At 38.5% G+C, this 72,089-nt stretch overlaps 2 protein-coding genes and 1 pseudogene across 2 annotated transcripts; all 3 read right to left on the reverse strand.

The window, feature by feature from the left end:
• Window positions 1-24,319: 24,319 nt before the first annotated feature.
• LOC121025554 (60S ribosomal protein L13-like) lies at window positions 24,320-25,125 on the reverse strand. The gene is given in 2 exon segments (XM_040468092.1): window positions 24,320-24,932; window positions 24,934-25,125. Coding segments are annotated over 2 exon segments (669 nt in total). The 5' UTR covers window positions 24,990-25,125.
• A 5,177-nt stretch (window positions 25,126-30,302) lies between these two features.
• Window positions 30,303-31,579, reverse strand: LOC121025539 (BCL2/adenovirus E1B 19 kDa protein-interacting protein 3-like; annotated as a pseudogene).
• Window positions 31,580-32,691: 1,112 nt separating this feature from the next.
• LOC121025555 (olfactory receptor 13H1-like) lies at window positions 32,692-40,156 on the reverse strand. Its single transcript, XM_040468093.1, has 3 exons — window positions 40,041-40,156; window positions 39,769-39,949; window positions 32,692-33,378 (listed from the first exon to the last, which is right to left on the reverse strand). Exons 1-3 carry the CDS (start codon window positions 40,154-40,156, stop codon window positions 32,692-32,694), a joined length of 984 nt encoding a protein of 327 aa, XP_040324027.1.
• Between the last annotated feature and the right edge of the window lie 31,933 nt (window positions 40,157-72,089).

Here is a 72,089-nt window from a genome sequence, read left to right on the forward strand (position 1 = left end):
CCATGTAGTTGCAAATGGCAAGATTTCATTCTTTTTGATTGCCGAGTAATACTCCATCATATATATATATACCACATCTTCTTTATCCATTCATCCATCGATGGACATTTGGGCTCTTTCCATATTTTGGATATTATTGATAGTGCTGCTATAAACATGGGGGTGCATGTGTCCTTTTGAAATAGCACACCTGTATCCCATGGATAAATGCCTAGTAGTGCAATTGCTGGGTCATAGGGTAGTTCTATTTTTAGTTTTTTGAGGACCCTCCATACTGTTTTCCAGAATGGCTGCACCAGCTTGCATTCCCACCAACAACGCAAAAGAGATCCTCTTTCTCTGCATCCTCGCCAACATCTGTTGTTGCCTGAGTTGTTAATGTTAGCCATTCTGACAGGTGTCAGGAGGTATCTCACTGTGGTTTTGATTTGTGTTTCCCTGATGATGAGTGATGTTGAGCATTTTTTCATGTGTCGGTTGGCCATCTGGATGTCTTCTTTGGAGAAGTGTCTATTCATGTCTTTTGCCCATTTCTTCGCTGGATTATTTGTTTTTTGGGTGTTGAGTTTGGTAAGTTCTTTATAGATTTTGGATACTAACCCTTTATCTGATATGTCGTTTGCAAATATCTTCTCCCATTCTGTTGGTTGCCTTTTAGTTTTGCTGATTGTTTCCTTCACTGTGCAGAAGCTTTTTATTTCGATGAGGTCCCAGTAGTTCATTTTGCTTTTGTTTCCCTTGCCTCCGGAGGCGTGTTGAGTAAGAAGTTGCTGTGGCCAAGATCAAAGAGGTTTTTGCCTGCTTTCTCCTGGAGGATTTTGATGGCTTCCTGTCTTACATTGAGGTCTTTCATCCATTTTGAATTTATTTTTGTGTCTGGTGTAAGAAAGTGGTCCAGGTTCATTCTTCTTCATGTCGTTGTCCAGTTTTCCCAGCACCACTTGCTGAAGAGACTGTCCTTATTCCATTGGCTATTCTTTCCTGCTTTGTCAAAGATTAGTTGCCATACGTTTGTGGGTCCATTTCTGGGTTCTCTATTCTGTTCCATTGATCTGAGTGTCTGTTCTTGTGCCAGTACCATACTGTCTTGATGATTACAGCTTTGTGGTATAGCTTGAAGTCTGGGATTGTGAGGCCTCCAGCTTTGGTTTTCTTTTTCAAGATTGCTTTGGCTCTTTGGGGTCTTTTTGGTTCCATACAAATTTTAGGATTGTTTGTTCTAGCTCTGTGAAGCATGCTGGTGTTATTTTGATAGGGATTGCATTGAATATGTAGATTGCTTTGGGTAGTATTGACATTTTAACAATATTTGTTCTTCCTGTCCAGGAGCATGGAATCTTTTTCCATTTTTTTTGTGTCTTCTTCAATTTCTTTCATAAGCTTTCTATAGTTTTCAGTGTATAGATTTTTCACCTCTTTGGTTAGATTTATTCCTAGGTATTTTATGTTTTTTTGTGCAACTGTAAATCAATTCATTGATTTTTCTGTGGCTTCATTGTTGGTGTATAGGAATGCAACCAATTTCTGTGCATTGATTTTATATTCTGCAACTTTGCTGAATTCATGAATCAATTCTAGCAGTTTTTTGGTGGAATCTTTTGGATTTTCTGTATAGAGTATCATGTCATCTGCGAAGAGTGAACGTTTGACCTCCTCCTGGCCGATTTGGATGCCTTTTATTTCTTTGTGTTGTCTGATTGCAGAGGCTAAGACTTTCAATGCTATGTTGAATAACAGTGGCAAGAGTGGATATCCCTGTCTTGTTCCTGACCTTAGGGGGAAAGCTCTCAGTTTTTCCCCATTGAGGATGATATTAGCATTGGGTCATTCATATACGGGTTTTATGATCTCGAGGTATGCTCCATGTATCCCTACTTTCTTGAGGGCTTTTATCAAGAAAGGATGTTGTATTTTGTCAAATGCTTTCTCTTCATCTATTGAGAGGATCATATGGTTCTTGTCCTTTCTTTTATTGATGTGATGAATCACATCAATTGTTAATTGTTTTGTGTATATTGAACCAGCCCTGCATCCCAGGTATAAATCCTGCTTGGTCGTGGTGAATAATTTTTTTTAATGTATTGTTGGATCCAGTTGGCTAATACTGTGTTGAGGATTTTTGCATTGATGTTCACCAGGGAAATTGGTCTATAGTTCCCCTTTTTCATGAGGCCTCTGTCTGGTTTTGGAATCAAGGTAATGCTGGCTTCATAGAAAGAGTTTGGAAGTTTTCCTTCCATTTCTATTTTTTGGAACAGTTTCAAGAGAATACGAGTTAACTCTTCCTTAAATGTTTGGAGGAATTCGCCTGGAAAGCCATCTGGCCCTGGACTCTTGTTTTTTGGCACATTTTTTTAATTACTAATTCGATTTTCTTACTGGTTATGGGTTTGTTTAAATTTTCTATTTCTTCCTGTTTCAGTTTTGGTAGTATATATGTTTCTCGGAATTCGTCCATTTCTTCCAGATTACCCATTTTATGGGCATATAGTTGCTCATAATATTCTCATTATTGTTTTTATTTCTGCTTGTTTTTATTTCTGCTTGTTTTTATTTCTGCTCAGCAGATTAGAGACAAAAGGGGAAAGCAAAAAAGGAAATAATTTGAAAAAATGAATACAGTGAATTAGAATTAAATGAAATGATGGAAGTAAAATAGAATTTGAAAATATGTACATGAACGTAAAAAATATAGTAGAAAAAAATTAAAGAAAAAAATTTTAAATTGTTTAACATTTATTCATTTTGGAGAGACAGAGACAGATCATGAATGGGGAGGGGCAAACAGGAAGACACAGAATGTGAAGCTGGTTCCAGGCTCTGAACTGTCAGCATAGAGCTGGACGCGGGGCTCGAGCTCACAAACCGAACTGTGAGATCATGACCTGAGCCGAAGTTGGATGCCAATCGCTGAGCCACCCAGATGCCCCAAGAAAAATATTTTTAATAAAAAGTGAAAATAAAAATATATTTTTTCTCTTTCTGTATTCAAGAAAAAGAGAAAAAAAAGAAAAAAAGAAAACTGAATAGATGGATCAGCAAACAGACTGAAATATGATTGAAATTACTTCGTTTAACCCTAGAAGTCAAACTATGAAGTGCTTTACAGTCCATAAAGTAAGCAGGCAGAAAGACTTGTGTTCCTGAAGAGCGAGGTTGGCCCAGTTGGGCGGGGCTTAGTGTATCAGCTCCTTTCTCCACTAGATGGCGCTGAATAGCTTACTGGGGTTGTTGCTGTGGTGCTTGTAGGTGTGTATGCACATGCGCGGGAGTGGTGAAAATGGCATCACCCAGCTACCCAGGCTTTAGTATCGGAACTCTGTTTTCTCCAATCAGCAATTGCACACCTATCCTTTGTCTTCCACTTCCGTCCACTTCCCGCTTTTACACTGTCCGTGACCAAGCTGTCAGATTGCCAGGCGGCACCTCTCTCCTGAGTTTTATCTCAGATGTGGCTGTGTTTCCCAAGGGACTGCGGCTTTGACCCGCTCCACCCCTCTGTGAATGGTCTCACTGAGCAGTGGCCGGGTGTTGGCCGCAACCAGGAATGTTGGAGAGACCGTGCTGCTGCCGAGGCCCAGAGACTGTGGCTGAGTGCCAGCCCCCCCCCAGAAAAAGTTCACGCGATCGTTTAGCAGCAGCGTTTCAAGGATTATGGAAAATCACAACACATACCTGGTGCCAGGCTTCACCCCCAACAACCTTGTTCCAGCACCAGCAAATGTGGTTGTTCTCCCAGGTCCACTGAGGCCTTTGCCTGTGGGGGGGGGGGCGTACAACCTCTACCAGATGTCCTCCCAGTAGGGGAACTGCTTCTTCCCATGTGGCCTGAAGACCCCCAGATTCCACTCTGCTCCTGGGGATTCACCCTTCCCACCAGAGCACTGACAGGTATCGAGCTGTGGAGCCTCAGACTCTGCGCTCCCCCTGTTTGTAAAGTTTTTCTTAATGGAATTTAAACCCTCCCCTTTCTCCTTTCTCCCTTTTTCAGTCCCTGCGGCTGTTTCCACTTTTCCACATTCTCTCCAGCTGGTTTTGGGGGGGTGCTTTTCCTGTATTCCCCCTGCCTCTCCCCCATCTCTGTCCTCTCTCCACACACTAAAACAGCTCCCTGCCTTCTGCAGCTTCTCTCTTCCCCAGTTCCCCTCTCCACGCCATGTACCTGCTGAGTTTTGTGGCTCATGTTGTACAGATTGTTGTGTTAATCCTCAAATCAGTTTTCTAGGTGTGCAGGATGGTTTAGTGTTGATCTGGCTGCATTTCATAGATGCGAGACACAAAAAAAGACTTCCATGCTGTTCTGCCATCTTGGCCTCTCCACAAATTAACCGTTTTAAAGTGTACAATTCAGTGTATTTAGTATATTCACAATGTTGTCCAACCATTACAACTAATACCTAAACATTTTATCAGCCCCAAAGAAATTCTATACCCACTAGTAGTCACTCTTCATTACCCCCATCTCCTACTCTCTGGAAACCACTAATTTAACTTTTGTCTCTGGATTTGCTTATTCAGAACATATTATATAAAAGGAATCAGAAAATATGTAGTCTTTAAAATTTTTTATTTCTTTTTCTAATTTTTGTTTTTTTAAAAATGAAATTTATTGTCAAATTGGTTTCCATACAACACCCAGTGCTCCTCCCAACAGGTGCCCTCCTCAATGCCCATTACCCCCTCCCCTCCTTTCTGCCCCCCATCAACCCTCAGTTTATTCTCAGTTTTTAAGAGTCTCTTATGGTTTGGCTCTCTCCCTCTCTAACTTTTCTTTTTCTAATTTTTGATTTCAATTTATGTTTTAAATTATTTTTGACATAAAAAAGATGCACATAATATATACAATTTCATGAGTTTAGAGGTAAGTATACTGTGAAACAATCACAAGAATCTGTCCAGCTCATCCTTATATATTTATCTGTTGATGGGCACTCATGTTGTTTCCATGTCTTGGCTGTCATGAACAATGCTGCAATGAACATTGGAGTGCAGCTGTCTTTGAGATACAGCTTTAATTTCCTTTGTGTATATACTAAGAAGTGGGACTGCAAGATAATATGGTAATTTTATTTTTAATTTTTTGAGGGACTTCTATAATGTCTTTGATAATGGCTGCACCAATTTACATTCCTGCCAACAGTGTGCAGGGTTACCTTTTTTCACATCCTATCCAACACTTGTTATCTTTTGACTTTTGGGTAATAGCCACCCTACTATGTGTGAAGTGACATCTCATTATGGTTTTGATTTACATTTCCCTGATTATGAGTGATGTTGAGAGTCTTTTCATAAAGCTGTTGGCCATTCGTATGTCATCTTTGGAAAAAAAATGTCCATTCAGGTCTTTTCCCCATTTTAAGGGGGGGGGGGAAGATTATCCTTTTGACTTTTTTTTTTTAAATTTTTTTTTAACGTTTTTTATTTATTTTTGGGACAGAGAGAGACAGAGCATGAACGGGGGAGGGGCAGAGAGAGAGGGAGACACAGAATCGGAAACAGGCTCCAGGCTCTGAGCCATCAGCCCAGAGCCCGATGCGGGGCTCGAACTCACGGACCGCGAGATCGTGACCTGGCTGAAGTCGGACACTTAACCGACTGTGCCACCCAGGCGCCCCTCCTTTGACATATTTTTATGTAAATCATTGATTAACCATTACAGCCATTATATTAGTATTTAATAACCAATGTATTCTGGTTACAAATGTGGAAAAATATAAGCAAAACAATCTGCTAGGCAGCCAGCTCAGTATATCCTTGTACTATAGATTTCAATATGGATTATCTTGAATGAAAATGGATACTTCAGAAATTCTCAGTTAACTTTGGCTTTCTTACTGGAGTAAAATTGACCTTATTTTCCCCCAGCTTTATTGAGATATAAGTGACATATAACATTGTGTATGTTTAGGGTATACAGTGTGATGATTTGGTATGTGTATGTCTTACCAAATTGTTACCACAGTAAGATTAGTTAACACATCCTTTATCTCCTATGGTTACCTTTTCCTGTGTGTGGTAAAAATATTTACTCTCTTAGCAACTTTCAAGTGTACAATACAGTATTGTTAACTATAGTCACTATGCTATATATTATATCCCCAGAACTTACTCATGTTATAACTGGAAGTTTGTACCTTTGACCAGATCACCCATTTTCTCCACCCCCTTGCCCCAGCAATCCCCAATCTATTCTCTGATTCTATGAGTTTGACTTTTTAGATTATATAAATAAGATCATACCTTATTTGTCTTTCTATGTCTGACTTACTTCACTTAGGATAATTACCTCAAGGTCCATCCATGTTGCCACAAATGTCAGAATTTACACACACACACACACACACACACACACACACGTGTATAATCACATTTTCTTTATTCATCTGTCAGTGGACATCTAGGTTGTTTCCATGTCTTGGATTTGTAAATAATGCTGCAATGAACATGGAGGTACAGATACCTCCTTGAGATAGTGATTTCATTTCCTTTGGATATATATACAGTAAAAACCTTGGTTTGTGAGCATAATTTGTTCCAGAAACATGCTTGTAATCCAAAGCACTTGTATATCAAAGTGAATTTCCCCCATAAGAAATCATGGAAACTCAGATGATTCATTCCACAGCCCAAAAATATTCATGTAAAAATGATTACAATACAAAATAATAAAACACAAAATATAAAGAAAAATAAACAAATTAACTTGCACTTACCTTTGAAAACCTTCGTGGCTGGTGCGAGGGAAACGAGAGAGGAGGGTTATTGTGTAGGATGACTTTACTATCACTAATGGATGTCGACTACAGTACAGTATTAATAAACTCTTGTCATATACTGTATTTAGTGTAACTGGCAATAAGGCAGCAGAGGAAAGGTTCTATATCTGCAGGCAGCCTAACCTAGAATCAAGCAAAGCATTCCTAAGCTTATTCTTCTAAGGAAAAGCAAAGGACTGTCCATAAGCACTCTGAAGTGACAAAAAATACACTAGTATGAGTTGTGGGCACCTTCCAACGTTCTGAAAAATCACTGATTTGTGTGAAAAACCAGAGCCTGAGACCGAGCACCCGAGCATGGGAGATGATCACCCACAGTCCCGCAGAGAGAGAGGGAGAGAGAAGACCCATCGGCTCAGCTGTGATCATGTGACATTTGAAGTCACATACTACTGGTATTGCAAGACATTGCTCAATTGTCAAGTTAAAATTTATTAGAAATATTTGCTCATCTTGCAGAACACTCAAAGAACAAGTTACTCACAATCCAAGGCTTTACTGTATTCAGAAGTGGAATTGTTGGATTAGATGGTAATTCTATTGTTAATTTCTTAAAGGACTTCCATGTTTTCCATAGTAACTATACCAGTTTACATTCCACCAACAGTGTACAAGGGTTCCATGCCCATTTTTGAATTGGGTTACTTGTGGGTTTTTTGTTATTGACTTGTAAGAGTTAATTCTATATTCTGGGGTTAACCACCAATCAAATATATGGTTTGCAAATATTTTTTCCCATTCCGTAGGCTGCCTTTTCATTTTGTTGATTGTTTTCTTTGCTATGCAGAAACTTTAAGTTGGCACAGTCTAATTTTATTTATTTTTGCTCTTGTTGTCCGTGCTGTTGGTTTCAGATAGAAAATTGAGTAAATTTTTTTAGAGTGATAACAAGCATTTATTAGCTCAAAAGAATGAGTTAACTTTTGTATAAAGTGTGAATGTTTGAGGTTCACTTTTTTCCCTTTGGATTTCCAATTGTTCCAATACTATTTACTTTTGAAAATGCTATCTTTCCTCTAGTGAATTGCTTTTGCACCTTGCCAAAATCAGTTGGGTATATTTGTATATATCTATTTCTGGGTTTTCTATTTTGCTTCATCAATCTATGTGTCTATCATTCCGCCAATACCATACAGTCATTATTACTGTATTTGTATAATAAATCTTGAAATTGGATAGATTGATTCCTCCCACTTTGTACTTTTTCAAAACTGTTTATAAGCTATTCTAGTTCCTTTGACTTTTCATATAAATTTTACAATAGTTCCTAACAAAACCTAGGCAAGGTATTTTTGTAGGTATATTGTTTATATACCTATGTGTAATAGATATATATGGGCTACAATAGATCTTGCTTGGGTTTTGGTAAGAATTATATTACATACATACATTAATTTGGGGAGGATTGACACCTTTATTCTTTTGAGCCTTTCAATTCATAAGCATGCTGTATCTCTCCATGTATTTAGATTTTTAAAATTTCCTTTCTTGTATAGTTTTCAGCATACAATTTCTTTGCATGTTGTTAGGTTTACAGCTAAGTCTTTCACTTTTTTTTAGCAATCAGAAATGATGCTATATTTTTAAATTAAAATTTTGATATATACTTCTTCACTAGCTATTTGATGCCAAGTTGATCATGAGAGGGTCAGTGTTTTGTCCTTACTGGAATAGACGCTCTGGATAGGGTTTGCCTTCTCTAGGCCATGCTTCTGCCAAAACTACCATTCATGGACTTACAGAATTACTTATGTGCCATAATGGTACTCCACACATCATTGCTTCTGATCCAGGAACTCACTTCGCAGCAAAAGAAATGTGGTAATGGCCCTGCTCATGGATTTCACTAGCCTCATTATGTTCTTCATCATCATGAAGCAGCTGGCCCAATAGAATGGTCAAACTGCCCTTTGATTATGTTGCTGACTAGTGGCAATACCTTGCAGGACGGGGGCAAGGTTCTACAGGAGACTATGCTCTGAATCAATGTCCTATATGTATGTATGGTGCTATTTCACTGATAGTCATGATTCATGGGTCCAAGAATCAAGAGATGGAAATAGGAGTTGCACCACTCATTATTACCCCTAGTAACCCACTAGTAAAATGTTTGCTTCCTATTCCTGTGTGCTGAGCCAGAAGGGAAAGATAGGGCACTAACCAACCTAAGCTGATGCCTTTGTTCTCCCCTAGCCTACTAGACTGTGATGGACACATTCAAGCTCCAAGACTATTAGGGCGGAAGTCAATCCTCTGGGGAGGCCCCTCAGGTAAGTTGTGGTGCTGGATGTGCAAACCATCTCTTTCCTTTCCCCTAGAAAAGCCAGGAGTCTGAGGATTTCTTTTTGATCATATGGCATTGCACTGGGGGCAAGGACTTGGGCAAGATGTCTCAAATCATCCGACTAGCTTCGATGAGTCTGGTTTCACAGTCACTCAAAGTACAGGAACCTTTCACTTCATTTCTGTATTTCTCACTAATAAAATTTCTCCATGAGTTGTTGCTAAATGGGTATATTTGTCAGGGGAAGGATGGTCCTGAGCTTCCTACTCTGCCATCTTGCAGGTGTTACTCTCAAGGCTTTTTTCAAGCTTTGTTAGGATGAATCAAATATGAGTCTTGTTTTAGGTTTATTGTAGCCTTACTGCTAAGGTGTTATAGGGTGAAAAATGCTCCCTCCTTAAAAGATATAGTCACTTCTAAATCTCCAGAATCCATCAATATTACCTTTTATTGTAGAAGAGTGAATATTACTGTAAATGTAAATACGTGATTAAGTTTGGATCTTGAAAAGACGAACTTATTTTGACTTATCTGGGTAGATTCTACATGCAATCACATGTATCCTTATAAGAGTGAGGCAGAGGGAGTTGACACACACACACACGCACACACACACACACACACACACACACACATAAATACAGGAGAAGGTGATGTGAAGATGCAGGCAGAGATTGGAGTGATGCAGCCACAAGTTAAGGAATGCTAAGTCATCCATTAGTCACCAGAAGCTAGAAAAGGCAAGGAAAGTATTCTATAGAACCTCTGGGGGGAGTGCAGCCCTGTTGGCACATTGATTTTGTGCTACTGGCCTCCAGAACTGCTAAAGAATAGTTTTCTAATGTTTTAAGCCATCAAGTTTGTGATAATTTGTTACAGCAGCCACAGGAAACTAATTCCTCTGAAATCTAGTGAGTGCTTCAGGTTTCAGTAACATTTATCTGCTTTAGCTGGATGGAAGTCAAGTGTGTCCTATCCCTGCATGTGAGTGCTAGAAATTATTCAACTGACATCTTTCTATTAACTGTTATTTGCCTAGCCTTTTGGCATTTTACCTGATGCATGCACATCTTAGTATTCAACAGAATAGTCACAGGGAACCCTTAGCAGATTCCTGGTGTGATTTTTCTGCATAGTTTCCTCTCTCATACTCTGCTTTAAAAATTCTAGCTGCCTCAGCTTCTGTAAAATACAGTCTCTGTCTTCACAACCTTACTGGTAGTGTTTCACTCTACTTGGTTTCCCTCTACATGTGCCACACTTCAGAAAGTGCCTGTAGACAAAAAAAAAAAAAAAAGAAAAAAAAGGTGTGATTGTAGGGCTCCTTGTAGCATCAGTTGGGAAACTGACCTTGATATTATAGCTTGAAAATCAGCACATAATGGAATTATAGCAGAGATATGCAGAGTCATCTTAAAGAGCAAATAAAGGCAGAAAACTTACTTATGACATTAATAAGGAAAAAAATGTGTCAACCTAGAGTTGGGTTGATCCTGTTGAAAGCACCCCAAAGAAGATGAATTAAAAAGGAAAGTGTTGGCAGGGACATTCTAAACTTGTTCAGGAAAAAATGTATCCTAGAGTTCTATATCTTAACTTTTGGTAGTTGTAACCAAAATGAAGAACCAAGAGCCTCAGGGACCAAAGATAGCTAATGCAAGAGGAGGAGGTTATTTAAACTAGAATTTGGATGTTTGCTGTGTCTTTTTTTTTTTTTTTTTTTTGCAAAGCGCTTTGTTGCAGTCAGAGACATGGTGGGTAGGTAGCAGTCAAATATTTTGACATTACCATGCTACTTCACTACCTTTTTCTTTGGGAAAGGCAAGTCAGAAATTTGACCTATGGAAAACAGTGCCTTCTGGAAGATTTTCGGAAAGTATGATTCTGTGGCTGCTTTTGTGGACGATAGTTTTCTCAATTGGTTTGGTAGTTTTCCTGCCAAAAAGTCTATCCCTTCCCCTGTGATGTGCTCTGGTTCTCCTCGCTAGTTTGTTGGGTCTGCTTGGGAGTGGGCAGTGAGCCTAGGTTCCCAGTGAACAGACATTCTAGAGAATGGTGGAAAGTAAAATGTATGCAAATGAAGAGGTCAGTTGGCATCAAAAGAACAAGATAGTTGACTTTCTATCACCTCAAAAAAGTCCCAACTGATCATCCTTCAGTGTGGGTGGTAGGTATTTGCCTGTAAGCAGTTACATAGAATTTTTCATATGAATATCCTCCCTCAGTGTATACCAGCCTTGGCTTCAAGCCCTTGTGAAGATCTTGTAGTTCTCATAGTATTGACTAGTTAGCAGGTATTAGCTATCCTGGGGGCAGAAAACATGGTTGCTTTGTAAGAGGTATTTTATATAAAAGGATGTTTTATGTTGCAGTCCAATTCTTCTGAGTAGGTGGAAGTATTGAGTTATCCATAGATAGAACATCAGAAGTATTCCTTAAAAATTGGTTGTGCTCCATTTAGGCATTAATAATGGATACCATGATGAAGGGCTTTCAATGGTACTCTTCAAACTTGATCTTAGAAGCTTCAAAGATCCTGGAAACTACATAGATGAATAATTTAAATGATTATGGATGCGAAAGGATTAAGAACCAGAATAAGGATAAAGTGTGAGGAATTTTTAGTGAGGAATTCCATAATCACCAGATTGAAGATATGGCAGTGGCAGGGATGCAAGTTAATGATAAATTCTCATGTTGTGGAATCTTAGAGACACATATAGGGGCTATGAGCAGTATATTATATTCTTGACTTCCCAAAGGTATTTCTTGTTTTGGCCACAGGTCTCCCAGATGCTACTATATTGGAGGATGTATAGATATGGATGCCCCAAAAGCCTACGTGAACTTTAGTCAACATCTTGAAAGATCACTGGACATAGACATGGTATTTGAGGTCAGACTTTCTAAATTAGGGGGAAACCTATTAGTCTGTTCTTTTCATTTTTGTTTTGGGGTATACCCTACTTTTAGTCCAGCACCAGCATGGACTTCTGCTGCGAGATCATTTTTTTAAGTTTACTTATTTATTTGAGAGAGAGAGAGAGAGAGAGGAAGAGAGAGAAAGTGAGTGAGCAGGAGAGGGATAGAGAGAGAGGGAAAGAATCCCAAGCAGTCCCTGTACTGTTAGCATAGAGCCTGATGCAGGGCTCAAACTCACAAACCATGAGATCACGACCTGAGCCAAAATCAGGAGTCAGATGCTTAACTGACTGAGGCATCCAGGAACCCTGATCGTTTTTTAAAATTATGGCTGGATACGGATGCCCTTAAAGGTATCAGTTTGCATGATGTGCCAGGACATGCTTGTTAGGGCAGATGATCTGGCCTCAAAACCTGGTGATTTGGGGTGTCCGGTAAAATCAAAGGATTATAGAAATGTGATATACCTAGCATTGTACCATTCCCCTGATAAATAGTAAGCACTCTGGTGTTGGAAGGACTTGGCCTCAGGCTTAGGGAAACAATTCAAGTGCTTGATGTGACCATGGGCCTTGGATCCCAGATTAATCATATTCCCATGCAGTTTTGCCTTCAATTCTGAAAATGCTTTCTGGTAAGTGGTGTATTTGTCTCAAATCCCAGGTAAGGAAGAGACAGATGGTGTAGGGCCATAGTGGGCATAGCTGTTACTTAAGGCAGGAGTGCAGTGTAAGATAAAGAGCATAGATTTCCTTAGGATATAGTGAGGTACTTGGATCTTACTCTGTAAAGGCAATAGACTAGGAAGTCTATATGAGCAGTAACACACTGATCATACTATTTTTTCCATGTTTTCTTATGAGCACGTCAATATAATTATCTCTATTCCTCCCAACTAAGAGAGTTCCACTTAAACTAGGATGACATTGGTATGCGGTTACCAGTGTAAAGGCCGCAGCATACCACCCAGAATTCTGTTATAAAATGCCCTCCTCGCTGCCTTTTGTAGGTAAGGGTAAAAGGTGAATCTTCTGCTCTCACTCTGGGACCCTGGTTAGTATAGCAACGAGTTTCCAGTGGTGGCATTGGAATTGGTGAACAAAGTGATTAGCCTTGTTTTGGTACATTTTCAGAGGCTAGCATGTCCACGAGGCCTGTGGCATGGCTTCCTTTCTTTCTTTACTTTTGCAGACATATCTGTATTCATGCTCTGAGGCTTGTTATTTCTGAAAAAAATAATAGGACTCTGACCAATCCATCTTGTTTCCCCCTGTAACTTGCTGAGAATCCAGAATGCAGGGCTTATTCTTTCCACTCAACAAATGGCATTACAGGTTATCTCCTAACTGGTGGGACTACTGAAGAAATATGTTGCAACCTCAACTCTCCTCATATCCTGCCAGAATCTGAAGTACGTCGATTCCTTCCTAATCTGGTGTTCCATGTTGTTAGTGAATTTCCCCAAAAGCAAGAGGGACAGGGCAGCGGTGCTGGTTGAAGGCAAAGGTTCCTAATTCTGTTCTCTTTGCCCCTGAATGCATCGTGCTGAACACTGGAGGGCACCCTTGTGCCATTAGAGGTTCAAAGCTCTGGGTATCAGTAGAACCTGCAAACAACTGTGTGGGATGCAGAGAATTTTGCTCAGTCTCCTGAGGGATATATCAGATGGTGCCACTGAGGCCTGGGCTGGGTAAGAAGACATGAGGAAGAAGATTAAATAATTCTTAGTAATTCAGGAATTGGTGGGATTACGTTTTAGGCAGAGCTCTTTGGGCCATGGGCATGAGAGGAGAAATTAAAGGGGCCAATTAAAAGGGACATATGCTTTCAACCACCATCTGCATGCAGATTTCAGAATATATATTCCCAGATTTTTCTTCTGAGCTCCACGTCTATATGCAACCAGCTCTTCTATATATAGCCACCTGAATATCCATCAGACATCTTAAACTCAAAGTTTTCAAAGAAGCCAGTATTTTCCTTACTCTCCTTGCCACCCACTATCCTCAGTACTTATACCCCATGCCAAAACCTTACCTACCATACCCCTTCTTTGCCTCACAGACTTGCTCATTTTCCAGTATTTCCCATCTTAGTAAATAGTACCACCTTGTTCAAGTCATCAAACTGGTGGTACCATCTGGGACACATTATTCTTTCCATCTTCTTTCTCATCCAGTTACCTCACTCATTTCATTCTGTTTTCTAAATATCTCTTGAATTCACGCAATTTTCCAAATTACTCATTACTGGCCACCATCTTCTCTCACTTGGATTACTGCAATGGCCTTATAGACATTCTCCCCACATGCAATGTTGACTCCTCCCATTTATTCTCCACCCAGCAACCAGAGCCTATTTCAAATGTAAATCTAACCATGTTACTTCTCTGCTTGAAATCATTTAGTGGACATTCTTAGCCTTCAAGATAATGTTTACATGCCTTAGCATGAAATTCATTCATGTTTCTTTGGGAGCATCTATCCCTTTTTCCAGTGTCTGTCATTTTATTTCCCCCAGCACTATTCTTTAGAAATGCAAGGGGTAGACCAATAAAATGCTGTGGAAGAGATTCATCTGTCTGCTTTTCAATATTCCAGGCCAGGGACACTTTGTCCAACAACTAGACATTGAACAATGATGATGTAGGACTGAAAATGGTACTTCGTCGTCTCTAATTTTTGAACAAGCTCTGGGACACCCAGTTATTCCTCAATTTGGACTTTTAGGTAGACATACAGTGACTTCCTGTACTCAAAAGACTAAAGATGAAATCAGACTTTTCCATTTCAATTACAGTGTCATACCCTTTGGCTTATGCAGGGCTTCAGTCATATTTTAGTATTTCTTGAATCATAATCTGTATCACCTCCTAGAATTGGGACAACAGTTATGTTTGGATGACATACTCATTCACACTCCCAATTTATAGCCTCACACCACCTTCTACTCCAGTTGGTTCCATCTAGTTCACCATTAGAGTAACCAATTTTGTGTCTGCCATCAGAAATAAATCTTTCAGTGTCTCATTAGTGAATTTCTGGGGCCTAGCTACTGAAGCCAATGTATTCAGAAAATTCTGCCAAGTGTTTGATGACTCTAGAGTGGAAGTGCTATGTAATTTCATAGATATTAGTGGTTATTTAACTTTGGTGCACAGGAGGGGCACATGATTCAGCCTCGAGTGAGGATAGAGAGTCACACTCAGCAGAAACTCACTGCTGTACTTCTTATAGGACACTGCCTTGTTTTCACCTGTTGGCTACTGTGTACACACACGCATGTATATATACACATATACAAACACCCATGCAGACACAAGAAAAACCTGAAGGGCCCATTTTATAGTGAGACTCAAGCACAAGGTTGTGCCAGAATTGTTGACTAGTGTGTATAAATGCTTAAAACTCATTATTATGCCCAGGTGCTTTGCACTGTACACTAGCAGGAGACAAAATGAAATGACCTGGGAAATTTTTAGGCGGTGACAGACTAGGCCTGATGTGCCTCAAGGGCAAGGAAAACACTGGGGGTTGAAGAAAAGCAACACAAACCTTCTTAGGACTAGAGTGGAGACCTTCCATGCCGTAGCTTACATGTCTTTGCCCCTGAGAGTAGCCTTGGGGATTGTTTTTTGATTGTTGTTTACAGAAGTGTGTTAAAATTAATAAAAGAGTTTATTTGAATCTTCTATTCCATAAACATTTAGTCAGCCTCTCTTCAAATAGTAAGATGACTGGGTATGGCTGTCATAAATGTCCTTGAAATCTCTAGGCTCACAGAAAGTCTATTTGTTTTTACCTGAGCGTGTATTCCTAATTTGTTGCTTAAAAATTCCTTGCTTCTCCTATCATAGCCAATCAAACTCTTCAGATTTTTTAAAGGTCTCCATCTTATGGACTTTTTTCTCTATGAGAGTGGCCTTGTGAATATTTGAGGGTGAGATGAGGGTAGGACCAATAGTTGATAGATCACTTTTCTTTTTGGATAGACCTCTATTATCCCCTCTTCCCACATCCCCATTTGGCTCCAATTTGGGGAAATTGCAAGTGGTTACACAGTACAGTAAAGAAAATGTGAGCATGGAGAATGCCATTAAGCTCATTTCTAGCTTGGGCAAAGGAATATTCTAGAATATCTGCCTGATTGAAGCCATTGGCAAGAGCACCTAATAAGGTCTTTTCAGAAGTCTTCTTAATTGAAGGCCTTAGGGGTAATGCTGAAGGAAATTTCTGGAAAATCCCTAACATTTTAATTTCCGGTCATGCACAAACTATTTTGTACCTCTAACTCAGGTTATCACTTAAAGTTCTGGAAAAATAATCCTTTAGAGCAACATCCCAGTAACTTCCTGAGGACAGAACCCCAAACATGCTACTTCTGTTAAAGGAACCATAGTGGATTTTAGAAGAATATAGTAAACTATTTTGGTCATGTCTGTACATGTATAATCTGAGGAGAGCCACTATATGGCAAGATTTCTGTATTCACAGGGTGTAATTAGAGGCACAACTACATACCAAAGGTTATGTGAAGGGCAGTCTCTGTGGGCAGCCACTCATTTGGCAGATGTTATTTCAGTGACACCTGCCCATGATGCAGTTAGAGGGGTCTTGGCTGCTAAGATTTTGCTTTTGGAGGAGCCACGTATTTGATAGGACTTGAGAGCCTTCTTCCATTTGGTACTTTTTCAGGCAATTGTAGGTGAGGCATATCTAGGAAAATATCGATATAACATATAGAATGGCATGAGGTTTATTGTACAAACAGTGTGGCAACCATTAAACACGTGATTTGAGAAGGTATCTATGTGTGGTATGGTTTTATTTGCCAGGAAAATGCAGTCTGATTTGAGGGACAGCCTCTGCCATTGGTGTAAATCTAGTGCCAGTGGACTCAGTGGGGGGAGAAGAGGCAGGGAAGGTCCTCTACACCATGTGACCTAAAGCACACAGGGTACTTAAAGCACAGTGGCTTATTTAGCAATAATTGAGGAGCCATCGGTCTACAGTGTGGCTTAGTATGACTTCAGTGCAAAGCCAGGAATGGGCTGTGACACTATAAAACTGGCCCTGGACAGGGCAGCAGAACCTGGCAAAAGCACTACATGAACACTGAGGTAATAGCAAAGATACTATTAGTAAGAAAACAATGGAAACAGAACTAACTACCATTTGTTGAGCATTTACTATATACCAGGAATTGTTCAAACCACCTACTTCCTACACGTGTATTCAGTATTTCATTTAAACCCAACAATAGCTCTGGACAATATATATGATCCTCTTTTTACACGGGAAGAAATTAAAGCGCAGTGAAGTTAATAATGCTAAGCCGTGCAGATATTAAGTGGTGGTGCATGGGTTTAGAACCCAGGTCAGTCTTACTCCAAAGCCCATGGTCTTTCCATTAGACTGCTCAAATTTCAAGAATACTCTATGAGTTTTCTTTATTCTTCTTTTTTAAGAAATTTACTTATTTAAATTCAAGTTAGTTAACATATAGTCTTGGTTTCAGTAGAAACCAGTGATTCATTACCTACATATAACACCCAGTGCTCATCCCAACAAGTGCTCTCCTTGATGCCTATTACCCATTTAGCCCATCCCCCCCACCACCTCCCTTCCAGCAACCCTCGGTTTGTTCTTTATAGTCTCTTATAGTTTGCCGCTCTCTCTATTTTTATCTTATTCTTACCTCCCTTCCCCTGTGTTCATCTGTTGAGTTTCTCAAATTCCACATATGAATGAAATCGTATGATATTTGTCGTTCTCTGACTGACTTATTTCACTTAGCATAATACCCTCCAGTTCCATCCATGTATGTTGCAAATAGCAAGATTTCATTCTTTTTTGATCAGCACATAGTATTCCATTTTGTATATATACCACATCTTTATCCATTCATAGTCAATGGACAGTTTGGCTCTTTCCACAATTTGGCTATTGTTGACAGCATTGCTGTACACATTGGGATGCACGTGCTCTTTGAATCTGCATTTTTGTATCTTTTGGATAAATACCTAGTAGTGCACTTGCTAGGTCGTATGGTAATTCTATTTTTAATTTTTTGAGGAACCTCCATACTGTTTTCCAGAGTAGCACCAGTTTGCATTCCCACAAACAGTACACGAATGTTCCCCTTTCTCCACATCCTCACCAACATCTGTTGTTTCCTGAGTTGTTCATTTTAGTCATTCTGACAGGTGGGAGGTGGTATCTCATTGTGGTTTTGATTTGTATTTCTCTGATGATGAGTGATGTCGAGCAGCTTTTCATGTGTCCATCAGCTATCTGGATGTCTTTGGAAAAGTGTCTGTTCATGTCTTCCGCCCATTTATTCACCGGGTTATTTGTTTTTTGGGTGTTGAGTTTGGTAAGTTCTTTATAGATTTTGGATATTAAACCTTTATCCAATATGTCATTTGCAAATATCTTCTCCCCTTATGTTGGTTGCCTTTTAGTTTTGTTGATTGTTTCCTTCACTGTGCAGAAGATTTTTATCTTGGTGAGGTCCCAATAGTTCATATATGTTTTTATTTCCCTTGCCTCCAGAGACATGTCTAGTAAGAAGCTGCTGTGGCCGAGGTCAAAGGTTTTTGCCTGCTCTCCCCTCTAGGATTTTGATGTTTTCCTGCCTCACATTTAGGTCTTATGTCCATTTTGAGTTTATTTTTGTGTATGGTGTAAGAAAGTGGTCCAGATTCATTCTTCTGCATGTCGCTGTCCAGTTTTCCCAGCACCATTTGCTGAAGAGACTGTCTTTTTTCCATTTGATACCCTTTCCTGCTTTGTCGAAGATTAGTTGGCCATACATTTGTGGGTCCATTTCTGGATTCAAGAGTTAAAAGATCTGTAAGTTGAAAACTATAAAAACCTTATGAAAGAAATTAAAGAAGACACAAAGAAATGGAAAAACATTCCATGCTCATGGACTGGAAGAAAAAATATTGTTAAAATGTCTATACTACCCAAAGCAATCTACATATTCAACCCAATCCCTATCAAAATAACACCAGCATTCTTCACAGAGCTAGAATAAGCAATTCTAAAATTTGTATGCAACCAGAAAAAACCCCAAATAGCCAATGTAATGTTGAAAATGAAAACCAAAGCTGGAGGCCTCACAATTCCAGACTTCAGACTGCATTACAAAATGTAATCATCTATGACTTGTAGTTACATTTAGTTCTAAGCTTTTTTCTCTTGCCTTTTACCAGAAGAAGGATCACTTATGCTGCAGAGTAGAGTAATAGGGAACTGTAGGAAGAAATACAGTAATTGAAATAAATTAAAATCTCATTTAGTCCCCAAGGTTTCTCCAAGTTATTCTCAAACAAATGTCTCTGTACATCTCTCTAATCCATTTCCTCTTCTCCATGCCCACTTCTGTGTAGGTCTTCTCATCTATACTGTTGAAATGACTTCTTAAATAGCCTCTGTGCCTCCAATATCTCTTCCAAGTCTACCCTCCACACATATTCCCTAGTGATATTTTCAAAATACAGGGCTGATCAAGTCATTCTCATGCTGAAAACACTTCAATAAATCCCCATTGCCAAAGGAATTGAGAACACCAATAATTAGGTTCCTGATGAAAATTTTCCAGCTTCATATACTATGCTTTCAGCCATAACAAACCCCTGTCGTTTTTCAAGCACAGCATACTCTCTTGGGACATTGGAATCCATCTCTATCTTAGTTTCACCTGAATTAATTCAACTCTTTTTCTACACTTAGGCCTTATTCAGGCCATGTTTTCCTACATGTAGGCTGCTAAGTATTGCTAAGATGAGATATCACAACTATGTGGATTTGTGCTTCTTAATATTTATGGATCTCAAGCTGTCTTTGACCCTCCATGCTGTATGATAATCTGATGTTTTCCTAGTGTAGTCTCTCCTCCATTTCCCACAATAGCTTGTTGGAACCTCTATGAGCCTCCTCCCATCTTTTACTTTATCACTTCTACCTTCATTTTTAGTACTTGGCGTCCCTACTATTCCAGAGAATAGAGGTCTTTTCCTTCCTCCTACAAACACATATGCATGTGACCCATCACTGACTCTTTACCTCCTGCTTCAGTGGAAAAGTATCCTCATTTTTTAATGAAAAGTCCTTCTATCTGTGCTCTGGATTTCATTTCCTTCCACTTGCTCTAGAATCAATTTCTTTGTTTTGTTTTGTTTTTAGTACCTCACTTCCTTTTCTGTTGACTCTTATCCTACAAATATGTTCCAGTTTTTTCCCCACTATCCTATCCCTTCTCTGGATATCACTTTCTATCACAGTTCAACCTTTTTAAAAACATAGCAATCACTAGTCATAATCTTCACTACTCAGGAAAAGTCTATGAAAAGGAGAGATTCAGGAACGAATATATGCGGATCATGCGTTTATGTTGAGGTAAAGAATAAAAATGGACATCAGGTAGGGATAGAGAAAGGAGTAAAGGAAAATAATAAAACAGAAGGACAGCAAAAAACAGGTGGGGTAAACTAGTGTTTGCTGAAAGAAAAAGACAATGTTGGTTTGCTACGTAAAACATCTGCAGTGCACGAAAGTAAATACTACAGGTTCCCTGAAGATGGAGTCCAAGACTTGGAAGTAGTGGGAATAGAGAAATGGGTAATAGAAATTCAAATTGGTCAGAGAGGAATGTCTATTTGTTTCTTTTTCTCCCTTAACTTTAACTCTTTTCTGTATTGGAACCTATCCTTTTTTTCTACCTCTGAGGAAGAAGCTCCCACCTGCCTTCTTGTCAGAGCTAATTACTGCATGTACATGGTTAACTGATTCCACCTCTTCTTGATTTTTCTGGATCTTGCTTCAGTAGTTATCCTCACTTTCCATGCTGTCATTTTTACCCTATATTTTTATTCCCCTCCCTGCTTCCTTTACTTCTTTCCTTCCCTTCCCCTTTCTCCCTCCCACTCTCCTTGCCTTTCTCTCCCTCTAAATACACACATATGTCCATATATGTACACACATGTGTGTGCATGTGTATATCCTACTTTGTACCAAACTCCTTTCCTTATGCCTAAAATCATACAGTGGATTCTCCAGTTCTAAGAACTTTCATCCTTTCATCCTGATAAATTCATGAGCTGTCTCATTTCTTACCTTTCTTTTATTACCAGCCTTCCCTAAAGAGTAGCCTACAATTGCTGCTTCTACATTTTCACACCTACCATCTAGCTCCTGCACCTTCCAGTCTATTGAAATATCTTATTTAAAGATTTATGATGACTTCCTAATTGTCATACTTAATGCTTCTTAGAACTCATCCTCCTCTGAGGGCACCTGTTGGGATGAGCACTGGGTGTTGTATGGAAACCAATTTGACAACAAATTTCATATTAAGAAAAAAAAAACTCATCCTCCTCTGTATCTTGGAAACATTCAGCATTGGTAAACACCTCCTTCCTTTAAATTCCTTATCTCTTTGGCTTCAATAATATTTCGGCCTCTGGATTCTTTTTCTTACTCTCATACAATGCTTTTTCTCCTTAACTTGCTTCTTTCTCTCCCTACTCCATAAGTGTGGGTATTCTCCATGAATACTCCTTCTGATCTTTCCTCTGACTTAGTGTTTGGTGATTTCACTCACCTCTACAGTTTTAACTCTCATTTCTGTGTGGTGGACTTCCAATTTTTATCTGTGTGTTTAGCCTGTCAACCCTGCATATCCATATATTTGATGAACAGCTCGATTGAATGGCTCTCAAGCAACGTACATTCAGTTATATCCAATTATGTTTGGTTTTGACCAAAGCCAGCAGGTACCCTTCTTTCTTTCCCTTGTTAAGACTTTTGCTCTCTTCCTAGTAACCCAAATAAAACATTTGGATTTATCTTTGATTCACTCATTCACTCTTTCAGTAAAGATTTGAGAGTCTATTATGTTACCACCATTTAAAAAACTTCCAATGGTTTATTCTTTACTATAGGATAAAACTGAACTTCTAAGGCTAACAGTATGCTCTAGAATGTGCCCCACTTTATCTTTCTTTTTTTCCTACTATTTTATTTATTTATTTATTTATTTAGTTATTTATTTATTTATAATATAATTTATTGTCAAATTGGCTTACATACAATACCCAGTGCTCATCCCAACAAATGCCTTCCTCAATGCCCATCACCCATTTTCCCCTCTCCCCCACCCCCTATCAACCCTCAGTTTGTTCTCTGTATTTAAGAGTCTCTTATGGTTTGCCTCCCTCCCTCTCTGTCTGTAACTATTTTTTTCCCCTTCCCTTCCCCCACTGGTCTTCTGTTAAGTTTCTCAAGATCCACATATGAGTGAAAACATATGATATCTGTCCTTAATTTATAACACTAGCAAACTATCTTTCAGCCAATGGGAACAGCCATTCTGAAATACACCCTATGACAAGCATTTACACTTTGGTGCAGTTTTTCTTGCCATTTGGAATGAATATGACATGATTGTTTCCCATACCACACTTTGCTTATTAAAATTTTAGTTATGCTTCCAAACCTACCTCAAATTCATCTGTCATAGAAATAATCCATATTTTTCTTACCCACAAATAATTTATCCAATTACTCTATCTCCGCAACATGCTGTTGCTTGCTTATAGTACTAGTCCATTATTCATATGACATGGTTTGTTGGAGTTTTTCTGTTATTGAAAAGGAGAAAGATACTACAACAGAGGATTTTTGGTAAAATATCATCATGTAAATGTCTCAAAGATAGGAGATCTGAATTGGAAGGCATGATGGAGGATGTCAGACAGAAGAACAGCTTGGATTTGTAAATTAAGGATTTGGTGCCCTTTCTTCATTCTTCATAAAGTAGAGTGGTTTTGGAGAAGAGGAACATTTCAGTTACATCTCAGAAAAGGGAATAGGGCTAGAGATAATTGGAAATTGACCAGTGGAGCTGAATACTTAGAAAATTGTGTGTAAAAACGTAGACTTGAAAGATAATTTGGAAGCGTATGCTAACACTTTGCAGAATGCTCACATAAAAGGGAAGTGATCCAGTAGGGTTGACAGGATTTATATGCAAGAGAGAGTAGAGGTCCGATGTATAAAATGAAAGATAGCACTTTTTCTGATCATGCAATGGTAATAGCTGAAATTAATTTCTTAAAAGCTTGGAAATTTGGCAGAGGTAAATGGGAGATGAGCAAATTCATATAAGTAAAGAAAAGGCATTGAAAATGATGAGGAATGGTCAAGGGGAGAGAAGCCCAGCTTTCATTTCAAGCTGTCAGAGAGGATTGGTACAGATGAAAAAATAATTTGAAGAAAGCTCTCAAGGAAAGAAATGAAGCCAAATGCTTTGAAGAGAAAAATATATTTTCAATTTTAGAACAAACTAATGGAGAGCACAGAAAATGAATAAAGAAATTAGAACAGAAATAGAGAAAATCAAAGAGCAAATGACAAACGTCTGCAATAGACTGAGAGAGTCTGGGTAATATAGGGAAGAAACAAAATCAAGCAAGGCTACTGACATTTTCTCAGGTGCAAGAAGGGAAGATAGTTGTCATGTGTTTGAGAGATTATAGACAGATAAGCTAAGGTGACTTGAAGTCAGTTTATGAGGGTCATTTGTGGAGCTGTAATGCAGGAATGGGCTAACACAGGGGCACACAAAAGCGAGCAGAAAAGGAAAGAATGACTCAGCCACAGACTTCACAGCTCAAGTGTGAGTGAGCATCATGAAAAAGATGTTGAGAAAATCTGTATCTGCTTCTGTTATGGATGTGGCGCAGTGCAAAATCTACACGCTTTGGGGTCAGAGATGGGTGTTAGTCCCACTTCTACCACTTACCAGCTGTGCAACCTTGGGAGAATCTTTGAGCTTCCAGATCCTTGACTTTCTCATCTGTAAAGTGACTTCACATTATTGTGAAGATCAAATGAGATGATATTTGTGAAAATATCTTGAACAAAATTTAGATATTATTATTCTAGGACTTTTTTGCATGAGCTGAGCAAACACTTATTTTTAGGTTTCTCCCCCCTGCCTCTGTATTGAGATATAATTGAAATATAGCCTTGTGTATGTTGAAGGTTTACAACATACTGATTTTATATACTGATATATGACAGAATGATTATATCTGTGGGTTTCTATAGTATATAGAATAAGGAAATCACCAATATGATGAAACAAAGAGAGTGAATGATATTTGAGCAAAGAAAAACTTATAAACTGGAAGTCACTGACATTTTATATATATATATATATATATATACACACACACACACACACACATATATATGACTTTACATATACATATGACATTATATATACATATGACATTATATATCACATATACATATAACATTACATATTAACCATACATATACATGTACATAATCACAAGTTGCCAGTGATACTTTATTTTTTTCTTCTCAACATCCTGTTCTGCAGCTTCCTTGGCTCTTTTTGCCCAGATGCCAAAGAGCCAGGCATGGGCATGGACCACGTGAAGACCAGCGAATGCCTTGAAGTTCTCCTCTCTAATGACTCTGGCTTTCTCCTTCTTACAGACATTCCACATGGGCATGACTGGTCCTGTCAACTGGGTAGCCAATTTGAGTTCTTCAGCAGAGCCATCTCCCTCCTTAGGGGCTGATGGCTTCCTGGGGAAGAGGATGAGCTTGGAGCCATACTCCTTCAGCCACTTCACATTGGCCTGCAGGGACTCTGTGGACATGTTCCACCTTCTTGGACTCACTGAGATTCCAATGGTCCATGCCACCTTCTTGTGTAGGCCAGCCACCCATAGCCCTTCCATGCTGAAGCCCCTGCCAACTTGCACTTGGGTGTGATACCTCACTGTGGGGGCACCATGGGATGGGCTGGATGGGTCTGGACATGGAAGCTCTGGGCCTTGCTTTGGCTTCCCGACCTTGAGTCTGCAGATCTTCCCCGCTGGCTGGTTGAACCATGAGGCCATGCCACTGCCAGTCCTTATGGAAGTGGGGCTTCAACATCATGCCATTCGGGCTGGGTGCCATGGCTGCTGCCTACAGGCCTCCTCCGAGGGAAAAAGGCCTGCAGGAAAATAACTATATATATTCTTAAAGTTTTAATTTTAATCACCCAGTACTCATCAGGACAAGTGTATTCCTTAATCCCCATCACCTATTTCACTCATCCCCTCCTATCTCCCCTCTGGTAACCATCAGTTTGTTTTCTATAGTTAAGTGTGTTTCTTGGTTTCTTTATCTCTCTTTTATTTTTCCTTTGCTCATTTGCTTGGTTTCTTAAATTCCACATATGAGTGAAATCGTATGGTATTTGTCTTTCTCTGACTGACTTATGTCACTTAGCATTATACTTTCTAGCTCTGTCCATGTCCTTGCAAATGGCAAGATTTCACTCTTTTTATGACTAAATAATTTTCCATTGTATATATACACCACATCTTCTTTATCCATTCATCTATCAATGGACACTTGGGCTGATTATATATCTTTGCTATTGTAAATAATGCTGCTATAAACATATGGGTGCATGTATTCCTCTGAATTAATATTTATATGTTCTTTGGGTAAATACCTAATAGTTAAATTGCTGAATCATGGGGTAGTTCTATTTTTAACTTTTTGAGGAACATCCATGCTATTTTCCGCAGTGGCTGCATCAGTTTGCATTCCCACCAGCAGTGCAAGAGGGTTCCTTTTTCTCCACATCCTCACCAACACCTGTTGTTTCCTGTGTTGTTGATTTTAGCCATTCTGACAGTTGTGAGGTACTATCTCATTGTAGTTTTTTTTCCCAGCTTTTTTTTAACATTTATTTATTATTGAGAGACAGAGAGACAGAGTGTGAGCAGGGGAGAGGCAGAGAGAGAGAGAGGGAGAGAGACAGACAGACAGACAGAATCCGAAGCAGGCTCCAGGCTCCAGGCTCCAAGCTGTCAGCACAGAGCCTGACATGGTGCTCGAACTCACAAACCGCGAGATCATGACCTGAGCTGAAGTCGGACGCTTAACCGACTGAGCCAGCTAGGCGCCCCAATCTCATTGTAGTTTTAATTTGCATTTCTCTGATGATTAGTGATGGGCCACATGTATGTCTTCTTTGGAACAATGTCTGTTTGTGTCTTCTGCCCATTTTTAATTGGCTTACTTGCTTTTTGGATGTTGAGTTTTTTAAGTTCTTCATATATTTTGGATACTAACCCTTATCAGATATGTCATTTGCAAATATCTTCTCCCATTCCATAGGTTGCCTTTTAGTTTTGTTGATTGTTTCCCTTGCTGTGCAAAAACTTTTTATTTTGTCCCAATAGTTTACTTTTGTTTTTGTTTCCCTTGCCCTAGTGGACCTATCTAGAAAAAAGGTGCCACGGCCAATGTCAGAGAAATTACTGCCTATGCTCGCTTCTAGGAGTTTTATGATTTCAGGTCTCATATTTGGGTCTTTAATCCATTTTGAATTTATTTTTGTGTATGGTGTAACAAAGTGATCCAGTTTCATTCTTTTGCATGTTGCTGTCAAGTTTTCCTAGCACCAGTTGTTGAACAGACTTTTTCCTATTGTATATTCTTTACTGCTTTGTCAAAGGTTAATTGACCATAAATTGTGGGTTTATTTCTGAATTTTCTATTCTGTTCTGTTGACCTATGTGTCTGTTTTTGTGCCAGTACCATACTATCTTGATCATTAAAGCTTTGTAATATAACCTGAATTTCCAAATTGTGATGCCTCCAGCTTTGCTTTTCTTTTTCAAGATTGCTTTGGCTATTTGGGGTCTTTTGTAGCTCCATATGTTCTAGTTCTGTGAAAGATGTTGTTGGTATTTGGATAAGGATTACATTAAATGTGTAGATTGCTTTGGGTAGTACAGACATTTTAACAATATTTGTTCTTCCAATCCATGTCTTTCCATTTCTTTGTGTCATCTTCACTTTCTTACATCAGTGTTTGATAGTTCTCAGAGTATAGATCTTTCACCTCTTTGGTTAGGTTTATTCCTAGGTGTCTTATTATTTTTGTTACAGTTATAAATGGGATTGTTTTCATAATTTGTCTTTCTGCTACTTCATTATTGATGTATAGAAATACAACAGATTTCTGTAGATTGATTTTGTATCCTGTGACTTTGCTGAATTTATTAGTTCTAGCAGTTTTTTGGTGGAATCTTTTGGGTTTTCTATATAGAGTATCACGTCGTCTGCAAATAGTGAAAGTTTTATTTCTTCTTTACTGATTTCGATGCCTTTTATTTCTTTTTGATGTATGATTGCTGTGGGTAGGACTTCCAGTACTATGTTGAATAACAATATTTCATAGAAAAAAATTTGAGGCTCATAGTAGTACTATTCATGATTCATGAAATGCAACAGTATGTCTAAAGGAGTAACAGGTGAGGAGTGAACTTTAGAAATCATGCAAGGAGCCAGAGGACATTTATTATATTTAAATAAACATGTTTTATTTGAACAAAATGCAATTTTATATGCCATACAAAGTTATTCTGGATCAGAGAAGGGGGTTGTCATATATGAATAAAACACAACTATGTGACTTTGGACCCTACCCTCTCCATATCTCTATGTGTTCTTTGAATGTTAGAAAAGAAGTGAATGACGTTCATGATGAGATCACCCAACACCTGAAACCCTTTATTATATCTGTGCTAAAGACCCTGCTTCTGAGAAAATGCATACTGAATGTAAATGAAATTGCATGTAAAAATGAAAAAGGAAGGGGTACTCCAATGACCTAAGTTTCTTCCAAATCTTTTTTGCTACATTCTTAGTTCATTTCTGCATCAAGTCGCAGATTATTAACAGCCTCCTAGTTGACTCTATGTCCAATCTTATACCTCTTCAATCAATTTTATACATTTTTTTGTAAAAGTGAGCTTTTAAAAACACAATTCTGAACATGTTACTGATCTGCTTAAAAATCTTTGATGGTTTCTCACCACCTATAACAGGGCTTAGCAAACTTTTTTCTGTAAAGGGACAGAGAGTAAATATTTTAGACTTTGCAGGCTGCCCACAGTCTTTGTTGAATAGGCTTCTTAGCTGTTGTTGTTGTTTTTCTTATATCACGTAACAATTTAAAAACCAATCTTAGCTCATGGGCTATGCAAACCGAGAGCTGGATTTGGCCATTTGGGCCATAATTTGTTGACCTGTAGAGTAAATAAAGTGCTAGCTCCTTAATATAGCATAGCAGTCTCTCCATAATCTGGCCTACTGCTTTCTTCGCGGGTTTTATATATTGCCAAAACACTTCCCACACCTTCTGCTGTGGGAATTAAATTGTTGGCAGTATCTGGAAGTACACCAAGCTGGGTTTTGTACCTCAGTACTTGTTCATGTTGCGTCCATAATTGTCCTCCCTTATCCAACTGGCAAGCTACATCTCTCTCAAGACTCTACTAAAGGTGTCATCTCCTCTATTAAATATTTCCTGATTGTCTATTTAGAACTCGACTTTGTAACCTGTACAAATATGGATCACAGTATCGACAGCACTTCACTGTGCTTATTTACTCCCCAACTCCATTATGAATCTCTCAAAGGCAGCAAATAACTTACCTGGATTTGTAGCCCTAACATACAGTAGCCATTTAGTAAATGTTTGTAAAATGAATAGCCCCAGGCATTGTGTTAGCAAGCCATCCAATACCAGTGATAACATAAAGAGAAATGAAGGGAGGACTAGTAGCCCTCTGAATTGTGCATGACCCATACATAGAAGAAAGTTATTACTTTTGTAGTCTCTAGAGAAGCTCCCTCAGCCCCACTCTTACATCTTGTAGATATTTCCCCATACACTCATCAGGGCATGAGGGTGGTTGCACTAATCCTCATGGAAGACTTTTTTTTTTTTTTTGAAGTAGTAATACCATCTAACAGTGCCTGTGTTTTTAGAATCCAAATGTGGACTCAAAACCTATCTTCCAATAAACACACTTTAAAAATGTTCCCAGGGCTTTTAGTATTATTAGTGATAGAATGGTGACCTAAATAGGTGTTGGTGAGCTGCCTTTGGAATGTAGCTACTCTGTCTCTGTGGGGAAAACGTGCTCTGAGTTCCAAGCGGATGACTTATGAGTTAACTTTTGAACATAACTCATTCCTAAGTTTGGGGCTGTCTCTACTTAAAATATATCAAGCATAGGTCAGAGGAACTGGAATAGGAGTTAAACAGATTAAAAGTAAAGCCATAAAAGCAAGAGCCAAAGAGAAATATGATATAACTGTGTTTCTAAAACTAGCAAATGGGGTTCTGAGGCTTCTCGTCATACACTGTGGAGTGGAGAATGTATAAAGGAGATTGACTTGGGAAAATAAACAGTAGGAGTGTTTGGAAACTTTCAGAAAATCACAATAATATCTTAGCAACCTATAAAAAATTTGCTATTCAAAAAATAGCAACTTATGGGGCGCCTGGGTGGCGCAGTCGGTTAAGCGTCCGACTTCAACCAGGTCACGATCTCACGGTCCGTGAGTTCGAGCCCCGCGTCGGGCTCTGGGCTGATGGCTCAGAGCCTGGAGCCTGTTTGCGATTCTGTGTCTCCCTCTCTCTCTGCCCCTCGCCCGTTCATGCTCTGTCTCTCTCTGTCCCAAAAATAAATAAATGTTGAAAAAAAAATTCAAAAAATAGCAACTTATTGAATGCTTACTATATGCCAGGAACCATTCTAAAATTTTTGTATAGGTTATCAATTATACACACACACACACACACACACACACACACACACACACACACCCCACAATGATCAACCTTCAGAAAGTAAAGAGAAAGGCTAAGGGTAGAAGATAATGTGACCAGATAACCATCTACCTAAGAAAAGAGTGTGGGAAGAACGTAAATTTTAGCAACAAGACATAACCACCTCCTCAATGTGCTATGACAGAAAAATTCCAGAGTCAAAGTTAAGATGAGAAAAAGAATCAACAAATTACCATAATACAAAGTGAACAATACATGTTAATTGCCAATAATAGAAAGTGCATATGGCATCTTATTAAATGGGGAAGAAAGAAAAATAATCACAATCTTGGACTTGAAGATGCTTGGGTAGAACAGAAATGCTAAAGGTCATGAATGTGTATGAGAAGTGGGAGTAGAAATGACCAGAGGGTCGCTAAGGCACATCATGGAAGAGAAGGCAGAGAAATAGGAGAAGGCAAAAGAATAACAATTTCAGTTTAGATGTTTTTGTAAGAAATTGATATGATAGAAATTTAATATTTGTAGAAGCAATGTTCACTGAGAAAAGATTTATTAATATGTATAACATGCAAACTATTTTTTTTTGTTTAAAATAATTTTTTATTGCCCAGGATATTTTTTTTTGTGTCTTGTTTTTTTTTTTTTTTGGTTTTTTTTTTTTTTTTTTAAAAACTAAAAATTCAAGCTTAGGGAAGCTTGCCTTTGTCTTGAAAAAAACGAAACAACAAAGCTGTCATATCATTTGCTAACCTGATCTCATTTGAAGAGAGAGATGGTAGTTATCTTGCAAGAGCAAAATTTATACCACGAATGATGCAGGTCTAAGTCTGGTAGCACTAAAAGGAGACGATAGCATTGTTGACAAAATTATAATCTGCTGGTGGCATTTGCGGAAAAGAAGCCCTTGCAAATTTCTAAATAACAGTAAACTCTGTTAGGAAATTCTAAAGTGTCTTACAGGCCAAAAAGGGAATGAGGTTAGTAAAATGCCTCAACAGAGTTTGAATAAAATACTGGATTTGAGAGTTACTGGAACTTGGATATGTAAAAATAGGGTGGTAGGTTGGGTCATGCTTACAATGGTCTCAAGTTCAAATAAACTATTGTGACAATACACCACTTCACAGGTCACACGCTTGTCCAGGGGCTTTTCTTTCCTTCAGTAGGTGCTGGCAGAAGGTGTGCTCAGTCGCTTTCCAATATAGATGCCTAGCCCCAAAGCCAAAACATGAGAGAGGAAGAGAGACGGAATGAACACTTTAAGAAATTCTGCGGAGAAGATACCCCCTTTCTTCATGGCCCCGCTTTTCCTCATGCTTAAGGAAACGGAGCGTTTGGGGTGTCTGAAGTGGAACTCCTTAGGTGGAATGTTTTCGGGTCTACTGGACCAGTCAGACACCCAGTCTACACTTTTCTTCAAAGCATCAACTTCTTTCTCTCCTTCTCTCCTTTCTCTTCTTCTGACTGAGAGCTATGGTCCCTGCTGGTGTGCATCTCCACATCAAACATAATCTGCCCATCTTCTTGTGGGGAAGGGCTGTCACAGTGAGAACTGGCTCTTGAACTACTCTGTCCTGATTTGTGTTGTGCGTCCAAAAGAATCTTTTCCATGTCTCCATTGTGGATAGAGGATGAGGAAGGTACGTGTTCTAGCCCCCCATTTTTCCCATTGCCATTATCATTGCCATTGCTGCTGTTCATAGGGAGCTCCACCCAGGAACTGTTGAGGCCGGCTGTTGGGGCTAACGGCTGTTCACCCTCTTCGCAGTTGTTGTTGTTGTTGTGGGGGGGGGGGCGGCGGCTGTTCTACTAAATGAGACGACATTGTCGGGCGGCTGGAAGACCCACGGCCGAAGCAGGACCGTCTCTGGTTCTCGGGCAGCAACACAACAAGCCGAGTCCCCCATGCAAACTATTTTAAAACAAGAAATTATAAGTATAAATTAGAATAATTTATTTAAAAACACTTTTTAAGCGATAAAGTGCTTTATACATACAAAAGATACTTCTTGCTATGAGAAGTTATCACCTAAATGTGGGAATTAAGGGATTATTTGTCCATTAGGTTCAAATTGGGGTAGACACCTATAAAATATACAATGGTTGTATAATCAGTGTGCTATATATGAATTTTATCCTTGTGTGGCAAGTACAAAGATGGTTGGTCACAAAAAACTGGCTCTTTATACCTCAGAAAAGAACCTGTCCCTGATAGACTACTACAGCTGTAGCATCCACCTTTACCTATCTCTTACTATTATTCTCTCTCTGAGCTATTTTGGGCACATTCATGGCTTTAGGTCACAATGTGACTTGACAAAATGTTACCATTTATGGTAAACTTGATAATGAGTGTGTCTACTAGGGACCTAGTAGAATGTTCAGTAAGATTTTTATTGTTGTTTGTTTAAAAAATTTTTTTGATCTTTATTTATGTTTGAGTGAAAGAGAGAGGGAGGGAGAGAGAGACACACACACACAATGTGAGTGGGGGAGGGGCAGAGAGAGAAGGAGAGGCAGAATCCGGAGCAGGATCCAGGCTCTGGGCTGTCAGCACAGAGCCCGACACGGGGCTCAAATTCACAAACTGCGAGATCATGAACCGAGCCGAAGTTGGACGCTCAACCGACTGAGCCACCCAGTTGCCCCGTTGTTGTTTGTTTTAAAAAAAAAAATTGAAATTTTACAGACTGAGTTCTCATTGTTTTTCCTGCACATTGAAGAGATTTAAAGAGAGCCATTAGGATTTTTCATTTCCTTTGGCTAACTTCCTCAGTGTACCTCTTACACCCTTGTTTCTTAGGGTGTAAGTGAGGGGAATTAACATGGGACTAACTGCTCCATAAAATATTGAGAAGTCGTGGTCCCTGAGTTCGAGCCCCGCATCGGGCTCTGTGCTGACAGCTCAGAGCCTGGAGCCTGTTTCAGATTCTGTGTCTTCCTCTCTCTGACCCTCCGCCGTTCATGCTCTGTATCTCTCTGTCTCAAAAATAAATAAACGTTAAAAAAAATTTAAAAAAAATATTGAGACGAATTTGTCCTCTTCCTGAGATTTCTTTGAGGTTTCAGGTACATGTAGATGGCTATACCATTAAATATGTTGACCACAGTTAGATAAGGTCCACAGATGAAGAAAGATTTGAGGCTGGCCTCTACAGAATGGATCCTCAGCACGATAACCACAATGTGGAAGTAGGAAATAAGGATGATAGTGAAAGGCAAGGTCAATATGAACACACTGATAACCAGACCCAGAATCAGACTGACAGGAGTGTCTGAGCAGATGAGCTTCAGCGGGGCCTGGATCTCACAGGTAAAATGGCTGATGGCATTCTGTCCATAATAACAAGCAGGAATTGCAATGAATGGTAAGACTGCTACTAAGAATGCACTTGCCCAGATTCCCAAGGCCAACTGTATGCAAACTTCATTATTCATAATGGTGGTGTAATGCAGGGGATTGGAGATTGCAACAAACCTGTCATAAACCATGACAGCATGGAAGAGACATTCTGTCATCCCTGGAAAGAGGGATGTGGTCATCTGGGCATAACAGCTGGTATAGAAAATAATGGGGAAGTCCCTGAAGCATTGGGCCAAGACATATGGTTCCCAGCTGGTGGAGTAACAGATATCAAGGAAGGATAAATTACTGAGGAAAAAAATACATGGGGATATGAAGTTGAGAATCCCATCACACTACAACAATAAAGTTATCCCCAAACATTGTGACCAGGTAGAAAAACAGCAGTCCCAACAAGGGAGCCTGGGTTTGAGGTTACTGGAAAAATTTAACGAGGATGAATTCAGTCACCTCAGAGGCATTGTCTGTCTTTAGACTGCCCATTTAGTCATCTCAAGTACTGGGAAAGTTAAAATGTAATGTAACCTATATTAGGAAATAAGAGGAATAGCATCTCAGTAGCCTGTTAGAGTTCATGCTCTAGACTTCAGATTAATTGTTATGTGTCATTTGTTTTACTGAGTTAGACTCAGCTGCTCAAGTATCCAATGATGAAAATACAGGTTCTCTTCGTTTTCCTATCTTATGGAACCTTGTGAGGTTAAGTTGTTTGGACTGTGTTAGATCCCCATTAGAGGTACTTACACTTGATCAAGTAAGACCGTCATTGAGTTAAACAGAATTATTTCTTTCATAAAGGGTCATAGCTAGATGACTGCCTTTATTCTTGACCAGAAAAAAAAGAGGCAAGTATCTACATCTCCCTACCAAAAATGCACATTTATAGACAGCTTTATTTAAGTTGGCTCACTGATTAACAAATAATTTTTAACTTTAAGCTCAATGATATAATTGTGAATGCTTGAAATGCTTATTTGCTTTTCAACTCTTTTTTTTTTTGCTTCTTACATGTCATATTAAAACCACATATGGATGGTAAATTAGAAAGTGTATATGTAGCTAAAGCAATCACTTAAGTCAATGGAAAAACAACACCAGCCAAAATGACATGAAATAAATGAAGCAACTTGTGGATTTACTAAAACATCACTCTTTGTTCAATTGTTCTGACATATATCTTCAATGACAGAAGCTTACTATGTTCAGATACTACCATCTCCGTATAATACAAACAAGAGCTTAAAGGGTGATGGGAAGATTGTGTTAGATAAAAGGATTTTATGAAGACAATCGTTACTGGAAATTTGGAAGAGACATAAGTCAAATTTTGGAATGCATGTTTCCAGAAGTGTGAAAGGAAGGAAGGAAGGAAGGAAGGAAGGAAGGAAGGAAGGAAGGAAGGAAGAAAGAAAATGAACAAGAAAGAAAGAAAGGAACTGAGAAAGGGAGGGAGGGAGGAAGGAAGGAAAAGACAGAGCCTTGTCAGTTTTGTGAGATTTCAGTAGGGAGTGAAACAGATGACCCATTGAAATCTATTTTGGCTGTAGGATTTTCTTATTTAGACACAGAATCAAATCTCTCCATACTGTATTGTTGTATTAGTGCTGCATATAATTGAGTAATTCTTCATACCCAAAAAGCAGAATGTCAAAATACAGAAAGAAAGTGAGGGAGTCAGTGGAATCTAAGCCTAAATTGTGGTTCAGCCACTAATAAGCTGCACAATCTTGAGAAAGTCAGTTTCCTTATATATTTAGTGGGAATATCACCTGGTTTCTTGCAGGATTGTTCTAAGAATTAGATAAGATTATGTCTATAGAGAACCTAGCACAGTGCCAGGCACAATTATTTGCTACATAAGATACGTTAGCTCCATTCCCAGTTTCACATCCCATGTAGACCTTTCCTTCTGCTTGAATTTCATCCTTGTAAACATGTGCCAAAATGTCATTTCATCCCACCTTTACTTGCGATATTATCACATTATTAGAAACAATACCATCTGAAGTTTTAGGTTTGAGTAACAACTAAAGAAAGTTTGACTGTGTAAGTCATTAAAATTTGTTCCTGATGGTAGGCGGGAAAAGACACATAAAAAGATGAAAATTACTCACTGACTTAGGGCTGGAGGACAGCAACAGAGAAGTGCACCTCATTCATAACAGAAGCATTTTGCAGTTGGCAACACCCCCACAAATGACTAATCTCCAAGAAGAAATTTGATTCCTTCAACTGCGAGGAAAAGAAGTTTAATACAAGCAGCTGTGGTAATAAATCTTCCTATCAGTTGTGGTTATAAGGCTGGAAAATCTTGAGTTAACTGTGCTGGTGAATCATGCACATTTATTTCTACTTGTTAAATGTATTTTTCTTTTATTTACACAGAGAAGTCTTGTAATGAGGCTACCATGAAAGGTTGGTGTCCAAAAAACAATAAAGAAATTCATTGTCTAGCATACATAATAATAATATAGTTCATGCCAGTTCATGACATGCAATTTTTCTTTGCCTGCACAAATATGAAAATGAAATTTCTTCTTAAAGTGTCCAAAATTCTGTTACTTTGTTCCAAGCCACAGAAAAATAAATTGAGGAGATGTCCTTTCTGAATACATCTAGATATTTTTTTAAAATATTGGTGTTTGCCAAAAATGTATAGTGTACTTACCGACCAAAAATATTTAAGTAGTGTTAAAAGAAGGCACAATTCAAATGCAAGAAGGAACCTTGGAAATTTGGTTTTAAATTCATGACCTCAGTCTTGAAGAATAGTTTCCACTTTGGGGATTTAGGAGGTATCCTTGTCTAATACAAATAGAGAGAGAAGACAAAGGAGGAAGAAGTTTCTGCTATATTTAGCTCATTAATATAATGGTCACTTTCCTCCTAATCTGGTTTATGAGAATTTCAGTGACCATTCCATATAGCAGTGATTTTGGTCACTGAATATAGTGGTGTTGGGGAACCACAGCCAGTCTTCCTCAAAGAGAAACTTCATTCTCTCTGAGCAGTTCATCATTAATTTATTTTCTTTTCTGCTAGCAAGTTAAATGTTCAGGTAGTGCTATGAAGAATTCATATTGAGGAATTTTGGAGAACAAGATGTACAACGTAGGATGATTGCATAACTTTTGCGTTTGCCGGGTTCTGCAAATGATAACGCTATGTTGGTCAATCCAGTTCTCTTTCAAGTATGATTGTGGGATAACAGAGGTTAGGTAAAGTTTTATTTTTATTTAGTTTTTTTTTTTAACTCGAAGAATTTAGACCCCATATCATGGAAGTAAGGCTGAGTGTACATTTTGGAGTTTGTAAGCCCCTGGATTTAGTGACCATATCTGAGTTGCCTCTGTTTTCTCTGGCATTTCCTTGCACAGAGGAAAGTCTTGAAAAATGCTGAAATAAAAGCTTTTGATGTCACTTTGACTAAATGGATTCTTCCATTCAGGTATTTTTATATTGCATTTAATGATACTGTTTGGGGCCATCTGGCCCTGAATATCTTTTTTTCCCCTGAATTTGTACTTGTCAATTTCTTGGTACAAAAAAAAATATTGTGTTGACTGACAGAACTGTAGAAAGACGACAGGAGAGGGGACTTTCAGCCAGATATTCACTTCTTACTGGGCATTTGTGGGTCACTCCTTCCATAGAGGGTTGATGGTAAGGTTCTGCCTATGTGAGATACTCATTCCTCAAGATTCTATTCTAGGGACTTTCTCACCCCCAAATATTAAAAAAACATATTAAACCTGGATGGAAATCCACAGAATATGAAAGAGAATAAGATGGAGAACATTTGCAGGAGCATACAAATTGGGAGAAATTGCTGTGCCATCCATAAAATATTTCACAGAGGACATGGTTGATGCTTCCCTAATGAAGATTACAGAACTGGCATTAGAGGCAAGCTACAGTAGGAATGGAAGGCTTCAGCTGTCCAGGCATCTGATAAAAGTCTCATTCCTCTGAAAGCAGAGCCTCTGATAAATTTGGGATTTGCCTTAGTGACAATTTCATTTCTCAGAAGGTTAAAGAAGCATTGAGGGGAAATGATGCTATGGACTTAATTATGATGGAATGGACCAGAATCTTGGGAGAAAATAACCATATACTTTAGGAGTCCATAATAGAAAGAAATTCCATGGCCAATGTTTCTAAAAGGGAAGTTGGCTGTGGGGACATAGATACATTTTCTCTGAATCTTTTAATTTCAAATTTCTTAAAGTCTCTGATGATAGTTTGACCAGAGACAGATAATCACAAGAGATTTAAGATGAAAACAGACTTTTTTCATGTTAAGTACACAGCACAGAGCATGCAAGTGGCACAGACGCAGCTCTTCTGGGTGTAGACAATACTTATCTAGCAATCTCATAAGGCCTAATTGACAGCAACTTTCTTGCCTTATAACCGGAGTCTACTAGACCCAATCCCTATAGCATACTGATCTGTGTGGCCTACTCTGAAAGTTTACTAGGTAACTGAATTTTACTTATCTTGTGGACATTTTTTCCTCAGAGCTTTTTGGTGTGTACGTGGGAGGATTCAATCGAGGCTTCGTGGTCATCCAGAATAATTAATTCATTTATCCTTCAACACATATTTATTGATTTCTTACTGTGTGTCAGTTCTGTTCTATTTGCTGAGGATGTAGCAATGAACAAAAGAGACAAGACTTCCCTTCTTATTTAACTTCTATTCTGTGGGGATGAGACAGAAAACAAGTAACAAATAAAGTAATTCAGATAGTAATAACTGTTAAGATGAAAGTAAAAGAGGATGATATGAAAGAGCAGTGGAACAAGATTGTTATTATGGATATTTGCTTTTGAGGAAAGTGATGTTTGAGTGGGGACCAAAATGACACAAAGTAACTATGTGAAAATTTAGGGGAAGAGAGAATATGGGAGAGGGAACAGTAAGTGCTAATAAGACTAAGGCAAAAACAAGTATAACTATTTGCTGGATAGGAGGTAAGTATAGCGAAGCTCAGTGTAGGGTGACCAATCATCCTGGTTTGTCCTGGACTTTCTCAATGTTACCACTGAAAGTCTAATTCATGTCCCATGAAATTCTTCAATTCCTGTGTAAGATTTAGGATTACCGCAGAAACTCATTAGTGATAACAACCTCACAGAATGTATTCTCCAAGTTAACCATGGTCCTTCTATCTCAATTCAGATGATATAGTTTGTTCTAAGACCTTTCAATTACAAACCCAGATCTACTCCTGATTTTTTTTTCCAGTGTCCTCTTGAAGAGTCGTCCTTTGAACCATAAACCCTTCTGAAATCATGGATTGACCAGTGTCCATCATGGAGAAACTACAAACTGTGGCAGCATTCTTATACTAAGTGATCCTAGGATGGCCAGTTATTTTTTTAGTAGTATGTTTACCAAGGAAGTAAGGCCCCTAAACCTTGATTTTTCCACAGAAACTACTCTCAAAACAATTATATCACTTCTTGTGACTGCACAACTGGTTTTCTTTTAACCTCAAGGCTCAGCTTTACCATTTGCTAACCAGTTCTTCATCTTGTTCAGTTTGGCCCAGAGTTCCCTTCCACTGAGGTCCTTTTGAATGCTAATTCTGGTATCCAAAACTTCACCTAAGTACTTCTTACTTTTTTGTATCACCCAAAAATTGGCACATTTGCCCTCTGGGATTTTACCAAAGTCATTTGATAAAAGTGTTGAACACAGCAGGGTCCTTGGCATGTCACTGGAGACATCCTTGCAACATAGCATTAATCCCTTAATCAATATGTTAGGAGAAATTTGGGTAGATTAAATCTTAAAATTTCAACCCTACTATGTTACCCATGATTTGGGATATCACATGTAATAATGAGGCCAAAATATTGCTTGAAGATAAAGTTTCTCTCACTTGCTCTTGCAGATTACTGGCAATAAAAATGATAATACTGGAAATGTGGCCAGAATAGGTAAACAACACTAGGTACACCTAGAAGGGAGAGAAAGAGCCCTCGATGTTGGTTCACAGAGCTTACCCTTTCGGAAAGACCAGAAGAGGAGGGGGCTTGAGGAGAAATGAAGAGTTAAATGTCTTAGCTTGTTATTAAAGGTTTTTGTACTAATGCTACAGCCATAGAAAATATATAAACAAATGGGTGTTATTGTCTTCCAATAAAACTACAATTAAAAAAAACATGTAGTGGGCCAAGTTTGATGGCTGGGCTGTAATTTGCCAGCTTCAATTTTAGATGATTCAGAATCACCTTTATAGAAATATCCTCATCCATGTGTATTTTAATCCGAGTGCACAGTTTCCCCCCACCACCCTTATCTCCTCTGTTAAATTCTTTCATTTCTGAGCTTCAGAAATAGGTTGGGGTCTCCTTAACTGCTGTTTTGTCCTGATTTCCTTTCAGGTTTACTTCCAACCTTTCTCTTTTATGATCTGAAACAGGGACTGGTTACCTTTTTTTTTTTTGTAATCAGTCACGTAAAGGAGATTTTAGATTTTGTAGGCTGTAGGTCTCTGTTACAACTGGACTGCTTTTGACCCACATGCTATAGTTTGCCAATTGCTGATGTAGATGGGATGCTAATTATTCTTGAAATCATGTCCTCTAGCCTGCACACCACCTTGCATTTGCTTTTTGCATTATACTAATTGGGAACTACCCAGCCCAATGTTATTCCATTGTTATTCCTGTACCCAGTACAGGTCACTGCAAACAGTGGTTCCTTATGCATACACAGGTCTTGTGTCCTGCTTCTAACAGCACTCCTCCGTGATACCCTGTGTCCTCTGAATCCTTCCAAGAACTGAGGCCTAGAAACAGCCTGTTGATCTGGCACTCCCCAATCTCAGAGTTCTCTAGAAGGCTGCTTTTAAGCCTGCTGGTTTTCATATGCCCTGCCCCTGGAGTGAAATTTCTGCCAATTTAATTATGAGGTGATGGCAATTAGCAGGAATTAGCACCCATCATGTAAAAGTTCAGGTCCTTTCAGTGAATCCAACTCATACCTGGACACATTGACAACCATTTGCCAAAACAGTCTAATCTCCTCTTGCAGCAGAGGTGATGAGACTCCCTGGGTGACCAAAGGCACTGCTGGCAACAGGCACTTGGTAAGAGCCATGACTGAGAGGAGAAACTCAGGAGTAGGACGAGGGATCCCTGCAAGATGATCAGTGCAAATGTCTAAAAGGAGGAAACCAAGTAGGCATATTCATTGTTCATGTCCCGCTTGAATTTAGATTGACAGCTACATTTTTTAAAATGCACAGAATTCTTATTTCACCCAAAGTTTAGATTAATTAGAACATGAAATTCTATAGGAATAGACAGAAAAAGACAAATACTTTATTATCTCACTTATATGTGGAACCTAAAAAAAATTAAACTCATACAACCAGAAAGTAGAACCATGGTTACTAGGAGGTGGTGGGTGGGGGAAATGGGGATATGTTGGTCAAAGGGTACAAATTGCCACTCATAAGATGAATATGTTCTGGGGACCTAATGTACAGTGCAGTGATTATGGTTAATAATACTATGTATATATTTGAAAGTTGATAATAGAGTAAGATCTTAAATGTTCCCACTGCAAAAAAGAAATGGTAATTAGGTGACACAAGGGAGATGTTAGCTAATGCTATAGTGGTAATCATTTTGCAGTATATAAGTGTATAAAATCATCAAATTGCAGACCATAAATTTAGACCATGTGGTAGGTCAGTTATATCTCAATAGAGCTTGGAAATTATAAATAAATCCACATCTTCCTCAAATCTTAATTCAAAGAACAACTTAGTCTAAAAGTGCTGAGGCTAAATTTCTTGTCCTGGTTTTGCTAGAACATGCTGAACTTTAGGTTCCTCTTCTATAAAGCAAATGGATCTCACTATGGACAATTATTGTTCCTAATCAACATTTTCTCCAATCAGTAGAGAAAACATGGAAGCCATAGAAAACCATAGGTAACTGAACAAAACCACAGAGAATTCCACTGTTTAGTTGTGACCATTAACAGAATTTGGGCTCTTTCCCTGTTCCTATGCTATTTTCATAGTCATGATGTCAGCTATACAAAATGTGAACTGCTTTCCCACTCAAGCATTTTCTCATGGCACTAAACAATTGTTCAGGACTCTTCTAGCTCTATGATTTCAGGTATGTTTAGTTTCTTATGGTCAATATAAAGTCCATAAAAATCATGGTGAATATTTGATTTTTTTCCAATAAGCAAGTTAACATAAAGCTTTTCATGGAAACTAAATGGAATAACTGTAATAATAAATTATTGGTAAACTTATAAGGAATTATTAAAATCCTTTATTTATACTTGTTGGCCCTCGATTCAACTGTAGCCTAACGAGCAGTCCAGCATGGTAATTTAAAGAACAGATTATACCATTTCTTTCTCCTCCAGGAGAAGCAAGTGATCCATAAGACTAGAAGTTAGCTGTTATGAAAATTACTGGAGATGAATATAATGTTTAGAAAACATTAACTCTGAGTTAAGAAGTTTAGAGTCTAATTTTAGCACCTGTCAAAATAATGAAACAATATTGCTATGTAAGATAGCACGATGGCTGACTTTGGGAATGAATTATGGCAGGCTTTATGTGACAATAAAACAGTACTGAGAAATCAATAAAGCAACATTGGAAATTTGGAGTTTGGCCAAATATTGAACAACATCTACATACGAGGCATTGGCTCTAGGCACATAGCATCTAAGGACAACAAAAGTACTGTTATTGCTTGTAGAAACTCACAGTCGAGTGATGAGATGAGGGGTAATATTTTGAGACAGCTGTCTTTAAGGTGAGGTGCAGAGTAGTAAGTGTCCTGGCAGACAGGTACTTGAGGGGTTATAGGAGTTTCTTTCTTCTGTTGACATGAAAGAATCCTTGGGCTGAATGAACAGTATCACATATGAACACATATGCTTTCCTTTCATTTAGCAGAGCCCTGAAGTTAATTCCAAATGTAACTCAAAAGCAGCAGCAACTTTACTAAATGGGGAGAGGAACACTCCCAAAGTCCAATTATTAGAAAAGGTCAGGGACAGAGGTGGAATCACACCTGCCAGGGGACACAGTATCAAAGGTTTCAAAGTTGCAAAGGGAAACCATTTCAAAGCCTCCAGGATTAGGTCCCAGAGAGGCAATTAGAAGGCCGTTCACATGAAAGAGTTCAGAAGTATTTACAGGAACATGCCCAAGAGAAGGAGTTTATTTCCAGACTACTAACACTAAAGTTGCTTTCCTCCTTAATTAAGTCTCTAGAACTTTGGAAACAAAATATTTCATTACCTTCCTGGCATGGCCTTAAATGGCATGGGAATCCAACATTTTCATCTCAGTGCTACCAAGTGCCAGGATAATAAGCCAAGCAAATCTGCAGCAGTCACCTGGGTGATTCTAAATATCTGGATGGTTGACAAAAAGTTTAATCTGATGTCCACATCATTACCTCAAGGTAACATAGTCTGACTCCTCAGGTAGAACTCTGGTTCCCTTTTCTTATGCCCACACTTATCCTTCGGTGTTTTACCTATCTGTTTGCTTCTGTATCTCCCCCACAAGGCCTAATTTTAGGAAGAAAGACACTGTGTCCTTGCTCCCAGTTGTTTCCACAGTGCCTAGCGCAGTGTTTGGAGCATTACTACACACTCAGTAAACATTAGTCAGATGAAAACACTAGGACAACACTAAGTGGATACGGTAACGCTAAGGTAAGGCAGTGGAGAGAGAGCTCTGCCAAGGGTCAGCCGATTCCTTGGAGATTTGCCTACGTAGGTGGCACCATAGCTAGAGCTGCCCCCCTGTGTAAGGACTCTTTCTGTATTTCAGTTGACGATGACCAGGAACGATGGGGCTGGGGAAGCCAGCTGGATTGATATGCTGATACCATTTTCAGACCCGAACGAGGACCTTGGAGCCCATGTGGTGCCACTCCTACATTTTAAACATGGAGAAACTGGGGCACAGAAGGCAACAGCTGCTGTCCCTGAGGCACTAGCTAGCAGAGGACCCTTTCACACCCGTGCCTCCAGACATGGTCAGTGCTCTTCCCTCTGCAATCAGCTGCCTCTCCTAAAGCCTGAAGGTCAACAGCCAGCGTTTCAAGGGCAGCTCCACCAAGGACATGACCACGTGGGCTCTGGGAGATATCTTCCCCTTTCCCCACCTCAGTTTCCCCACTGGGAAAATCAGCCTTATAACGTGTGACTCCCGGGGCCATGGTGAGCTAGCCTTAGAGGAAACAGTGCTTGGAATGTTCCTAGCGGAGTGCCTGTTACATAGCTGATTCCCAGCTCCTGACTCCCTTCTCCTCTACCCGGGCACATGAGGCCTTTCAGGACATGCAGAGATGAAGAGTGTCTTTCGTGCTTGGGAAGGGTCAGCTGTGTAGAGGGTCTCGGCTGCTCAGACCCGTCTCATCCTTCAGGAGACAAATTTGGAGCTCAGTCCTGCATCAGTGTGCTCTTACTCTGAAGAGACTCTCCTCCCTGCTCACTCCTGACAAACCCCCAAGGAAACAGAGCTTCTAAACACAGACTTTCCAATTTTCCTAGTAAAATGAATGAAAGAACCTTTTGGGGAATAAAGTGATTTCTTTTTAGCTCCACTTGTTTACTTTTCCATAAGCTCCCAAGATGGCTTACATGTTAGCTGTTAATCACACCATCTGTTCAAACAGTACTTCAGTAAATGATTCAATTCATACTTTTCTTCTAAAAGAATCTTTTTAAAGACAGTGTTTATATCTCTGTTATCCTTCATTTGGCAACATAGTATGAGCTATTTTAACTTTGCTATCGTTGTAAATACACATTGAATTCCCTATTTCTTAACTGTGCAGAAAACAAGACAACTCGTCTGCATTGGTTCCATTTGCCTCTCAGCTTGGCGGGGAAAGGGTGCTATTTATTAGAGATTCTGTATTTTAAATTTTTTAAAATTTATTTATTTTGAGAGAGAATGAGCAAGCATGAGTAGGGGGGGCAGAGAGAGAGAGAGAGAGAGAGAGAGAGAGAGAGAAAACCCCACGCAGCATCCATGCTGTCAGTGCAAAGCCTGACGAGGGGCTTGATCTCACGAACCCATGAGATCATGACCTGAGCTGAAACCAAGAGTCAGACACAACCAACTGAGCCACCCCGACAGCTCAGAGGTTCTATATTTTTAAAAAAGAAAAAAAAAAGACAAGAATTTCCAGTCAGCATTTTCTCTGATATCTTGAGTTTAGTGACAATGACTAGGTTCTAGCTACGTGAGACTATTCAGGCCAATTCCAAATGAACAGAGAGTCCTTAGCAGTTGGAAACCATCAGCTATGCTGAGGAGCCAAGTCGCTCAAATGCATCTCATCTTTCAGGAGGCCAAGTTGCCACTGGGTTAGAGAGGTACCTGGGAAGAAGGGTTTGGATCTCCTCAGCAAGTCCAGGCCCGGAACTTGGGTGATACCAGGCCTGGGCAGGAAGTAAAAGGGGCTGGTGGGGACTTGGGGGAAAAGAGAGGCCCTGAAGTCGGTAGGGTGAGAAGTACAGGGGACTAGAGGTGGACTTGTTTTTGTTGCAAAATGTTCTATGGCCCTCTGAAGGCCCTATATCTATGTGAGTGTCTGGGGAAGTTCACACGGCAGCATGGGTTTGTCCTCGTGCTGGTTTCTCCTGCTTTCTAAGACATGGAAGGAGTGCTACCTTGCACAATCATGTACACAGTATAAGAGATGCACAAAGTCAGCACATATAAAGTTGTGTGTCGGGACCCTAATGAACAAGGGATTTTCTCTTCATGCTGAGAGACAAAAAGTAGTTGAAGAAAGCTTAAATTAGAGGAGAATATCTTGCTGGGTTTCTAGGATTGGATAGTTCACTAGTTTTAAATGCACCCATTTTGCAGAGTCCACATCAATCCTATATAGAGATTGGAAATGAATGAAGGGTTTGTGGGAATGGTAATACATTTATACGGTGGGATCAGCAACAGTCAGTTCACCCACGCAGGCTGGGTTCAGATCTTTGAAGGTCTTAAATGTCACAATGAAGAGTTTAGCTTCTTGCCTTCAAAAAACTGGACATCATTGAGGACTTTTTTTTCAAGTTTATTATTGTTAAGCGAAAGAGAGAGAGAGAGCAAGAGAGAGAGAGAGAAGGGAGGAGCAGAGAGAGAAGAAGAGAGCAAGAATTCCAAGCAGGCTCTGCACTGTCAACATGGAGCCCACACAGGGCTCGAACTCACAAACTGTGAGATCATGACTTGAACTGAAATCAAGAGTTGAATGCTCAACCTACTGAGCCACCAGGAATTTTAAACAAGAGTGATATACTCTGGCACATCTCAGAAAGATAGGTGACACCATAGTGTGGAGCCTGTATTGGAGTGGGTTGCTCAAGAGACCATGTCTCAAATTGTTGCAATAGTCAAAGCAAGAAATGATGGGACCTGGAACACCTGGGTGGCGCAGTCAAACATCCAACTCTTAATTTTGGCTCAGGTCATGATCTCACAGTTGTGAGTTTGAGCCCCACATCGGGCTGTCAGCGCTGTCATTGTGGAGCTTGCTTGGGATTCTCTCTCTCTTCTTCTCTCTCTGCCCCTCCCCCTGCTTACACTTTACCTCTCTCTCAAAATAAATAAACTTAAAAAAAAGAAATGATTAGAACTGGAAAAGGGAGAGACAGTAAGGTGAGTGACTAGGGATGGAATTGAGATTTATCACACGAATATAATAGGGAAATCTTCAAGGATAATTACAGGTAGTAGTGAGGGCGGAAGAAGAATAGAAGATGACTCTCAGGTGGCTGGTGGTACCATTCAATGAGACCCAGGAAACACGGGGAAAGGGAGATTTAAGGGGAGAGATGAAGCTCTCTGTTTTTGAATGGTATTATATGGGTTGTCCATAAAACTTGAGGTAAATATGGGTCCATTTTCCATGAATGCATGTGACTGGAGCTCAGAAGAGATGTCTGAGCAGTAAATACAACTTTGGTAGTTATTACTGTAATAATAACATGACAGTGTTCATGAGTTTGAATTTGCTCCAACCAACATCTTCTCAGGTTGTTTTGGAAAAGCCCCGTTTAACCCATGCCATGGTATGTCCTTTCCTCATGGTTTGGGGTGGAGAATTAAATTAATTATAAAGCAATAATCACCAAATATACAGTGAGTAATAATCACTATGTAGGCAGTAAAGGAATTAACACTATGGATAGGGTTGAAAAATCTATAAATATCTATACTCCCTACCTATATAGGGAGGTATCTTTAGTCAGACATGCTGAGTATTAAAACATTGTGGAATTTAAGAAACAAACAAGTGAGCAAAGGGGGGAAAAAAGAGAGAGGCAAAGAAAGCAAAAGAGTCTTAACTGTGGAGAACACACTGATGGTTACCAGAGGGGTGGAAGCTGGGTAGATGGGTGAGGTAGGTGATGGGGATTAAGGAGTGCACTTGTCATGGTGAGCACTGGGTGAGGTATGGAAGTGTTGAATAACTATATTGTACTCCTGAAACTAATATAACACTATGGTAACTAACTGGAATTTAAATAAAAACTTAAAAAAATTAAAAAATCCAATAATAAAAAAGAAACATTATGGAGAAAGGCATAGTTATCTTCAAAGGGAGGTGGCACACTGGCAGGGACAATGTGTCAGTCAGAATCAGTTTCAGCTTCAAGGGCCAGAAAATGTTTAGTGGTTGAAACAAGATGGATGGCTTTTTGTATGTCACATAGCAGATCACTGAAGATGGAAGCCCAGAATAACTATGGTGGTTCTGCAATATTCATGGATTCATAGCCCTTCCAGCTAACTATTCTGCCCACATTCTCATAGACCAAGAAGGTTGGTAGAGCTCTAGATATCACATTTACATTCTACACATCAGGATGGAGGACGGGGAGGGGTGTGCCTGGATGGCTCAGTTGGTTAAGTGTCCAATTCTTGGTTTCGGCTGAGATCATGATCTCACAGGTCATGATCTCACAGTTCAAGAGCTCAAGCTTGGCATCAGGCTCTGCGCTGACAACATGAGCCTGCTTGGGATTCTGTCTCTCTCCCTCTCTCCTCCCCTCCCCTTCTCCCTATCTCTCTCTTTCAAAAACAAACAAACAAACAAACATTAAAAAAAGTAATTCCATAAAGAAAGAATGGAGGACGGGGAAAAGATGGTGCTGATTTGCTTCCATTTAGGACTTGCTAGAAATTGTCCACAACATTTTTACTTCTACTTCCTTGATAAGAATTTAGTCACTCAGACACACTTAGCTTCAAGAAAATCTGAGAGCTATTGTGTTTTAGCTAGATATGTTGCTATTTGAATACAATTCAGTAGTCACCAAAGAAGATTAGGAGAATAATGGCATAGATAACAAGCAATCTCTGCCACAGGACATAATCTAATTTGGCCCCATTTGGTGTGAAGAAATACTGAAAGGAAAGGATCGCCTCAAAGTTCCATGGGAAGACTTCCAGTCTGAGAAATAGAACATAATGTTTAAGAAGGGTTGTCCAGGAAAACACTTGACATCAGGGAGATCCAACATGAGATACCAGGGATGGTCTCACAGGCACTTAGAGAAGAGTAAAGAAAAAATGTGGGAATAAGTAATGTTTAGAAGGAAACCAACCAAGTTGTGTATACCAGAAAGGTCAATCAGTAGGTAGAAGGGCCCCAGTCACAGTATAGTATACCATTGCAGATTAGGATGCTAATGCACAGGTGGTGGTAATGGTAGAGGACACTGACTGGCAAAAGCACAGCAAGCTCTGAGTCCTATAAAGAGCGAGGTACTAAGCAGATGTCTAAGGCAGAAGATCAGGTCCAGGACTGAGACACAAGTTAAGAGCAGAATAACAAAAAGACAGACTGGTTGTTGAGTCTCCAGCTCGGGCTCTGGGCTGACAGCATGGAACCTGGTGGGCTTTTCTCTCTCGGGCTCTGGGCTGACAGCATGGAAACTGGTGGGCTTCTCTCTCTCTCTCTCTCTCTCTCTCTCTCTCTCTCTCTCTCTCTCTGCCTTCCCCACTTGAGCTCGATCTCTCTTTCTCTCAAAATAAAATAAATAAACTGAAAAAAATAAATAGTATTTGAAGGTAAAAAAAAAAAGGAGAAAGCAAACTCAAAACAAAGAACTCTTGTCCAAAATTCAAAATGTAATTACGTGGAATACACAATAAAAAGGCTCTCTCCTATGCCTCTCCCTTTATCACCCAGTTTCCTTCTCTGGAGGCAGCCACTGTTACCTGTTCTTTGGATGTTCTCCCAGAGATATTCCATGTATAAGTAAACAAATACATGTGTGTGTTTAGTATTCTATACACACTGTTTGTATGAAAAAGGATATCTTGAAAAGCATTGCATGTCAGTACATAGTTTTCTAATTGTTGTTATGTCTGCATAGTAGTCTATTGCATGGATTTACCAAATTTAACAGGCACTTATTAATGGACATTTTTATTTCCAACCATTTGCTACTCTAAACAGTGCTTCACTGAATTGGCTTAGTACACTCTGTGAAATTGAATGAAACTAACTACAAAGAACTCATTACTTTACTTTCTTTTCTTTTCATTTCAACATAGACTGCTAAAAACTTTACCAGCACCAGCACCTTTTCATGTACTTGGGAAACACTTTTATGCAGTTCTCCACACCCTTGAAGTCATCCAGGCTTGTGAAATGGGCCATTCGGTTTTGGCTGTCAGTCGCCTCCTTTATGAAAAAGTGGAATCCATCCAAAAAGGTGGTCTATCTCACCAAGCAGGGCCTGAGTTTCTGTTTCCAAGCACTTTTTCTCATACTGTGTTCCCTGTGTTGAAATATTTTTCCTATTTGGTTTTTTCCTATTGTCTTTTGTAACCAGCCACTCCCATAACACAAAGAGATTTGATATGGCTAGACATGAGATAATTAAAGGTGCCAGATGTAGCAAAAAAAAAAAAAAAAAAAAAAAGGACAAGACTCAGGCACTTGGGTGGATCTGGCACAGAGAGAAAAGGCCATACTCTGGTGTTGGGATATATTAGGCATCTTTTTTGTACATCCTGGCTTCACTTATACATTATTCTAGCTGTCACTATGGTGGTCAGCTGTGTGGGTTCCAACATACTTCATGCAGGTGCAACCAGACAGTACCTCATCTCATACTTTCATTGGATGCCTCTCAACTCCTGAGTTGGGATTTACTAGTAAACACTACTGTGAGACCATCCTTGATGCCTACATATATATGTGCAACTTAGAAGACTAAGGACTGGGTGGATGGGTGAATTCTTATCCATTGGGAGATGGGACATGGTGGCTAAATTCATCCCCCTGGAGACAGTGCTGAATAGTGTTTAAGGGTCCTGGAATCCTGCAGTTTGAGCTAAAATCCTGGCTCTACCATTTATATGCTTTGTGACCATGGGCAAGTTGTTTAACCGTTCTGGGCCTCAGTTTCTTCATTAGCTACTGTGGAGAAGAATAGTTCCTATCTGAGATTTTTGGTGTGTGGATTCCACAATGTCACATATATAAGGCACTTAGCACAACTCAGGGCATGAAGTAAGTATTCAGGAACATTGGTTAACGAAGATTTTTTTCACCACATCACTGTCTCCCAATTTGCCCTCAGAAATTTGGGGAAAAAAATTAATCCCACTGTTTCCACCCATGAATGGGACTGAGTTCATACAACTTCTTTAAAAAATTCAACTGGATTAAGCAAAGAGTCTCACCTAGCTGAGGTCCCCTCAATAACATATCCTTGAATTGGCTTTCCCTGCTTTCTTGATTCATTATCCATGTCCCGTTTTCTTATTTTCTGAAATTGTACTCCCAATATAACATTTCTACGTAATTACTCTGCGTCAAATCTAGGTAGTGATATGAGACAAGACCTTGTAGGTAAGACATAATTTAGGCAAGGGTGACCAAAACAAACAAGTAGAGGATACACATCACCAGTCACAATTGGGGGTTAGTGATAATGAAAGCTTACCCAGACATGTTGATGGGACATGGTAATCAGAAATTCATTGTGTGTGTAGGTTCAGTACTAAGTAGTTGAGGCAGACAATCATCACTTAGAAATTTTGACAGCAGAAAGTTGTACTGGTCAGGTAGGATTCTAGTCTCTGGAAGGAGGACATAACACTGCTGGCAAGAGTAAGGCTTCTCGTGAGTCCTAGAGAGCCTAGACTACTAGACAGCTGACCATGACCCAAAGAACTAATTGGAAGAAGGTAATGGAAGTCAACTGAAACACAGGGTCAAATCATGGAATAGAAGTTGATTTCCCTGATATTTAATCACAAAAGTATTTAGAGTTACCTAAATATTCCTTCCCTAAGTTCAAGATTGAAATTGGGGTGGGGCTCAATAGGTAGACAGCTAGGTAAAGTAATCCCTGCTATGTGGAAAGAAGTGTTTCACACACCAAAGACTGGGAATGACATAGAAATTGACAAGACCTGGTAGTTGAGATGAAATAAATAAGTTATTTACTCCTCATACAGGAGTAAACCCCATGCCTCTTGGTTTAGCATTTCATGTTATGACCTAAATTCATATTTTTTCAGTTGTTTGATTAGAATACTTGAACATGCCACCAAAATGAATGGCAATCAGTTTGCATTAAAACAATTTACTTTAAGGCACATGATGTACCTACCATAGAAACTACACTGGATTTATAGTTAAGACACCTGAGTATAAGTTGTGCCTTTTGGTGAATCATTTGACTTCTCTGAGTCCCTTTTCTATTCTGAAAATAGGGCTAATATTTGCCCTATCTATCTCATAGGTTTGCTGGAATATGAAATATTATAACATATGTGAAAATAATTTATAAATTCATAAATTGTTAAGTGTTATGTAAATGCTAGCTATTATTAAAAGAAAGTACCTTTAGTACTGCGGGGAATAGAGTTCCTTATATGATTTGCCTTAAGTTTTGCAATGATACCAATGCAATAATGTGGGTTTCAGGGTGGACAAATTTCATATATTTATGATGTTAGGTTACTGGGCCACTGCTTTGTCCTTTCCAGCCTGATGCCAAAAATATGGCCCACAAGCCCCTGTCTATGCAGCAAATGTCTCATTATCCTCTGGAAAAGTCCCAGTTTAGATGTCATTTTGTAAACAACATCATTAAGGATTAAGAAAGGCATCACTGAGTCATTGTCACATAAGCTATAGAGTCCTGACTAATCCAAGGCAGAAATCTGTTCTTTATGGAAAAATTTATTCTTTATTCTCAGTGTTATAGAAATGCGTAAGAATTATAAAATATAATGTCTAATTGTTTAAGGACTTCTGTGTGATTTTATGTATGTAAATTTTTCTCTCCCCTCATCTTCATTAAACTACCATGCTACCATATCAGTGTCTTCTACATGAGATTGTTCACACTCTGGATACTCAAATGTGTGGTCTACATACTGGTAGCACTGGAATCACCTGGAGGCTTGCTAGAAATCTAGAAATCCAGAATTTCAGATTATAACTCTGACCTATTGAATCAGAATTTGCATTTCATCAAGATACCCCATTTGATTCATAGAGTTTGAAAACCAGGGGTCTACACTAACCTGCCCTCTTAAGTCAGCCCACTTCAGTCTCCTTAGGCTTTGTTCCTGTGCCTCACTCTTCTTTGATCTGGTATCCTTATGTCAATCCCTGACTCTAGCCTTCTTGACTAGTCTTTCCTTGTAGTGCATGTGTTCCCCTCACGTGTCTGAAATTCTACTTTTCCTTATGAATGTTGGTTTACTAAACCAACGTGGTGTCCCTGTTGCTTTCAACATATAAATATATACTGTGTATATTGCAGATCTACCTCTTTAGAACCCAATCTTACACCCCTTACCCATTCCACACAGCTAGTACTGGGTAAGCCAGACCAACTCCATAGGAAGGAAGGGAATAGGGGAAAGCCAATTCGGCAGCACCATAGATGTTACCTAGAATAGATGGGGTATGCACATCTGAATCTTGCTAAATTTCTCATTCTTCTAGTCTTAGATCTTTAGCAGTCACCTGGTCCTTTTCAGAGTATATGCTCCGGGAAGATATACAGACCTCTCCCTTTACTTTCTTCCCTCTCATTTCTGTTTGTAGGTAGGGAAGTGCGAGGGTAGGCAAAACAAAGCAAGAGCTGATCCATACGTCATTCTAATCTGGCTCTGGAAATTACAAACTTGTTGCAGCCAACATATCAAGATAAATGGCATGCCAGGGAGAATGTGGAGTGTACCTCCCTGCCATATCTTTTTCTCTCATCAGGTGAACACCATGGCTACCTAGCTGCTTCAGAGCTAGTATGTGAAATGTGGTGCTCTTAGTGGGTTAGCATCACATGTGTTTGTGGCTACCCCTTCTCTGGGAAGGGGCAGTTTATAAGCAAGGGCATTCTGTTTCGTTTGTATGTAAAAGAGCAGTTTCCGTCATGTGGTACCACAGAGACTAGATTGTCCACTGTATCCCAAGTTCTAGCACTTGCTTTTCCTTGGTTATGATTATAATCAGTGAAAAACAAATTCATGCACTAAAGAACCATCTTCAGGATCCATGTTCTTAAAGATGAAACTGTCATGGAAAAGAGTCTTTTGACAGCACCAATTTCCATTTGATTGCATCTGAGATAGGTTCATCTTTTATTCAATTCTGTTTTGTGGACAATTGTGAAAAGCAGAGGATTGGTGACTCATTGAAAAGGATGCTGGACAAGATACCTATGGCCATCAGACCATTATCCTTCCTTTGACCACCTTCATTAGGGCATCTTTCACATCCTTGTTTTTCAGAGTGTAAATAAGTGGGTTCAGCCTGGCTGTTACTGCCCCATACAACACTGAAATGATCTTACCCTCATCCTGGGAAGATTGAGAGTGTGGGCACATGTACGTGAAGATTGCTGTGCCATAGTAAATGATGCCCACGGTCAAGTGGAAGCCACAGATAGGAAAAGCCTGGAGTCTGGCCTCTGCAGAGTGGATCTTCAGGATAGCCACAGCATAACTATACCATTCTGGAGCTGAATAGAACTCAAAGAACCAGTGTGAACCATTGGAAACAATACTGAAGTAAGGGCATTTTAGTTTTGGTTTGACCATTTACTTGCTATGTGACCTAAGTGGGCTGCTGTTTCATTATCTATAGACTGATGAAAACATACGTGCCTTCCCTACTTCACTTCACAGAATTGTGAAGCCCTAACAAGATAATGGGTTGGGAAATGCTGTGAAAATTACACACATATGCAGATATAAAAGTGATTATTGTTTCTGAAAGAAGAAATATAACTAAGATTTCCTCTTGTTTAACCTTATTGTTTCTCTTCAAGGTGTAAGGGAATCTAGGAAGTCAGTAGTGCATTTATGAGCACCTTTCCTTCCCCTCTAATGTTAGAAACAATATTCAGCCAGAGAAGAGCTTTATAAACAGTTTCTTTAAGTGCTGGAACAGATTTCCCACCATCTCTCTATTCCTGTCAGTAAGCCCTTAGAAAAGCAACAGAATAGCCCATTCAAGCTAAGGCTTCAGCGTTTGAGAGGAACAGGGAGGAGAGTTTAAAGAAATGCAGTGCTGAGTGATGTTCTCCAGGATCCTTCACTCTCTTAATTGAACCTACTGAGGGTAACTGACTCAACTCCCACATATAGGCAGGGGCCATATGTAAGTAAAAAGTAACTTTAAAAACTTTAATGGTTTTGTTTGTGAAGCAAAAAAGATGATTTTAAAATGTTCAACCTAACTTTTTCTTTGTGAACCTAAAAACACTTTAAAAAAAACAAGAAACCTAACGCTTCTTTACATAAGACTGGCTGCACAAAAACTAGTTTAAAATATACACTTTTATACATTGTTTTCAGAGCTAAAAATGTGGTGTTCTGAATACATCGATCTGAATACTGATGCCTACATATATCTATACTTACATTTACATATATGTTAAAAAGTGAGGCCAGTTTACTCAACCAGTTGAAACTAAGGATATTAAGCATATAAGCATTAAGAAACTTATGTTTAGTTGGTACTTCAGGGCCATCGGTGACAGAGAACAGGAAGTGAGAGGTAGGAATAAGGAATGGAGGGAAAGAGAGTGGAAGTATCAAGAAGGAGATACGGAAGACAATAGTTGTGTTTGTGGCACTTGAGGGTAGAACAGGGGCTGGGAGAAAGCGAAAGGGAGGCATATTTCAGCTGAGTAGAAGGACAGGTTTTTCGTCTAGATAACTAAAGTCATTTAATATGATGGAACAAGCAGTTTTATAAATTAGTGAGCTCACTCCCACATTGATGCAACATTCAATTTCAGCCCGGTCAGCAGTACAGTAGATGGATTTCCTGTATTGGACCACAGGCTGAACTGGGCCCACTGTGTACCTGGAGAGTCTATGATGTCATAATTATGAGAAAGACGACATGGCAGGAAGAAATGGGGTTATAGAGAAGGCAAGGGAGAGAAGACATGTCTAGGAGAACGAGAGATCTAGGGAGCAAAAGTAGGGTGATATGGAGGAAGAGTATAAGCAAAGAGTGATGGAAAGAGACATAAGGAATCATGTTTATCAAGAAAGGCACAGCACTAGTTAAGCAACTTCCCTTTCTCACCAAGTTTTTATTTATTTTTTTAAATGTTTTTAAGAATTTATTTAAATTGAAATTAGTTAACACACGGTGTAGTATTGGTTTCAGTAGTAAAAACCAGTGATTCATCACTTACATATAACACCAGTGCTCATCTCAACAAGTGCCCTCCTTAATGCCCATCACCCACTTAGCTCACCCCCCACCCCGCCTCCCCTCCAGCAATCCTCAGTTTGTTCTCTGTATTTAAGAGTCTCTCTCACCAAGGTTTTAATTTAGGGATAAGCTCATCACTTAGCTCCACTTCCACACTCCCTGTTAGCTCCTCAGCTCAATGTGACTTTAAAAAAACACTTTATTGAGGCATGATTGACATACAAAAAGCTGTACATATTTGTTATATACAACTTGATGAGTTTGGAGGTAAGTATATACCTGTGAAACTGTCACCACAAACTAAGCCATAAATATATTTACCTCCAAAAATTTCTTCCTGCCCTCTTTAATTATTATTATTTGTGACAAGAAATTTGTGACAACATAAGATCTACTCTCTTAGTAATTTTTTTAAGTATAAAATACACTATTGTTAACTGTATGCTCTATGTGGTATGGTAGGTCTCTAGGACTGATGATCCAGCAATCCCACTTCTATATCCAAAGGAATTTAAATCAGGATCTTGAAGAGATATCTACACTGCCATGTTCGTTGTGGCATTATTCACAGTAGCCAAAACATGGAAGCAACCTAAATGTCCACTGGTAGACGAATGGATAAAGAAAATGTGGTATATTTGAGGCATTTAGAGTACATGGGCGCAAGTCCCAAGTGAAAAATGTTGTGCACCTGGGGTGCTTTCTGCTGGCAGCTGTGGTTAAACTGCTTCTCTTGCAGAGCAGAACCAGGATGCCTTAAGGATGCAGTCCCAAATACAAGCCGGACTTAAAACAGAGGACATGTAGCTCCAAAAAGCACCAACAAGCTGCCTGAGTTGCCTTCCAACCAACTAGGACGAGGGAAGTTTCTTTATATAAGCAGAGCCTTCCCTCTGGGGAGACCAGCCTAACTATTCTCTGTTGGTGTTGTGTCTTCCTTTAACTAAAGCTTTAGCCCCAGTGAGGCCTTACCTGTGCCTTTGATTTTAGGATCCAGCCTCATTTTTATGGTTGTTGGGCTCAAGAACCTGACTCCGGTCACATATGCATACAATGGAATATTATTCAGCTTAAAAAAAAGGAGGGGTGCCTGGGTGGCTCAGTTGGTTAAGTGGTCCAACTCTTGGTTTTAGCTCAGGTCATGATCTTACAGTTGTGAGTTTGAGCCCCACGTTAGCCTCTGTGCTGACAGTGCAGGACCTGTTTGGGATTCTCTCTTTCCCTCTCTCTGCCCCTCCCCTGCTCGTGCTTGCGCGCTCGCTCTCTCTCTCTCTCTCAATAATTAATTAATTAATTAATTAATAAAAGGAAATCCTGCTATTTGTGACAACATGGATGAACCTGGAAGGTGTTATGCCAAGTGAAATAAGCCAGGCACAGAAAGACAAATACTACATGAAACTACATACATAAGGAGCCTAAAATAATCAAACTCCTATAAGCAGAGAGTAGAATGATGGTTTCCAGGGCCTGGGAGGTGGAGAAATGGAGAGGCTGTAGTCAAAGAATACAAAGTTTCAGTTATACAAGAGGAGTAAGTCAACTCACAGCTTCTGTTTCTATCACACAACTGAACCTACTAGAAAGTGACCCAATGAACTACTAATGATTGAATCCAATATTCTTTCTCTGTCTTTAATTAATTTCACCTAACACTTCTTACCATTATCCCTTCTTGAAATTTTTTCTTCCCTGTCTTCTAAGATTCATTTTCTCTCAATTCACCTCTCACTTTTTTGATTATTCTTTTACTATGTCAGGTCCCTCTTCTTTCTGATAACTAAATGTATGCATTTCTAGAGGGCATTGAGCAGAGCCCTTGTTGGGATGAGCACTGGGTGTTTTATGTAAGTGATGAATCACTGGAATCTACTCCCAAAGCCAAGAGCACACTGTATACACTGTATGTTAGCTAACTTGACAATAAATTATATAAAAAAAAATTTAAAAATTTTCCATAACCTTCAAGATAATCTAGCTTACTGTTAAGCAACAAACAACCCCCAGACTTTGAATGGCTTGAAACAACATGTTGAATTGTGCATTGCCTCTTTATGCTTCTGCCTGGAAGTGACATAAGTCACTTCTATTCATGTTTAGTTGGCTAAAGTAATCATATGGCAGTGATGTCCTGTGTCTGGTAAATGGCAATGATGTCATGTATCTGGTGAAACATGAGAATTGGAGTACCTTTGATAGATTTTTAATGACCACCATATATGCCTTCCTAATTTCTGTAACTCGACTCTTTCCATAGATGGTCATGTCTGGCTTTATGATTTTGTGTAATTCTTTGTATTCATGGCTTCCAAATCTTATAGATACAGGCCAGGTATCTAAAATACAGGCCAGGGGCGCCTGGGTGGCTCAGTCAGTTAAGTGACTTCGGCTCAGTTCATGAACTCGGTTTGTGGTCGAGCCCTGCATCAGGCTCTGTGCTGACAGCTCGGAGCCTGGAGCCTGCTTTGGATTCTGTGTCTCCCTCTCTCTCTGCCCCTCCCCTGCTCATGCTCTGTCTCTCAAAAATAAATAAATGCTAATTTTTTTTTCTAAATACAGGCCAGGTATCTTTCTTTAGCCTAAGAGTCATAAGTCCATTTGACTTCCCAAGCCCCAGACAGTTGAAACCTAACCTAAATTAAAAAAATGTTTTTTGGAATATATTCGTTAGTATCCTATTTTGAAACTATGATTTTTACTTTCCTACTTCTACTAATGGCACCTGAATTTTCCCAATAAACCAGTTTGGAAAACTTAGTCATCATCCCTCTTTCTTTAAATTTCTTCTATCAGTCATTAAGGTTTGGTGATTTTTACCACTGCACTATGTCTTCATTGTGGCTCCTTTGCTCCTTCTTCTTAAAGATGCCCTGGTCAAAGTCTTCTGTGTATCTTTCACATGGACTCCTGAAATAGGTTCCAAAATAGATTTTACCCATTTTGATACATACATCCTGATGTTTATAGCAGCATTGTCAATAATAAATTATAGAAAGAGCTCAAATGTCCATCGACTGATGAGTGGATAAAGAATATCTATATATCTATATATCTATATAGTGGCCATTAAAATCTTCCAAATGTGTGTGTGTGTGTGTGTGTTCACACACACACACACACATTTGGAAGATTTTAATGACCACTATACATATGTATATATATTCATGTATATATATACACATATATATATACATATATATGTATACACACATATATATACATATATATTCATGTATATGTATATACATATACATATATACACACACACACACACACACACCATGGGATATTACTCATAAAAAGAATGAAATGTTGAGTGGAGCTAAAGACTATTATGCTAAGCAAAATAAGTCAGAGAAAGACAAATATCATATGATTTCACTCCTATGTGGAATTTAAGAAACAAAACAAGCAAAGGGGAAAAGAGAGCTAGGCAAACCAAGAAACAGACTCTTAAGTATAGAGAACAAACTGATGGTTACCAGAGGGGAGGTGAGTACGGGAATGGGTGAAATAGGTGATGGGGATCGAGGGCACTTGTGACGAGCACCTGGTGATAAATGGAAGTGTTGAATCACTAAATTGTACACCTGAAACTAATATTACACTGTACATTACCTAACTGGAATTTAAATAAAAACTAAAACAAAATATTTTACCCTTTTCATCTTCACTGGACATTTTTTTTCCCAGAATAATCTCATGTTTTGATTATATCACTCCCTTATCCAAAAACCCTTTCATTCTCTACTGCCTCCAAAGTCAAGTCATAACTTCTTAGCCTGACATTCAGTACCTTTCATTATCCTTTATTATCTGTACTATCTAGTTTTCTGTTTGTTGTATTCACCGATCCTTGGTTTCTCTTTTATTAATTGCTCTCTTTGATGTATGTATCCAATGTCCCACACATATTTAGAGTGACCAACAGTCCCTATTTGTCTGGGACTGAGAGTTTTCCTGGGATGCAGGAGTTCCAGTGCCCAAACCTGGGAAATCACAGGCAAACTAGGATGAGTGGGCTTCCTTAGGTTTGATATACACACCATTCTCCAGACATGCCACTTTCTGTTTTCTATGACTTTGCTCCCATCCCTCTGACCAGAATGGCTACCCACCCATATTCTCTCCATTAAAATTCTAGCCATTTATTTCTTAATCTCTTCCAAGAAGTCTTTCTCCTAAGTCAGAATTAATATTTTCCTCTAGTGTTCTCTCACAGTAGTCCTGTTTTTTCCTCCTCTGTTATAACGCTAACCGCTTTCTTCAATAAATTGTGAATTGAGTACATAGTGTACTATTCATCTCCTTCTCGAGACCGTAAGCTCTTTGAGAGCAGGAACCACGTGTCATTTATGTCCTTACCTGGCATACTGTTTTATCTACAATAGGGATAAATAAATACTTGTTTGATGAAAATTAGGGATCAAAAAGAAAGATGAGTGCAAGGAAATAAAGAAGTGTGACCATAGAGGGGTTACAGAGGGTAGAAGAGACAGGTAATGGGGGAGTCTCATGCATGTCCCCCTCTTTTCTCCTGCAGTAGTATTCCACCCAAACAGTTTTCCTAATAACTATCCCAAAACAACCAGTAATCTACTTAGATAATTGGTTTTCATCAACTTCTTACTGATTACCAAGTCTTGTTTACTGTTTACCTCTGCTGGAAACACCAATTTATTTACTTACTGCTCTCTACCAACCAACATTATACAACTGTCTATTCCTTATTTTCAGAGGCTCATACCCCCCTATCCCTTTTAGCCTGTCACTTTTTACCCATCCATCTTCTACCCCCACCATCTCTACCCCTAAGATTTTCACCAGTACTGACACAAAGTTTGTGTTTCATCTCTTCTAGTACTATCTTCAGTTTCAACCCACTCAACTTATTTCTGGGCCACACAATAATAGTATATTCCCTAAGATTACACTTGCAGAGTAAAGTGTTGGGGTAAAAACACCTAAAATTGAGGAATCGGTTCTTCCATTTTAATATCCTTAGTCTGTGTGCTGGTCTTAATTTGGGGAAGTGGGAGGCATGGGGGAACTTGCACTGAGGACACTTGGTTTTTGATGCTTACTGTGGCCGTGATCTACCTCATAGGTCATGGTCCCCTTTTACTGAGCTAAACTCCTCTTTAGGTAGATTGAATTTAACAAATGGATATTGAGCATCTGTAATGTGTGTGACACTGTGCTACCTGATGTGTTCGTACTGTACTCTGCATATACTTCTATTAGAGCATTCTGTATATTAAATTGCAGCTGTTGGTTTAGAGTTCAGTTTCTTCAATAAACTGAGACGGAGAATACATTTTTTCAAGTGTATCCAGTGCTCAATACAGTGTCAAGGACACAAAGAGTGCTCAATAAATGTTGGAAGGATAAATGTATAGGTACTTCAGAATGAAAACAGATGTAAATTAAAGACATGGTCCCTGCTTTGGAAGAGGTCACAAACCAGCAGGTAGAAGGGGAAAAAAGCTCTGAATACAAATAACTTTGAACAAGTCAGACAAACACGTCTTACCATTCTGTTTTATAGAACCAAGTGAAAAACTGAGAGATTCATTTTGACCAGGAGATCTTGAGTCTATTTAAATTTGAACTCAATGATACTTTGGGGGATTACTTAATAATGGCTTATGGCCGGTTTATCTTTGTTCCCAAATGGGAACATTTCCCATATTGTCTTCAAATTAAGCTTTTCTTTTGTCTTAAAAATTCATGATTTGATGACCAGTTTCATTTTTATGCTAACCAATATGTTTTTTTCTCACCATGGACAGAGGGACTAATATTGAAAATCAAAGTAGGTTTGTTGTTTTTCTTGGTAGAGGAAGAAGAAAAATGAGAAGGTACAGGCATGGTAACTGAATTTTCTGAATCTAACACTGATACGGATATTTTGACAAGTATGAGTCAACTCTCAGGAACATCATGAGGGAATATTAGAGCTGGGAATTATCTCATGTAATTCAATTATGAGGGACAATGTGGTGTTTAAGGGAATGGGCTCTGCAGACAGACATGGTTTTGAATCTCGGCCCTGTCACTTCTATGTAACCTTGGCCAAACCATCTAACTCCTCTGAACTTTATTTTTGTCATCTGTAAAATAACTTTTATGTTAGAGTGATGTTACAAATATTAAATGAAATGCATAAAACATTATCCTTAGTATACATTAAGCACTCAGTAAATTTATTTTTATTCTTCTATTATTGCAGGAGCCTGAATATGATGCTCAAGTGACACAGGCATTGACTACAAGTTGGACAAAATGGCCTTTTAGTTTATTCCAGGCCTGAGACTCTGAGTTTATAATTCTCTGGCTGGGGGGAAGTAAACTTTACTCACCAATGCCTGTGCTGATCAGATAACCTCAAAGCCCAGACACACTGCATAATTCTCCGACAGCAATAACTCAGCTGGCAGTTCCCAGGCAGAGATGTGGGAGAAAGTCCAATATCCGGGAAGCGCTAGGATCTACAACTTCCTGTGGTCTGCCTAGTGAAATTTGACCAGATAAGAACAGTTAATAAGAAGCTCTCGAGATAGAAAAGCTCCTTTTATTTCTGAATGCAGGTATATTGATGTTAAATACCTGAATGGATGAAGTTAATTTGAATAATCTTCTATTGTTGCAAGAAATATGGAAAAGTATTCAGGAAAACTAGAAAAATTCTTCATACTTGTGGCATGAACCGAAAGAAGTCTTTCACTATTTTGACAAATGATGACTCCACTGTTTTGTGTGAGGGTAGAAGCTTTTAAGGATTGGACCCCAAGGCACCCCATTGTGGTGCTTAGGAAAAGATCAAACCTCATATTCTGGACCTTCCTTCTCTAACACTTTGCAAGTCATGCCAGATTCCCATCAAGGCTGAACAATTTGCCTTGAGGCCCCCAAATATTTCCAAATGTAGTTAATGGCTTCAAAAAGAAAACAAGCATTGCAATGAAAGCATTTAATGTCTATAAATTCAATTGCCAAGAAGTTCTTCTCTTTTGAATACTCAAAGGACAGGATCCCTGGGCAATGACTTATTGTTTCCCTTGCCTGCACTGCAATGATTACAGAGACTGTCCAGGTAAATATTGTGATAACTAGATTCTGCTAGTGATCTCTCCCTTTATTTTCTTGAAACAATTTTATAACTGTGATCATATTCTCCCTTTTCTCCTGTCATCATGTGGGGATAAACTTACTATAAAATGTCAGAAGCTGCATTCATGGCTCAAAATCCCTAGGTAAACAAAACCGAGCTATGGGCCTCATAAAGATTTAGCAAGAAAGCAGCATAGCTTAGTATTTGAGTGAGAGGTCTGTTGTCAGGCGGATCCTGAATTAAATCCCCACATCTGCCACTTACTAATTGTGTCACTTCTGTGCATCTCGGTTTCTTCATCTGGAAAATGGATATGATAATAGTCATACTTATCTCATAGGATCGCTTTAGGGGTAAAATAAAACAAAGCACAGCACTGCCTGATTAAAATATTCAGTAAATGGTAACTACTGTTATTATTGAGAAGCAGATTTCCTCATCAAGTTCTCAAGATGAGAGGATGTCATGGAAGTGTTAACTGAGAGTAGTACCATCAATTATTCTGTTGAGTTGGCATAATCTAAGATTAGAGGTATTTGTGGAGAGCTGCAACTGTAGTCCTTTAGGGCCTCTGCAATACCTGGGACTACAGCAATATTAGAGGATGCTTGGACAGTAGCGATTTTGAACACCTAAATCCTTGGCCACTTGAGCAAAGTAGGTAAAGGATAGGGGTAGCCTTTAGTTACATTACAAGACAGGATAAACACGGGGGTATAATATCTTGTGCCTGTCTTACTGTTTTACTTCTCCAGCAAAAGGCTGACAGCTCACTATTTGGCTTTTACATCGAATATCATAAACCCATTAAGGTGGTAGAAATGCCTTTATAATTCTTGCTTTGGGGGATATGGCTTGGGTAAGGTGGAGAGCAAAGGTGAGGCATTCTGTGAAGAACTCCCATTCTCTTAGGAGTTTGAAACACATCAGAGTTCTGCACCTGAAGAGAGAAGGGAAGCTGGAAGACACAGTGGATTGGCTTTTCATACATCTGGGATTAGACTGAAGTAGGAGCGGATTGATTGGACTGAAGTGCTAAGAGTATGGAATTGTTCATTTTTATTGTTAGAGTATCAGTTGCCTAGAATAAAGGTATTTGTTGACACAGTGAGGTCTAGGTCTTAAGGCACATACATGAACTTGACACAAAACTTTGGGGAATCCATTTGCCTCTGCCTCTATGAGACTTAAGTTTTCTTTTCTTTTTCTTTTTTGAAAATCAGTGGAATTTACATATAGTGAAATACACATATCTTAAGCATGAAACTGATGAATTATGACAGATGTGTACATCTATGTAACCACAAGCCCAATAAAGGTATGGAATATTTCTACAATCTCCCCAGAATCTCTTGCATTCCCTTCTAATCAGTCTCTACTTCAGTTGGCAACCACTGTTCTGTTTTCCATTTCCCCAGATTAGCTTTGCCAGTTCTTAAACTTCATAAAAGCATACAGTACGCATTTTTTTTGCATCTAGCTTCTTGTACTTGACATAACATGTTTGAGATTTATCCATGTTGTTGCATGTATTAGTTGTTTGTTATTTCTTATTACTGAGTAACAGTCCATGGTGTGAATATACCACAGTTGGTTTACCTATTCTTCTATTGATAGAATTTGGGTTGTTTCTGATTTGGAGCTATGTTGAATAATGCTGCTATAAACATTTTTGAACAAGTCATTTTGTGGCCATATGTTTTCGGTTCTCTTTAACAAATACCTAAGAGGCTAGTTGCTGGGTTAGAGTAGATACAGGTTTAATTTTTTAAGTTTTCAGATGTTTTTTGAAATTGTTTGTAAAATTTTACATGCCTACCAGCAATATATGCAAGTTCCTGTTTCTTTATTTTCTTGTCGAAAATTGGTGTTGGTATTTTTTATTTTAGTCATCTGGTGAGTATCTCATTGGTTTTTTAAAACTATTTTTGAAATCATTGGATCACATGGTATTTTTCTATTTTTAACTTTTTGAGGAACCTCCATACTGTTTTTCACAGTGGTTGTACAAATTTACGTTCCCACCAACAGTGTACAAAGGGCATTTACCCAGAGAAAATGAACACACTAATTTGAAAAGTTATCTACATTCCTGTGTTTATTGCAGCATTATTTATAATAGGCAAGATACGGAAGCACCCTAAGTATCCACTGATAGACAAATGGATAAGGAAGATGTGGTATATATACACAATATTACACAGTCATAAAAGAGGGTGAGATCGTGTCATTTGTGACAGTATGGGTGGACCTGGGGGTATTATGCTAAGTGAAATAAATCAGACTGAGAAAGACATATACCATATGATTTCACTCATAGGTGGAATCTAAAAAAACCACAAATGAATAAACAAACAAAAACCAGAATCAGACCTGTATATACAGAGGATAAACTGTTGGTTGCCAGAGGGAAGAGGGATGGGGGAAAAAATGGGTGAAAATGGGTGAAAGGTAGTGGGAGATACAGACTTCCAGTTATGTAATGAATAGGTCATGTGAATAAAAGGCACATTAGAGCGAATATAATCAATGATATTATAATAGCCTTGTATAGAGACAAACAGTTCTCATACAGTTTCATCTTAAGATGGCCCTCTTATTGTGGTTTTATTTTTTTTTATTTTATTTATTTTTTTTTTAAATTTTTTTTTCAACGTTTATTTATTTTTGGGACAGAGAGAGACAGAGCATGAACGGGGGAGGGGCAGAGAGAGAGGGAGACACAGAATCGGAAACAGGCTTCAGGCTCCGAGCCATCAGCCCAGAGCCCGACGCGGGGCTCGAACTCACCGACCGCGAGATCGTGACCTGGCTGAAGTCGGACGCTTAACCGACTGCGCCACCCAGGTGCCCCTCTTATTGTGGTTTTAATTGACACTTCCCTGATGACAAATAATGCTGAGTAGATTTCATATGACTACGGGCAATTCACAATCTTCCTCTCTGTGAAGTATATGCTAAAATATTTTGCCTTTTTTTTGTTGTTGTTGTTTGGTTGTCTTTTTGTTGTTGATTTTTAAGAGTTTCTTGTATATCCTAAATATAATAACTTTATCAGATTAGAAATAATGTGAATATTTTTTCTCCCAGTTGGTGGTTTGCCTTTTCATTTCTTTAATTGTATTTTTGAAGAACAGAAGTTTTAAATTTTGGTGAAGTTTAATTTCTTTTGTGATCTGTCCAGGAAATATTTACCACTGCCAGTGTCATAAAGTTATTTTATATTTTCTTCTAAAACTTTACGGCTTTAGCATTTAGCTTGGTATATGATCCATCTTCAATTAATTTTAGAGTATGGTGTGAGGTAAGAGTTGAGGTTCACTTTTTATATGTATCTATATTCATTTTTAGAGGTGTCATAACAAATTGCCACAATCGGGGAGGCTTAAAACAACAGACATGTATTATCTCACAGTTCCAGAAGCTAGAAATACAAAATCAAGGTGTCAGCAGGCTCCGGGGAAAAATCTTTCCTTACTTCTTCCAACTTTTAGTGGCTCCAGTCATTCCTTGGCTTGTCTCAATGTCTGCCTCTGTCTTCACATGGCCTTCTCTGTATGTGACTTCTTTTCTCCTCTTCTTGTAAGGACATCAGTTAATGGATTTAGGGCCTTTTCTAATTCCAGTATGGTATCATCCCGAGATCCTTAACTAATGATATCTCCAGAGAGTCTTTCTCCGAATAAGGTCACATTCCGAGCTTTTGGGTGGATGTAAATTTTGGCGTGGCGGGGGGAGGGGGGGGATGCTATTCAACTCTCTGCAATATGCAATTGTTCCATCACCATTTCTTGAAAAGACTACCTTTTTTTGCTAATGAATTGCCTTGCAATCTTTGTCAAAATTATGGACTCTGTATGCTGATCCATTGTTCTATTTACTTATGCTTAAAGCAAGATCATTCTAAATATAGCTTTCGAGCACGTCTTCAGATCAGGTGGTGTGAGCCATTCAACTTTTTTTTTTTTTTTCAGAATTGTTTGGCTATCCTAGGTCCTTTGTTTTTGTTATGTGTTTTATTTTATTTTTATTCAAGTATAATTAACATAGTGTTATGTTAGTTTCAGGTACATAATACACTGATTCAACAATTCTATACATTACTCAGTGCTCATCATGATAAGTGTACTCTTAAACCCCTGTTTCACCCTGTTTGTGATATATATATTTTAGAAAAAAATTCCTTTGAGACTTTGACTGGATTGTGTAGAACATACAGATCAGTACAGAGAGAATTAACATCTCATAGAAATGAAATTAGTTTTTCATTCATTTCATTCATTCATTCATTTCATTTCATGTTGATCCAGTCATCAGTGAACCTTATAAATTTACTTATTGCTACTAGCTTTTTATATTCATAAATGCCTTAGAATTCGCTACCTACAAGATTTTGCTGTTTGCAAATACAGTTTTCCAGTTTGATGTTCTTTACTTTTGTTTTCTTACCATATTTTACTAGTAAGAGCCTCCAGTGCAACACTGAGTATTAGAGGTGTGAGTGGACACCTTTAATTGGGTCCTAAACTCAGGTGGAGATAATTTAGCCTTTCACCTGAAAGACACTAACAGTAGAGTTTTGTTGTTTATGGAAGATACTGTTAATCAGGCTGAGGATGTTTGCTAAGAGTTTTTATCGTTAACAGGTGTTGAATTTGATCAAATTCTTCTGCATTTATTAAAATGATCATGTGATATTTCTCCTTTATTGTATTTACATAGTGAATAGCATTAATTTATTTTTTGAATATTGAATCTGCCTTGCAGTCCTGGGATACAGACACATACTCATAACGTAGTATCCTTTTAATACATTCAATTGTATTCAATTTGCTAATTATTTTGAAAATTTTTGCATACATGTTCTTGGGGGATATTGGCCTGTTGTTTTTCCTTGTAGTGTCATCGTCTGATTTTATTATCAATGTAATAATCATAAAAAATACTTTGGAAGTATTCTGTTTTCTTCTATTTTCTGAAAGAGTTTGTACAGTATTGATTGCTCTGTCCTCTGAAATGTTTGGTTAAATTTACCAAAAAAACACTGATCCTAGAGTTTTTTTTTTTCTTTTTTAGCTTTACTGAGATATAATTGACATATAACTGACATATAAAAGTGTACAGTGTTGACTTGATGCACTTACATATTGCAATATGATTATCACTGTAGCTTAGCTAATACCTCCATCAGGTTACATAATTACATTTTTTTGTGTGGTCTTGGAGGGTTTTTTTTTTTTGCTGGAAAACTAACTACTAGTTCAATTGTTTTAGTTGATATAAAGTTATAGAGATCAATTTCTTGTTGGGTTAATTTTGGTAATTTGTATCTTTGTACATTTTATCTAAATTATCAAATTTATAGGGGCACCTGGGTAACTCAGTTGGTTAAGTATCCGACTTCAGCTCGGGTCATGATCTCACAGTTTGTGGGTTCTAGCCCCCATCGGGTTCTGTGCTGGCAGCTTGGAGTCTGCAGCCTACTTCAGATTCTGCGTCGCCTTCTCTCTCTGCCCCTCCCCTGCTTGTGTGCATGTGTGCGCGCGCGAGCACTCGCTCTCTCTCAAAAATAAACATTAAGAAAATAAATTATCAAATTTATTTGTGTGAAGTCATTTATAATATTCTCCTTTTTCTTTTTTATTGTTTTAGGAACTATAATGATGTCCCTTCTCTTATTCCTGATAGCCATTTTTTTGTTTGTTTTCCTTGAACAGTCTAGGTGGATGTTTATCAATTTTATTGATATTCTTAAAAGTTGGCTTTTGGTATATAAAATTACCTTTAAGTACTGCTTTAAGTGGCTCCTACAAATTTTGGTAAGTTGTATTTTAATTATAATTCCATTTAAATATATTCTTATTTCATTTGTGTTTTTTCTGTGATCCATGGCTTATTTAGAATTATGTTTCTTAATTTCCAAATATTTGGCTCTTTCCTAGGTATCTTATTATTATTGATATGTAGTTTAATTCTGTTGTTGCCAGAAAGCACACTATTTGATTGTAATCTTTTAAAATTTATTGTTTTATACCATAGCACATATACAATTCTAGGGAAAAGAATGTGCACTATGTATTCATATGGATTAGTGTTCTATAAATATCAATTAGGTCAAGGTATTTATAGTGCTATACAGATCTTCTATTTGTTTGCTAATTGTTCTTGTCTTGTTGTCTTATCAATTGCTGAGAAGGGAGTGTTAAAATCTCCAACCATGATTGTGAAATTGTCCATTTCTCCCTTTGATTTTTGTCAAATTTTACTTCAACTATTTTGAAATTCCATTATTAGGCCACATGTGTATTTATGGCTGCTATTTCTTCCTGATTAATTGAGGCTGTTATCATTGTGATTTTGTCAAATTTTACTTCAACTATTTTGAAATTCCACTGTTAGTCACATATGTATTTATGGTTGCTATTTCTTCCTGATTAATTGAGGCTGTTATCATTATGAAATACTTTTCTTTATCTCTGTTAAAATACTTTTTGTCTTGAAATCTATTTTATCTGGTATTATTTTAGCCACTCTAGTTTTTTTATCTTCATTGTTTGCATTTATATACTTTTATAACCATTTATTTTAACCTATATTTGTCTATATATTTAAAGCACTTTTCTTATAAACAAAATATATTAGGGTTTTCCTTCTTCCATTGTGAAAATATCTGCAGTTTAATTTGAGTGTTTAATACTCAAGTGTTTATTGTAATTATTGATAGTAATATGTAGTTCATTTTACTATTTCATTGTTATTTTGTCACCTTTTAAAAGTTCTTTTCCCTTTGCTCCTCTTTTAATATATTTTTTGGGATTATTCAAGTACTTTAGAATTCCATTTTAATTTTACTATTGGATTTTTAAGCTATATTTCTTTTGTTATTGTTATTGGTTTTGTAGTGAGTAGACTCGAGCTTTGAATAATTTGTATCACTCTGTCTCCAACTTTGTTAATCACTTATTTCTACTTTCTCCAAGCTATTGAATTTTCATTTCAAATAGTATGCTTTTCAGTTCTAGAATTTCCATTTGATTCTTTTTCATAGTTTCAGATTCCATGTTGGGATACCCATTTGTACACTTATTTTGACTTTTTCTTTTAAGTCCTTTAACATAATTATGATAGCTTTTTAAAATTATCCTTCTCAGCTAATTCAATATCTGGATGACTATGGTACCTATTTCTACTCACTTTTTTCTTATATATTCATGTACATTTTTCTCTTTAATCACATGCCTAGTAATATTTGATTGCACAGTGGATACTATTGATGATGCTTTATAGAGAATTTTTTATTCTCTTCCTCCTAAGAGAATTTCGATTTTTGTTCTAGCTGACAGTTAAATTATTGGCTAATCATCTTAAGCTTTTGGAGCTCTCAAATTACTTTGTTAATTCGAGTCTGATTCTATTTTACCCTTAGTCTTGGGGTACATCTTAATCCTTGGACATAGTCTTTATTCCTAAGGCATGGTCCTTTGAGAGTTTTAATAGAAAGCCCAAGATATTTAGAAATGTTTTCTAACTTGGTGGGATTCAGCCTCTAGACTCTGTCTTCTTTCTTGTAAACAACTCCTAAAATCTCTGTTCCAGTTTTTCAGCTTTATTTCTGCTGCCTTCTGTCAGTTTTCTTCTTATTTTTTTCAGTAAACACACAGTTCAGGGGTCATTTAAGTATCTGATAGGAGTTTGTATATAAAAATTGAGACTCACCTGTCTGTGACACTCTTTATTTTAGAAATGTTCCCCTTCAATTACTAGCCACTCTGGCAAGTCCCTATTCCATCCTCTGATACCTCAAACCAATATGACTTGAGATTTCTGCTTGTGTTTTAGCCAACTCACGCCAAATCCCTGGGTAGTACTTTCAAAAGAAAAGCCATGTAGATAGAAATGGATCTTACCCATTGTGGTTTTGTTCTTTTAACGTTGAATGTTGTCTAGTTTCTGACTTCAAATAGTTAATTTTAAATATTTTGTCCAGAGTTTTTTTTTTTTTTTTTTTTAATCTGTGAGATGATTGGTCCAAAAGAGCTACTTTGCCATTATCAGATTCCAAATTGGTTCTTTAAAAAAAACCTCAGGGGCGCCTGGGTGACTCAGTTGGTTAGGTGTCCAACTTTGGCTTACATCATGATCTTGTTGTTTCTGGGTTTGAGCCCCGCGTCAGGCTCTGTGCTGACAGCTCGGAGCCTGGAGCCTGCTTTGGATTCTGTGTATCCCTCTCTGTCTGCCTCTCCCCTGCTCATGCTCTTTCTCTCTCTCAAAAACAAATAAACATTAAATTTTTTTTAAATATTCAAAAGGAAAAATAATTTTGTATGACATATCTCACAGGATAAAATGTGCATTTGCATTTATAAACAAAAGTGAGAATGTAGAGTTTTCTGTGGTTTTTAATATAATACATATATCAGTTTCAGGGAAGGGTGTGTGTAACCTTGGGAACAATTATTCTCTCAGTAATCTGTTTATAAAATGGAAAGTAATATCTATCTGAATTTGACTTCATAGAAAATGCCAGTTTCTGGTCAGTTAGTTATCTGTTCTCATCTTAGTTGTCCCGTCAGCAGCATTTGGCACAGCTGATCATTCTCTTCTTGATACCCTTTGCTTTTTTGTTTGTTTTCTAGGATGGTGCACTCCCCTGATTTGCTTTATAACTCACTGGCCACTCTGTTTCTGGTTTTTTTCACAGTTTCTTTTTTCCATGACCTCTTAATGTTGGAGTTCCTCAGGTGTCAGTTCTTGAATTTTTTTTTTTTCTTGTATTCTGTAGCTACCTATCTCTTGGTGATCTCATCCAGTCCCATGACTCTGAATATACTGTCTATGTTTACAATTTCTGTATTTCCGTTTCCAGCTCGCATCTCTCCCCTGAACTCTAGACTCATGTATTTAACTGAATGATCTCTTTTTTGTTTGATAGGCATTTCAAAATTAATATGTGAAAAACTGAAATCTTGCTGTCTACACTTCTTCTTACAAAATATTCCCTGGCATCCCATATTTCCATTATTCCCATCTTCACTTGTTTAGAGCATAAATATTTGAATTATCTTTAACTCTTTCTTTAAGATTCCTGATCCAAATCATCAATGAATCCTGGTGATCTTTCTCCTTCAAATATTTCAAAGGCCCTGTAATTTCTTACTACTTTGATTTCTATCTTGTTCTAAGCCACCATCATCTTTTACCTAGGTTTTTGCAATATCCTTCTAAATAGTCTTTATGCTTCTACTCTTGCCCCATTAAAATAAATTTTTCCTACAACAGTCAGAATAACCCTTTTAAAGTGTAAGTCAGATCACTCCACTACTCAAACTCTTTTAAAGTGTTAGGATTAATTACTCTTTTAAAGTGTTAGGATTAATTATAAGAGTATGTTGATGGGCTTCTAAGGTATAAAGGTGTAATTTGTATGACAAAATTACAAATGAAGAGGGAAGGAACTGAGTTTTATACAAGAGCAAATCTCATTTATACTGGTGAAATTTAAGTGTTATTAATCCCAACTAGATTGTTATACATTAAGATGTTAATTTTTGGAGGTGCCGGGGTGGCTCAGTTGGTTAAGCATCCGACTTCAGCTCAGGTCATGATCTCACACTCTGTGAGTTTGAGCCCCACGTTGGGCCCTGTGCTGTCAGTTCAGAGCCTGGAGCCTGCTTCAGATTCTGTGTCTCCCTCTCTCTTTGCCCCTCCCCCATTCACGCTCTGTCTCTCTCTATCAAAAAATGAATAAACGTTAAGGAAATTTTTTTAAGATGTTAATTTTTGGGATGCCTGGGTGGCTCAGTCGGTTAAGCATTGGACTTTAGCTCAGGTCATGATCTCACAGTTCATGAATTGGAGCCCCATTTTGGGCTCTGCACTGACAGCTCAGACCTTGGAGCCCACTTTGGATTCTCTGTCTCCCTCTCTCTCTCTGCCCTTCTCCTGCTTGTGCCATCTCTCTCCAAAATGAATAAATAAACATTAAAAGAGAGAGAGATAAAGGAAAGAGAAACAAATAAAAATAGATGTTAATTTTAATTCCTAAAGCCACCACTAAGTACATTACTCAAAAATGTATTAAGAGCCTAAATGTCCATCAGCTGATGAATGGATAAAGAAATTGTGATTTCTATACACAATGGAATACTATGTGGCAATGAGAAAGAATGAAATCTGGCCTTTTGTAGCAACGTGGATG

This window comes from Herpailurus yagouaroundi, unplaced genomic scaffold (assembly GCF_014898765.1).
Source record: "Herpailurus yagouaroundi ecotype Mexico unplaced genomic scaffold, PumYag 67681, whole genome shotgun sequence".
Lineage (NCBI taxonomy): Eukaryota > Metazoa > Chordata > Mammalia > Carnivora > Felidae > Herpailurus > Herpailurus yagouaroundi.

What these genes read in the sequence shown, in the direction of transcription:
- LOC121025555 (XM_040468093.1), bottom strand. Translation starts at nt 40,156, where the DNA reads ATGGCTCTTACCAAGTGCCTGTTGCCAGCAGTGCCTTTGGTCACCCAG. An exon ending in ATGGTTGTCAATGTGTCCAG is followed by an intron (nt 39,950 to 40,040) that starts GTATGAGTTGGA and finishes TTAAATTGGCAG; the next exon opens with AAATTTCACTCCAGGGGCAG. An exon ending in AAGCAGGACACAAGACCTGT is followed by an intron (nt 33,379 to 39,768) that starts GTATGCATAAGG and finishes TTATTGTTGTAG; the next exon opens with TGTGATGGGATTCTCAACTT.